Source organism: Bufo bufo, chromosome 1 (assembly GCF_905171765.1).
Source record: "Bufo bufo chromosome 1, aBufBuf1.1, whole genome shotgun sequence".
Taxonomy (NCBI): Eukaryota; Metazoa; Chordata; class Amphibia; order Anura; family Bufonidae; genus Bufo; species Bufo bufo.
In genome coordinates this window covers 356,904,592-356,976,680 of record NC_053389.1, presented here as the reverse complement: position 1 = coordinate 356,976,680, position 72,089 = coordinate 356,904,592, and positions in this window count along the sequence as shown.

Here is a 72,089-nt window from a genome sequence, read left to right as displayed (position 1 = left end):
CAGTGGAGGCTGAGGACATGGTGGAGGATGAGGAGGCAGAGGTGGACATTGTCGCAGTACCAACAGAGTGAGAACGTGGAGGCGGAAGCGGCGCCACCTGGCCAAGTTGCTGGTGTTGCTGTGCAGGAACCACATTCACCCAGTTGGCCGTAAAGGACATACAGTATATTGTCCCTGACCGTAGTTACAGCTCCACATGTCGGCGCTGCCGTGCCCTTAGGCAGACACCGACAGGCTCAAGGTCTGGCTCACCTTGGGACTCTCCACCTTGTCTCGGCACAAGCCATCAGTTCTCTGAGAAATGCAGACTCCACCACTTGGAAAGGGAGAGACTGCAGCACCAGCAACTTGGACTGGAGCACATTCATCTTCTGCGCCTTTGGATGAGTGCACGCATACTGTTTTCTCTAGGCAATTGCTTCAGTGAACGATTGCCGGCGGAATGACTGACGAGCAGTAGGAGGAGGAGGCGCAGGAGCATCAGGACCAGCAGATGATGGGAAGGACAGACAGCTCCATTCGGCTGAGGTGGTGGAGACTTGACTAACTGAAACTGGGTGCGTGCCACTAGTGTTGAGCGCGAATATTCAAATCGCAAATTTTAATTGTGAATATCGCCACTTTGATAATTCGCGAATATTTAGAATATAGTGCTATATATTCGTATTTGCGAATAGTGTTGCATATTCTAATCGTGAATTTATCACAAATTCATTGCAAATATATTACATTGCCGATTTTTGCAATCAAGTAAACAATGACTGGAGATCACAAATTCTCGAATTTGAGAATATACGGCAAATATTCGGCCAAAAATACTTGAAATATCGCAAATTCAAATATTGTCTATGCCGCTTATCACTACGTGACACTGGGTAATGCAGTGGTTGCTGCAGCAGGCTGGATGATCAAATCGGAGCCATGGTTCTTCCAGGCCACATTATGGTGACTCTGCATATGTTGACACAGGGCCGTGGTGCCAACATTGGCACCCTGGCCACGCTTCACCTTTTGCCCACAGATTCTACAGATGGCCATGTTCACCACCTCCGGTGGCTTAAAAAAAACTGCCACACTGCAGAGTAGGTGATTTTACCCCCAACACTACGCACTGAATGACTTCTACTGCCACTGCTTCCGTGAACCCGTGCACCACTACTTCCCGGGCAGGTAGGCTCCTGTGAAGCGGGTGGTCTATCCCAGGCATGTTTGGCTACCGACTCCCACTGCTGCCACCCTGCTGACTCCCGGCCACGATATCAACTTGCTGGCTCCACCGCTGCCTCAGGGCCATGTCAACTAAGGTCTATGTCTGACGAACCCACCGACTCTTGGCTGGGGGTGTCTAATGCACTTGGGACGAAGTGGATGACCGAGTCAACCATTCAAGAACCACTGGGTTGCTGGTCAAGAAATAACCACTAGATGACAGCGGGAGCTCAGGCCTCTCGCTGCGACTCCTGCTGCCATGCCCCCTTACTCTGCTGCGACCTGTTCCTGCGCCAGAAACATTTTGGCCTCTGCCACTCCCCTCTGCCGGGCCTAGCGCTTCTCTGTCTGAAATAATGCTAGACCAAATAAATAAATAATAAGGAATTGGGTGATCAGTTTCAGACTAGAGCACCTTAACCATACAGAGAAAGGTGGTGAGCTATCCACGTTTATTGATTTTCAAATAGCTCTTTGATTACAATCATATTATTTCCACATTTTTACTCTCATGATCGTCATTGCTGTACATTTTGGAATATATGAACTTTATCCAACCCTGAACAAAATCTTCTGCGTAAACTGAGGGTCCTCTTCCAATTTTTGTTTTGCCCATTCAGCAAATTCAGTGCGCCGATCTGGGTCACCCTCGTTGAGATGCTGCAGTAGCTGGAGTTTGTAAGGGTGCCATTTGTGAGTAGCTAATCTCCAGTGACATGCGGCGAGTGCTACGCTGTGGGCTCTTGCTAAATGAAGCTAGGACAGCCACTGATGTTTCTTTATTAGAGACAGATTTCATGCGTCCACATTTTGGCAAATCCAACACTGAACCAGTTTCATGAAACTTAGCAAGCAGATTGCTAACTGTAGCATGGGAGATGGGTGGTCTCGTAGGGTGTCTTGCATTGAAATATGCTGCAATGACCCGGTTACTGCGTTCACCAGACATCAACACAATTTCTATCCGCTCCTCACGTGTTAACCTCGGCGACATGTCAATGGCTGTAAACAAAGAGAAACTTGTAAATAACTCATGAAAGAATAAAGTTACGTTAAAACCAAGCACACCATTGTTTTTCGTGTGAAATTCCCAATAAGTTTGATGTGTCACATGACCCTCTTCCTATTGAAAAAACAAAAGTTGGATTCAAAATGGCAGACTTCAAAATGGCCACCATGTTTACCACCCATCTTGAAAAGTTTCCCCCCTCACATATACTAATGTGCCACAAACAGGAAGTTAATATCACCAACCATTCCCATTTTATTAAGGTGTATCCATATAAATGGCCCACCCTGTACAATAAACAACAGCAGGTTACAGCCAGAAAGCTCCTCCACAATCCGCCCTCCCCAGACCCCCACCATCAGCCACCCGCCCATGGCCTGATGCCCCCTTGGCCGTCCTCACTCAGCTCTGAATCCTCCTTCTGCAAATGGCAGGGGGAGGAGCCGGAGAATCTCCTCTCCTACATAGCGCCACATATGCAGTAAGCAGGATTGGGGTATGCACTCTGATGCCAATAATATGCAATGGCTGGGTCAGGTGTAAATAATAATTTATAGTTCTGTTTGTGACGCCAATTGCAGCGTGCGCAGGGTACTAACACAGGGCCCTTTAAGGTGTTGTAACTCATGTACCAGGCTAGGAATGCCAGAGTGGTGTAATGTCTCTGTGTGATAATGGCAATAGTGTCAACGATGTCTCCTACCTGGGTACAGCTGGACTCCTGGATCCTGGCTCACTTGCAATAAAATGAGTGTGTTGCTATTAGGAGTAATTGAGGGATTTGCAGCAATAATTGAGATCCAGACTTGGAATAAAGTTCATACTTGTCTTTACTATATGCAGCTTTCATCCAAGTGAGATACAGCAATAGTCTTGGGTCCCAGCAGGTATTGGCAATGTGTGGCAGGGATCTATCTTCTGCTTCTATCATGTGCCTGGAGCTCTTTGCAGGAGAAGTCGTCTGCTTGTGGCTCTGTAATGTGGCAGGAATTTATATCTTCTGCGCTTACTATCTCCTGCTATCTTGAGGACTGACTAGCTGAGGAGGAATTTGGCTTCTCCTGGTCTCTGGACGGTACTCACAGTTGGCTTCACAGGGTATGCTTCTTCCTGGAATACTGGAGGTGGCTGCTTGCTTCTACCAGCTGAGGCTGAAGGGCTCAGGCTGGGGATGATGATCAATGTCTCAGCCGAGACAAGATTCTGGCTTGGATCCCTAAATCTGGGAGCTCCTACACGCACAGCCTTTCCCTAGCCGGGGTGGCTGGCACACTAACTGAACTTCCTTCCCCACCCATGAGGCAGGATGTGGGAACATTCCACACCTCCTCACAGATGGAGGGGGGGGCTAAACTGGAATGTATTATTCCGGTCTAGAAACACTAAACTGGCTCTAAGTCCTTGCCAACATTGCTGCCACCTGCTGGTGAACATGAAACATTACAAGGAAAAAAATTACATTTAAAATGGTTTTATTTGCACAGTTGTGAATGACATGAGGGAAATCACATCAATGACAATGTTAATTCTCTTAACAGGTTGTAGCAGGGTAAAAGAGTTCTGTAACATAACTCTGGGATGTTACACATACCTCTTACATCCAGTGATGTCACCTTTTGTTGTAGACGTTCTCTTTCCTCATCTTCTCCATTCAGACCAGACCGCCATGATGATTTTGCAGCCATCTCTCGTCTCTGCAAAGATTGGCAAACAGACATTAGTTTCCCACATTTCCATCATCTTCACATCTTCTGAACACCTTTTCCTGCCACCCCCAATACTATACTGCAGAAACAGTCCCCCTGGAAATACTACTATCACATAGATAGTGCCCCCTTCAACAATTATTGGCACACGGTGCTCTAAAAAATAACTGCGCCCAGACACTAATAGTATAAAGATAATATCCCCCAAAAATAATTGTGCTAAGCTGATACAGTGCCCCCCAAAGTAACAGTCCTCCCCAAAATCCCACCAATAGAAATAATTCTCTGCAAGAGCACACTTAGTAGTAATAATGCCCCTATAGTGCCCATACTAGTAATCATGTTCCTCATAGCCCCCCAGTAGTAGCAAAGCTCCCCATAATACCCCCTAGTAGTAATAATTCTCCTTATAATATGACAGTACATAAAATACCTTAACTTAGTGCCCGCATTTGAGCTAATGTCCCCATAATGTATGCCAGTATAAAATACCCCTATATAGTACCCCAGTAAATGCCCTCATAAGGCTCCTCTCCCCCTTCCTCATAGTGTCCCCCATAATATGCCAGTAAAAAAATGCCCCTTCTTAGTGCCCCCAGAAAATGCCCCTATAGTGCTCCTCTCTGCCATAATGTGCCAGTAAAAAAATGCCACTTCTTAGTGCCACCAGATGGCCCAATTGTGCTTAACTCCCCCATAGTGCCCCCAAATAATGCCCCAAAGTGCCGCTCTCCCCTATAGTGCCTCCCATAATGTGGCAGTAAAAAATGCTCCCTTAGTGCCACCAGATGCCATAGTGCCCCCCATAATGTGCCAATAAAAAAGGGCCCTTTAGAGCCCCTACTTCCCCATAGTGCTCCCAAATAATGCCCCTATAGTGCCACCAGATGCCCCATAGTGCCGCTTTGCCCCATGGTGCCCCCCCATAATGTGCCATTAAGAAATGTCCCCATAGTGGCCCAACCAAAATGGGCAAGAACTCAATGCCCCGAGAGTGCCACCACCAAAAAAATGGGGCTGTAAGAAATGCCAGATGCCCCCATAGTGCCAGCTCCCCCCCCAAAACTAAAACAATACACTAATACTTACCTTCATCAGCAGTGATGCGATGCAGGCCTCTTCAGGCCTGTGTCCCTGCTGTGTGCTGCCCGTCTCAGGCGGCACAATGATAATGACATCATTGCGCCGCCTGAGCGGGCCTCTGATAGGCAGCAGGCATTGCAAATTAAAAAAATGAGCAGGTGACCCAGTTGGACCCTGAAACTGAGGCCCAGGGTAGGAGGGTTGGGAAAGGGGCGCCAGAGTGGTGAGATGGGGCAGGTTGGGCTGTGGAGGGGCCAGGCTGGCCATACTCCGTGTCTTCATGAGAAACATAAGTGTAGTAAATACCAGCCGTGTGCTGGCTCCTCAGCCGCCGCCTCCCAACGCCGTTTCGCCAAACACGCTGGCATCCCCAGAAGAAGCCAGTATGTCTGGCGAAACGGCGTTAAGAGGCGGCGGCTGAGGAGCCAGCACACAGCGGTGTCACTTTTGCTCTTTCCTTTTTCTCTGGTTTTGTCCGGGAGTTTCATGCACCTTACAGTATAGACAGGTGAATGTGGATGTCTGCTTTTTTCATGCTGTTCGCAGTGTCCCATATGTGCTGACCCCTCAGCCTCCTCCTTGGTTTTGTGTCCTCCATTTTGTTATGGCTGCTGTCTAAAATATTTATCTATGTACTGTATTGTAATATTTTACCTTTAATAAAGTTTGTATTTACCACTTTCTCATCAAAGTGTTGCGTTGCAATTTGTTTGTGGCTCTGTCCACAAATAAGGTGCCAAACTGCGGTCGTAAAGATCAAATTGGTCGTCCAGCCGGGCTTTGGACAAATAGTCCAGGACCTGACTATTTATCATAGCCTCGGCAGGAGGCATTGTTCTGCGGCAGCGGGCAGGTGAAGACAAAGTGTGTGTGGGGGGAGGTTGTCCACTCCAGAGGTTGTGGGCCAAGAGGCAGCAGAGGTGCTGGGCCCTTCTGCATTCTCTAGAGGAGGTTGTGACGCAGCAGGGTCCTCATCACAAGTGCTGGAGTGGTGCGGCACACTCTCTTCAACTTCCTCCTCAAGGTTGTCCTCCGTTCTACAAAATTAAAACAAACAGAACATGTAAATTAATATATGAACACAAAATATTTAGAATACAAATAAAAATCTATTACTATCATCTGCAAAAGACATTTTGAACATAATACTAGTTTAAAATGGGACCGTTCACCACTCCTGACATGTGTTCATTAATTACTTAATGTATTCCCTATGTACTAACATTTCTGGAAAATTTACTGTTATGGCTAAATGTTGTGCCATTCCTTAATTATTTCTCAAATATAAGCTAGCTATGAATAGCTATTTGCCTTCAGTTTTAAAGGGTACAGAGGTGTAGTAACAAGTTAGGGGTGTGTACCTGCACATGACACCCTTCTATACCCTTATTGAAGGCAAATAGCAATTAAATTATAACTTCTAGCAGGAATAATAAAGGGACGCCTCTACATAGATTCATAACAATAAATGCTCATTAATTTTTATTACATGGGTAATGCATGAAGCTATCAAAACAGGCATGTCAGAATTGGTGACAGGTCCTGTTGAACTAACCAATAGTGATGGACGAACATCTGCCGGGCCGATTCGCAAACGCGATCGCGCAAATGCGATCAAATGTTCGCAAACCGCAAGTTCGCGGCGGGTCCCATTAATTTTAATGGCAGGCGAACCTGAAAAACCTTCAGCTCATATTTGCAGCCAAGAAATAATTACTAGAAGTGCACAAATAGTCCCACAACATGGACAGTGACATACCAGATGTATTATTCGAATTTACAATCTCCATTCATTTTTTTTTAATGCGAAATATCGCCAATATAATTTTCAATCCGTTTTTTGGGGGGACGACTGGTATATCACACCAGTAGAAATTATTTGTTCCAATAATGCTTGTCCCTCTATATACCTACAGTATCGCAGCAGAACCGCACACAACTGCCGCACAATACAAATGCACTATAATATACTTTCTAACATAGAATGTATATTATAACATTGTACAAGGAAGGCAATCCATTAGAATATACATAAAGATAAAACGTAACCTTTAATAATGTTACTATGAGGGTCCATTCACACGTCCGTAAGTGTTTTGCGGCTCCGCAAAACACGGATACCAGCATTGTGCATTCCGCAATTTGTGGACCGCACATCGCCGGCACTATAATAGAAAATGCCTAATCTTGTCTGCAATTGCGGACAAGAATAGGACATGTTCTATTTTTTTGCGGAAACGGAAGCACAGATGCGGAAGTGCGGATCCGGAAATGGGGATGCGGACAGCACATTCCGGCCCCATTTGAAAATGAATGGATCGGCACCCATTTTGCGGACGTGTGAATGGAAAAGATATCCTTCAAAATGAAAATAAATAAAATTATTAAAGTTAAGCAAAAAGCATAGATGTGGTAGGCAATAACAAGTGCTCGGCGGCACCAAATCAGAAACCATATGTCCTGGGGGTGGAGCTAGCACCTGACTGTAATGGCAGCTTAGTCAGGAGCGCTCCGTACTGGATTCCGCATAGCACCAGCTAACGCAAGCTAAAAACAGGAGAAATGGTCAAGATTGGACAGCCTAGGTCTGGTAAGTCCTCCAGCACCAATAAGTCCGCTAATTCGGGCGGTGAAATGGATAAATTTAGCCGAAAAAGCAGCCGCTACTGTAGCGGCACGGGAGCCCAAGATGGTGCCGACACCCGTTCTTAAGGTCTGTGAGCGCGCCACCAATCTCTCTGAAGGAGAGTCGGATAATGAGTAAACACACCGCAAAACGGCTCTCCCGATCACCCGCCAATTTCTGAAACAAACGCTCAGCAAGGCCATGGAGCCGATTCTGAGCGAGCTCTCAGCGCTCCGCCATGATATCCTGCATGTGGGAGATAGAATGGTCACACTCGAGACACATCAAGCTGCTATCTTAGCTCACCAAACAGCTACCACGTCCTCCCTCCAGAAATGCCACACTCATCTTAATGACCTCCAAAATGCCCTGGAGGATCAGGAGAATCGAGGACGTAGAAATAACCTAAGGTTCAGAGGGATACCTGAGTCGATCCAAGCTATGGACATCCCAGCCACATTACTAGCTCTATGCAAGTCACTACTGGGCCCAGATCATCAGGCTGATATTACCATCGAGCACGCCCACAGAGCGCTGCGGCCCAAACCCTCTGAACCCCCCCAGAGATGTAATTTGCAGATTCCTAAACTTCCAGGTTAAAACAGCAGTTCTGGAAGCAGCCAGGAACCAGGAAAACGTAACATGTGATGGTTCACCAGTCTCGGTTTACCAGAACTTAGCACCCTCAACACTCAGAAAACGGCGATTCATGAAGCCCTTGACCGACTGGCTCCGGTCCAACAAGATCTTATACCGGTGGACATTCCCATTCGGACTTACCTTTGCCCATGCAGGGCGCCGGCTCTCCATTTCTCTGTATGCTGATCTCGCTGGAGTGTTCGATCATCTGCAGATTCCGCCTATGGAGATGGAGAACTGGGAGCTTTACCAGGACATCTTGGAACTTCCTGACCTTCCTGTGATCGTTCCGTTCGAACTGCCACGCACCCCAAAATCGCATAAGGCCAAGTAAAGGAACATACAGTTCACCCCATAGGGTCCGACTCAGCTATTATAACTATCTCCACTAAATGTTATGAAGCTCAATAGAGCCGGGTCTACCTCTATTCCCGCTTTCAGAGTCTCACCTCCCTCTCCTTTATTTCCTTCATCACTTCCCTTCCATCCTTTACCAACTTCATCTCTATGTCAGAGTACTCTATAATCCTGATAGATTTATTTTCCTTTGGCCTAACCGACCTTTCTCCCCAGTCTGACAGCCTCTCATCTGAGGCCATTATTGGTGCTATGGGGATCGTAACTGGGTTGATCAACCATTTCCCCCCTTATGACCCTCATTTTACTCATTGTTTTGACCCTCAATTGCGGGTACACTTTGTTAAAAATTCATATTAGTGTTTTATACGCTACTGTTTCTGTTTTGTTTAAGGTACATGCTCCATATACTCTTAAGAAGCAAAGAATTCCTGAGATTCCTCTGTCATCCAATCCACTCAGCCTGAAAGGTCAGATTCCACATGGAAGAAGTGTGTCTCCTGGGGAGGGGGATACACCCCAGCTAGGTAACCCTCTTGGTCTTAGACGCTATGGCTGATTTATCATTTGCGTCCTACAATGTGAGGGTCTTCAATTCCCCTTCTAAGAGGAGCCAGATCTTTACATTGCTGCGCAAATCAGGGGCTAGTGTCCTACTCCTACAGGAGACACACTTCAAATTTAATCATTACCCCAACTTATCCTTTGCTTACTATTCCCAGTGGTATCACTGTGGTGGTAATTCATCTGCTTCCGGGGGAGTAAGCATTGGATTCCAGAGGAATGTCCCGTTCAAGTACATCTCACATTTGCAGGATACAGAGGGGAGATACATCTTGGTTAAGGGCAGCATAGGCCCTCAATTATACACCATCATAAACCTTTATGCCCCTAACTCTGGCCAGTCCAGATGGTTTTCCACTATCTTCCCAATTATAGAGAAATTTGCAGAAGGCTTAGTGGTCTTGGGAGGAGATTTAAATTCCGCTTTAACCCCTCAACTTGACTCATCCACCTGGAGATCTGCCCTAACGGCCAACGCCCTGCTCGGAATAAGGGAGGGACTCTGGAACCTACATCTTATTGATGTATGGCGCACGCTACACCCCAGTTTGAGGGATTATAGTTTTTACTCTCATGTCTACGGGTCTTACCAAAGACTGGACTATCTATTTATATCCAAGACACGCCTGCAGCTATGCCAAGAAGCTAAAATAGGTTCCATCCAACTATCTGACCACGCCCCCATCTTCCTAAAAGTTTCAGCCCCAGTCCCGACCACAAACAAATTTAGATGGCGTTTGAATGAATCTCTCTTGTGAGACAAAAAGACCAGTGAAAAGATATCCAAGCTTTTAAAGGAATATTTTACGTTTAATACTAGTCCAGAAACATCTGACCAATCATTATGGGATGCCCATAAGCCATTTATTAGAGGGCACTTCATTAGCCTGGGTTCATTCCTTAAAAAAGAGAGGGGTAAAAAGTTAGACGTCTTATGTCAAAAAATTTAATAGCTAGAATCCCTGCACAAACGTTCCTTGTCAGAATCCCACCTGCAGGAACTTTCTAATGTTAGAGCAGAAATAAAATCCCTTCTTCAACAATCCACAGCCAAATATTTTTTGAATTCACAGCACAAGTTCTTTGCCCATGGGAACAAAGCTTCAAAATTTATTATGCATAGAATAAAAAATAGGAAAGCAGCAAACTATATTCACCAAATGGACTCCCCCCAGGGCACCCCACTATACTCCTCTAAGTTAATTGCGTCCCGTTTTAAGGAATTTTATGAATACTTATATAATATACCCCCCTCACTCCGGATCCACACTCCACACTCCACACTGACCTTCTCTTTTTTAGATACTCTTGATCTCCCATCTCTCCCTCCGGATATCCAACAGCAATTATCTTCCCCATTCAATTTGACAGAACTAACAATAGCTCTAAAGCAGGCACCATCTAGCAAAAGCCCAGGCCCAGACGGGTTAACTGCCTCATACTACAGAAAATTCCAACACCTTCTTCTCCCCCACTTGCTTTCAGTTTGTAACTCGACCCTACATGGGAACCAGCTTTCAAAAGATATGACAACAGCCCATATCACGGTAATCCCAAAGGAAGGGAAAAACCCCAACCAATGCGCTAACTACAGTTGTGTTCAAAATTATTCAACCCCCACTGAAATTAAGTGTTTTGGCCAGTTTGACATTGATTTTGATCATTTCAGTCATCTTGTTTACAATTAAATCAAGGAGGCACTTGTAAGTCAGACAAATATAACATAACATTTAGAATGAAATAACCACAAATGTCTTTTCTGTGCTCACATCATTATCAGTTTTATTCACCCCCCAAGTGACATTCAATCTTAGTACTTAGTACAACATCCTTTTCCAGTTATAACCGCTTTTAAACGTGAAGCATAGCTTGACACAAGTGTCTTGCAGCGATCTACGGGTATCTTCGCCCATTCTTCATGGGCAAAAGCCTCAAGTTCAGTCACATTCTTAGGCTTGCGCGCTGCAACTGCTTTCTTTAAGTCCCACCAGAGGTTCTCAATTGGATTTAAGTCTGGTGACTGTGATGGCCACTTCAAAATGTTCCAGCCTTTAATCTGCAACCATGCTCTAGTGGACTTGGAGGAATGCTTGGGATCATTGTCCTGTTGAAAGGTCCAACGTCTCCCAAGCCTCAGGTTTGTGACGGACTGCATCACATTTTCATCCAATATCTCCTGGTACTGAAGAGAATTCATGGTACCTTGCACACGCTGAAGCTTCCCTGTACCTGTAGAAGCAAAACAGCCCCAAAGCATGATTGACCCCCCGCCATGCTTCACAGTAGGCAAGGTGTTCTTTTCTTCATAGGCCTTGTTCTTCCTCCTCCAAACATAGCGTTGATCCATGGGCCCATACAGTTCTAATTTTCTTTCATCAGTCCACAGAACACTATCCCAAAACTTTTGTGGTTTGTCCACATGACTTTTGGCATACTGCAGTCGACTCTTCTTATTCTTTGGAGACAGCAAGGGGGTGCGCCTTGGAGTTCTGGCATGGAGGCCTTCATTACGCAGTGTGCGCCTTATTGTCTGAGCTGAAACTTCAGTACCCACATCTGACAAATCTTTTTTCAGTTCCTCAGCAGTCACATGGGGACTTTTCTCCACTTTGCGCTTCAGGTAGCGCACAGCAGTCGAAGTCAGCATCTTCTTTCTGCCACGACCAGGTAGCGGTTCAACAGTGCCCTTTGCCTTGAATTTGCGAATGATGCTTCCTATGGTGTCTCTTGGTATGTTTAACATCTTTGCAATCTTCTTATAGCCATTGTCCTTCCTGTGAAGAGAAATCACTTGTCTTCCTGGACCATTCTCTTGACTTCACCATGTTTGTAAACACACCAGTAAATGTCTAGAAGGAGCTGAGTATCACAGTCCTTTTAAATCTGCCTAATTGGTGCTTATTATGCTTGATTGCTGCTCCTTGACATCCACAGGTGTTTTCAATACCTGATCGAAAACACTTGAATGAACCTCTGTTCTTAAGAGTGGTAGTCTTTAAGGGGTTGAATAATTGTGTCAATGAAGAAATCACAAAAAAAACATTTAATACTGTATTACAAAAACAATTGATGTCATTTTAGTTGCATTTGGTTCTTTAAAAAGTCCTTGTAAGATTTCATTCTGAACACAATTACAAATGTACACTAAATTCCCTAAAACCCTTTACAGCATTGGGGGTTGAATAATTTTGAACACAACTGTATAGAGCCATATCACTTCTTAACATAGATCTCAAATTACTCGCAAATCGTTTGTCCACGGTTCTTCTGTCTCTGGTGCATGGGGACCAGGTGGGCTTTGTCCGAGGAAGAGAGGGTAGGGATAACACAACTAGAGTTCTCAATGTTGTATATTACGCCTCCCTTCGATCCAAACCTCTACTCCTACTCAGTACAGATGCGGAGAAAGCATTTGACAGGATTAATTGGTCCTACCTGAACTTAGTCCTGAGGGGATTTGGCCTACCTGGTCCCTTTGTACAGGCCACCTTCGCCATGTATTACCAGGCCTCAGCCTCGGTCCTAGTTAATGGAGATCTATCAGACCCCTTTCGTATACGAAATGGCACCCGCCAAGGATGCCCCCTATCACCCTTACTTTTTGTTTTAGCCCTCGAACCCCTTCTAACCTGTTTAAGAACAGATCCAGTAATTAAGGGGATAGTTCTGGGGGGTCAGGAGCATAAATTGTCCGCCTTTGCGGACAATATCATGGTCATGACTTCGAACCCAGAAACATCACTCTCAGCGATTCAACATCACTTAGATAAATACAGTGTCATCTCCAACTTTAAAATAAATAAACAAAAATCACTTATCTGTTTTGGTATCCCCCTAAAAACACGAATTCGCTTAAAAACCAATTCAGCATTTGACTGGTCATCTCCATACCTTACATACCTGGGATGGGAATCAAGATAAGCCCTAATATAGCTGATCTTTTCACCCTTAACTACTCACTTCTTCTGCAATCCATCTCCTCCAGTTTGGATAGATTAAACACCCACATACTTTCATGGTTTGGAAGGAAAAACCTCCTTACGTCCTTAATTATCCCACGCCTGACCTACTTGCAGCAAGTATTACCCATACACATACCTAAAACCTATTGCGACTCTCTTAGGAAAATGTTCCGTAAGTTCCTTTGGAAAGGGAAGAAGCCCAGATTAGCGTATGACACACTATCCCGCCCCAAACGATCCGGAGGGATGGCTCTTCCAGACCCCGAACTTTATGGAAAAGCTGTTCTAATGTCCAGGGTGGTGGAATGGCTTAGGATCTCAAACCCTAAACCATGGGTGGCAATGGAACAGGAGCTTTTAGGTAAACCATTCCGATCCACATTACTGGGAAATTCCAGTCATATCAACATACCGTCCTCATCTTACCCAATCATCCAAGCCACATTGAAGGCATGGAAATGGTTCCAAACTACCCATTGCTCTATACCCTTCCCATCTCCCCTCCTCTCTTTGAGAGATATTTTAGGTACAGCTCTTCCTCTGGTGATGGAATGTACCCCTAGACTTCTGAGAGATTCAGACATACCTGTCTCCTCTCTCTTCAACTCGGAGGGCCAGGTATTACCCATTTCAGAGCTCTGAAAAATGCTTGCTCCTCATCGCCAATGCATGTCCCCAATATCGTATCTCCACTCTTACCTATCCCAACATACCTCTAGAGGTGATTTTCTCCAACCCTTAGTTTGGATTGAGGCCCTCATTAATAACCCCAACCCAGCAAAAAAGCTTATTTCCCAATTATTCCATAGACTAAACTCGCCCCCTATACTTGTCAAACCTGCTCACATAAGCCATTGGGAAAGAGATCTAGGGCGAGACTTTCCTTCCACCAGCTTGCCGGATATTTTCTTAGCCCCTCACACTGCGTCCAGATGTGTTCGCATACAAGAAAACGGATATAAATTATTAACCAGATGGTATAAAACTCCAGACATTATCAGCCTTTTTTCTGATTCATCATCTAATAGATGTTGGAGATGCCTGAGCGATAGGGGATCTTTTTTCCATATTTGGTGGGATTGCCCCATTGTAAATGACTGGTGGAAGGAAATATTTCACCTAAGCAACCTAATATGCCGAACCTCAGTGCCTATGTCTCCTCTCAAGGCTCTACTTAGTTTCTATGAAACAAACGAGTCAGGGGACTCCCATCCTCCCCCCTTCCTATTTAGACAACTGCTTATTGCAGCTCATTTGTTGGTTCCAAAATACTGGCTTTCAACTACTCTTCCATCTATGGAACAGTGGAAACTGAAAGTGGATCAACTATATTGTTTTTGAGGAACTATCCGCATGGGAGGCTAGGAATCACCAGAAATTCGCAAAACAATGGCGACTGTGGCGGGAGTTCAGGTTTACTAGTAGCCAGTTTCCTCTTTCACAACCCAATGATTGAATAGAATAGAATAAGCTACCTGACTAATCATCCTTCGGATTTTGTTGCATATGCCTTAAAGGGACTTGATTCCCCTTATTGTGATGTTATATTATGATAATATAATAATAATAATAATGACATAGCTCATCAAGATGTGCTTAACACGGCATACTCATATTTGTGGAACTCCTATTTGTACTGTCATTTATCATGACCTCCTTGCATTTATAATGTATTGTATATGCGCTATTGATTGCGTCATGTTAGACGCCTTAATTGTCAAATATGTACCGTGTATTGTTTTCTTAAATTGAAAATAAAAAACTTTCAAACAAAAAAAATAAACCATATGTCCTACCACAATCCGGGGGGGTTCCAGTGCACCATATGAGGGAAAGCAAAAAAACATCCATCCCTGGGCTAGATGATGATGTGGTATTGAAGGACAGGGTGGGCAAAGAACTGTCCCTGATATTGACCTACAGGGGGTGCTATTCTGGCCCTAACCACAGACCACCCGCCCTGATAAGAGCGACCCCGTCCGGAACCTTACCCTATATAAAAATGGCCCTAGTAAGCCCCTAGCCCCTAGGCCCCTAGGCCCCTGACTTCCAGTTGATCACTATATAGATCTATGTGTTTTTGACTCCTTATAAAAGTATATTATAAGTATATTGCACCCCTCTGTGTATCACACATATCAATAGCACACCTATACTAGTCCTTAAAATGACTTTTGTGGCCCTATTTTCTAGCGTTTGGTGTCCCTAACAGTCTGTCCCTGCTCCACACAGCAACCTCTCCCTACACTGGCAAAACACTGAATGTAAAATGGCGGCCAGATCAGGTTTATTTATAAGGTACGGGGTATGTCCATGTGCTGAAACGTCTCAATTGGCTGTCCTGTACCACCTGATGGATGTGTCATGGGTCAAAGTACTTCACAATGTAAAAGAATATGGCGGGCGCAAATTTCTCCATATGTTAGCATGTTCAGCGAATCGCGAACTCGCAAAGTTCGCCGCGAAACGACCGCCGGGCGAACCGCAAGGCCATCTCTACTAACCAACATATTACATATGTGGTCATGTAGCAACATTATGGAAATTAGAAGTGGCATAGCTGGCCTTTGCAAATAATCCTATTCCACTTGTAATGTTGTTCAAATACTTATGCAATTACAAGGAGGAATCGGATTGGTTGCTATCGTCAACTATGGCATTTTTAATTTACACATTGGTACAAATTACATTACCCGTCAACATACAATGTGTATTGATAAACATGTAGTGGTCATTGTTTATAATGAACTTACGGACACATCTCCAGTAATGGATTGAGGAACATCAGTTGGTCCCGGAAAAGATAGGGGCTTTTTTTGGTTGCCCCGGACCCACCGCGGCCTTGGTGCTGCATCTCATTCCTAAACTGGTCCCTGCAGCTCAGAAACCGATTCTTTACTTCATCCACTTTAAATAAAAAAACAACAAGCAAACATTTAACCAGAACAATACAATCTTACAGAGGACACCATATGACATGTGCTATTCTAGGCAGGACAGTGTATGCATGTGCCATGCTAGGCAGGACAGTGTGTGACATGTGCTTTGCTAGGGAGGACAGCTTATACCATGTGCTATGCTAGGAGGACAGCTAGGATCAAACATGTATAGATTGGCCACTTACCCAACCTCTGGCGACTCTGGCCTTGACTTTTCTCTCATATTCCACCAAACAGCTCCTGGGCTATTTCTAGACATGCAGTGTCCTTTTTGTACCGGTCGTGGTACTCCCCCGACCTGCTGTCCAAAATACACGCCCTCACCTCCACAAGAAGTATCAGCTTCTCAACATCGATGGCTTTTGGGGCCTTCCTCATGTTTAAATTCGCTCCGCAAGGGCAGACAATGTGTGAAACTCTCCTCTCCCATGCACTGGAGCCACATACTGACAAACTGAACTTCCTGTCTTTAAATCCCTTCACTGTTGCTAAGTTACTTGCCTTTAAAACACAACACAGTGCACCCGGATGCAATGCGTTTTTCACGCAGCCCCATTCACTTCTATGGGGCCAGCGTTGCTTGAAAAACGCAGAATCTAGAACATGCTGTGATTTTCAACAATGCTCATGTACACAGACCCAATTAAATGAGTGGGTCCGGATTCAGTGCGGGTGCAATGCATTCACATCACACATTGCACCCACACAGAAAACGCGTTCGTGTGAAAGTGTCCTTAAGGTGAAATCTGGCAAAAGCATCAAGTATCCAAAGGGCAAATATAAGTCTACTAGGCTCAGAAAGGCCCAATATGCTGATTGTGACGTCGCAGAGGAGGGGCCGACTGGATGGCACAAGGGGTGCTATTGGAATCAAGTGAAGAGGTGGGCTTCGGTTCCTGGAACTGTTATTCACGTTCCACTAGGCACTTTGCTAGGCCAATGAGGCTTCAATCAAATTGTGATTTCTGAAGTTCTAAACTAAGGATAATACTGAAAAAGGTATATTTTGATTATGTTACGCAGCACTATATATAATTGAATTAAACTAGGTGACAGGTTTGTCATAACACAAGTCCATTCACTTTAATTGGGTTGAATAAAAAGAAAGATGCTTGATTAAGTGCAATGCTGTGTGCAAAATCTAAAGGAACTGCAGTGCTCCACCAAGCAGCCCAGTACCATGATTGGGGGGTCTCCAGCAGACAGAACTTAGAGTTACTGTATGGTATTAATCTTCAAGTACATACACCACTTTAAAATTAAATCATAGCAGTAGAAGCTTTCAAATTATGGATACATCCTCACTCAATTTTCCAGAGTCAAAACATATAAGGGTGGTATTTAGATTAACCTATACATAGGCATAACAATAACTTTCAGCTGCCCTTATCAACATATTAGCATGAATTGTATTTTTTTTAAATATGTTATAAAAATGGTAATTATATGCTTTCCTCTCCAGAAAGAGACTTAAAAAGGTGGCATTATTACTATATAGGGGTGGGAAAGCAATTTCAATTACTGACAGAATATGTAACTCCAAGTCTATTTATTTCAATTTATTCAACTGTCTCAATATATTCAGACAGAAAACTTCAGGAAGAATGAATACATTCACCTTGAAATCAGACCAGTTGACTTTGTTAGAACTTGGTTTTAAAACTGGATCAGCAGTACTTTCTGAAATAAGCTCTGACAATGTTGATCAAAACAAAGTGGCTACTCCGTTATTGAACTGACAGTTTTTCTACTTTGTAAGATGTGATGCCCTGAACATTAGCAACGTAGATTCTGGCCACTCATTTGCATTCAAATGTTCATAAAGGCTTCTCATTATCTGACATTATCAATTGAAAATAATCACCAATGTGCACATCAAACTGAAAATTGAAGCTGTCACACATGTGATTGGTGTTTTTGCAATATGCCTTGAATTTTATATGGATAGCTGTATGTGAGCTGTGGCTGAGCTTTAGATATTAAAGTATTATTTGCTTGAATACAAAAATCACAAATATATTTGCAAAGAATAAAACTAGGCTCATGACATCTTTCTTTTCAAACTTTGTAGTAGAAAAATGCAGTGGCTACATCTTATGATGTCATTAAATAGAAATAAAATATATTGAAAAAAAATCACAAAAATGTTTGTTTCCGGCAGTTTAAAAGGCAGCACATTAAAGGGGTTATCTGGGAATTAAGAAAATGAAAATACTTAAATATTACTTTAGTATAAATACAAATATACAGTACAAAGTACAAATACCTTTTATTAGCTATAATGGTTCATTTTGTCTGGAGAGCAATCATTAGGAGAAATAAAATGTCCGCTGTCCTATTAGCACACACAAAATCTGTCCTATCACACAGAAGGACTAGTTACTTTACATCACTGAGGTAATGAGCTGCCTTATCCTCCTCTCTGATCTGCTTTTCAGTGATTATGATGCTGAATACAGCTGATAAGAACTTAACTGAATCTCTGTGGGAATGGAGTTCATGAGGACACATGAAGTTCAGAGAGGACAGACTGTGCTAATGGAGACTGCTTACAAGTGCTGCTGCTCATTAGACACATTCCCACCTCATCTCTGTACTTGTCCTCCTGTGTAATTAGGACAGATTTTGTGTGTACTAGAAGAATGGCGGCCATTTTATTTTTCCTAATGATTGCTCCCCGGACAAAACAAGCCTTTATAACTAATGAAAGGTATTTGTTAATATATTTATAATGAAGTAATATTTAAGTATTTTCATTTTCTAAATTACGGAAAACCCCTTTAAGTTTTGTCAACCCTTATTGCACAGAAGATAACTTAATGAGCAACAAGTAGTCAGACTCCCTATAAAGGCTCCTTTAGACAATAAAATCAGATGGATTTTTATTTTGGGTCTGATTCACACAAATCTGTAATCAGATTCTATTCAGGTTTAAATAAATTTGACCAAATTGTCCTGAAAAGCTGTGTATAGCACTCTGAGGTCTTCTAATACTGTATACAAAACCGTGTCAATCTCTTTAACCCCTTCGTGACCAATGACATAATAGTACATCAAAACAGCAGGCGACTTCTAGCTCTGGTACCCGCCCGAACGGTGCCAGCGGATTAATCCTTTCTATGCTGTGGTCAGTGCTGACCGTGGCATACAGTCAGGTCCATAAATATTGGGACATCAACACAATTCTAATAATTTTGGCTCTATAAACCACCACAATGGATTTGAAATGAAATGAACAAGATGTGCTTTAACTGCAGACTGTCAGCTTTAATTTGAGGGTATTTACATCCAAATCAGGTGAAAGGTGTAGGAATTACAACAGTTTGCATATGTGCCTCCCACTTGTTAAGGGAACAAAAGTAATGGGATATAATAATAATCATAAATCAAACTTTCACTTTTTAATACTTGGTTGCAAATACTTTGCAGTCAATTACAGCCTGAAGTCTGGAACGCATCTCTATTTTCCATTAATTCTTGTGGAACACCTAAAGGGTTAACAAAGTTAGCAAAATCAGTTTTGAATACCTTGAGGGGTGTGATTTCTAGAATGGGGTCATTTTTGGGTGGTTTCTATTATGTAAGCCTCGCAAGGTGACTTCAGACCTGAACTGGTCCCTAAAAATTGGGTTTTTGAACATTTCTGAAAAATTTCAAGATTTGCTTCTAAACTTCTAAGCCTTGTAACATCCCCAAAAAATAAAATATCATTCCAAAAATGATCCAAACATGAAGTAGACATATGGGGAATGTAAAGTAATAACTATTTTTTTGAGGTATTACTATGTATTATAGAAGTAGAGAAATTGAAACTTAGAAATTTGCCATTTTTTAAAAACTTTAGTAAATTTGGTATTTTTTTATAAATAAAAAAAAATAAATTGACTTCATTTTACCAGTGGCATGAAGTACAATATGTGATGAAAAAACAATCTCAGAATGGCCTGGATAAGTCAAAGCGTTTTAAAGTTATCACCACTTAAAGTGACACTGGTCAGATTTGTAAAAAATGGCCTGGTCCTTAAGGTGAAATAAGGCTGTGTCCCAAAGGGGTTAACAAGTGGGAAGCACATATGCAAACTGTTGTAATTCCTACACCGTTCACCTGATTTGGATGTAAATACCCTCAAATTAAGGCTGACAGTCTGCAGTTAAAGCACATCTTGTTTGTTTCGTTTCAAATTAATTGTGGTGGTGGTGTATAGAGCCAAAAATTTTTGAATTGTGTTGATGTCCCAATATTTATGGACCTGACTGTAGATGGTGTTTGTGGATTGGTGTTTGTGGAGGCTGAGCGTTCCCATCGGATCTCTGTGTTGCGGTCATGGGACCCAATGGGTGAGAAGGCCGCCCAATCCCTTGAAGTCCCAGAGTGGGACAGAAATCAAGCAAAAAATGAAAAGTGTTTTTAGTAATAAAAAAAGCTTCAAGCCATTTTCCCATGATTTTATAATAAAAAATAAAAAAAATTGACAAAACACACATATTAGGTATTGCTGTGTGCGTAACGACTGGCTCTATAAATTTATCACATAATCTACCCCGTCAGATAAACACATTTAAAAAATTTTCAATAAAAACAGTGCAAAAAAAGCTATCAAAAAGGCATATGCCAAAAAAATATATATATGGCTCTAAGAATATGCAGACACTAAAACATGATTTTTTGGTTTCAAAAATGCTTTTATTGTGTTAAAGTTAACTAAATAAAAAAAAAATAGAAAGACATATTAGGCATTGTCGCGTCTATAACAACCAGTTGTATAAAAATATCACATGACCTAGCCCCTGGACACCAAAAAATAAAAAAAATTAAAACTGTACAAAAAAGTCACTTTTTTGTCACTTTACATCACAAAAAGTGTATTACCATGCAATAAAAAAGTCATGTGCATTCCAAAATAGTACCAATCAAACCATCACCTTATCCTTCGAAAAATGAGCTATACATAAGGCCTAGTTCACACGAACATTTTTTTTTGCGAGTGTACGGGCCGTTTTTTTGTGTTCCGTATACGGTCCGTATACGGAACCATTCATTTCAATGGTTCCGCAAAAAAACGTAATGTACTCCGTATGCATTCCATTTCCGTTTTTCCGTTCCGTTGAAAGATAGAACATGTCCTATTATTGCCCGCAAATCACGTTCCGTGGCTCCATTCAAGTCAATGGGTCCGCCAAAAAAACGGAACACATACGGAAATGCATCCGTGTGTCTTCCGTATCTGTTCCGTTTTTTCTGAGCCATCTATTGAAAATGTTATGCCCAGCCCAATTTTTTCTATGTAATTACTGTATACTGTACATGGCATACGGAAAAACGGAAAGGAAATGGAAACACAACGGAACTCAAAAACGGAACAACGGATCCGTGAAAAACGGACCGTAAAAAACTATAAAAGCTATACGTTCGTGTGAACTAGGCCTAAGACAATTAGCCAAACAATAAAAAAAAAAAAAACTATGGCTCCCAGAATATGGAGACACTAAAACATTATTATTTTTTGTTTCAAAAATACTTTTATTGTGTAAAACTTAAATAAATAAGAAAAAGAAGACATATTAGGTATTGTTATGTCCGTAAAAACCTGCTCTATAAAAATATCACATGACCTACCCCCTCAGGTGAATGCCGTAAAAAAAAAACTTGCCCCATAAAGTGTAATATTGAATGATCAAAAAATCGTATGTACCCCAAAAAAATGGTACCAATACAAATGTCAACTCTTCCTGCATAAAATGAGCTCCTGGCACCTCATTTTGTAGTTTTCAAAATGGGGTCACCTTTTGGGAGTTTCTACTGTAGGGTGCAACAGGGGGGCTTCAAACGGCACATGGTGTCTAAAAACCAGTCCAGCAAAATCAGCCTTCTATAAACCATGCAGCACTCCTTTTCTTCTGTGCGCTGCCGTGTGCACTTGCAGCAGTTTACCACCACATGTGGGGTGTTTCTGTAAACTGCAGAATACAGGTAATAGATACAGTATGAGCTGTCAAGAGTTCTGAGAAACAAAGGTATCCATAGCTTTTATTGTCTAGCTGAGAGGCCACTTTAGGAATGAATCCAGGCAAGGTCCTAAGAATAACACAGTTAGAGTGGTCTATGAAATATGACTGTTTACACAAAAAAGACTTGGATCTCACTAATTCTGCCTACAGATGCTATTGTGACCATTTGTTCCAGAAGTTCCAGAGATTGATGTCTTGAATTGATTTAAAAGATAATTTTTTGACTGTTTTGAATAACCTTACAAGCAAGTTGTTAGAAAGATGACCTTGCAGGGAAGAATTTTTGAAGGCCATTCTGAAAACCCTCCTGAAAACATTAAATAACAATCAGTACTGAAGAAGCAACAGCTTCTCTGTATACATACCATTTATAAAATGTTCTCCAAATGCAACTATCTGTCTTATCCATTAACTATCTCAACAATTTCAATAATGTCAATAAAAGATGCAACAAGAGAAGCTCTCTTTCCTAAGATTCCCCCTCCCAGTTTCCAGCTACAGTATGAGAAGTTGTTGGAAGGGGTCTGAGTGAAATAGACCATTTTGCGTTAATACATTCTTCCTTGGAGGAAGCTTCCAGAATTCTTTTCTCAAAAATGTAAAGAAAAGTTGCAGGCCCTTCAAGGCCAGAAAATAATCACTGCTGTCACTACTGTTTACTATAATTAGATTTTTGTAGGAAGATACATGCAGAAATTTCCCCTCCCACTAAATTATATTGCATCCACTGTCTAAGGTTGATCTGCTATATTCAGGATGCAAAATTGAGGTGGCTGAGAGCTTGCGGCCATAAGATCCATTGGCGGAATCCCCACTGTCTGTGTGATCATCTAAGATACTTGTTTGTTAAAGGACCACTCGGAAAGTCTGACTTTATAGTGACTGAGCCAGTCAGATTTTACATTCAAAGATCATGAATTTGTATGTTAGAGAAGGTAAGCATCATTTTCTCCACCCGTTGTGCAGACCACACTCCCGGGCTAAGACAGGACTCCATGAGCCCCCATGTTTGTGTAGATAAAATAAGGTTCTAGTACAGTCAAACTACATAACAATGATATTTTGTGTTAAAAAATCATAATTAAAATATTAAGAAAGTCAGGGGAAGAACAAAAAAAGGTTAGCAATTAAGGATGATATTACACACTTTTGCCAGTGATTGTTTGTTTAGAGGAGACTCAATGTATCACCAAGTTTAGAGATGAGAGTAGTGTTGAAAAATTTTATTCAGCCGATTCGCCGAGGTCTCATAATTTGTCAAGAATCGCTATAAATCAGGTACAGTATACCCAGACCACTTTGCCTATTCAAGGTCTCAGTGTGAAATCTTGGAAGTTAACCATCTCCTAACCACTGTAAATTTATGTCGGCAGCCGGACATTTAAAAAAAAGGTGCCCGCTGGCATGTGCAGCGGGCTCTATGGCCGCCGGGTGTCTACTGTTTTAAAGAGCAGACACCCGGTACTAATGTCAGTGATTGACAGTAATGCCAGTCACTGACTTTTAACCCTTCAGATTATGTGCTCATCCGGGGATCAGGTGAGTGTGTTATGCATCAGCCCCTGTCCTCCTGTATGATGGCACCAGCATTTAGGTGGGAAACCTTCCTCAAAGCAATAGAATTGAGGGAATCACAACAGGGATGACGATAATCCCATGTGAAACCCTCCATAAGGTCTGTGATCCCTCCCTACTATGACAAATATAAATTATTAGGGTTAAAACCAGATGCCAAACATGGTGGATGGATCAAACATGGCCACTGGATTATTGCAACAATACTGTCCCTAGTGGATGAGCGCTTGCCAGGTCTCATCCTATACTCAGCTCACAGGACAATAGTGGAGACCGCGCGGGATGAGGCTTTTATAGAGCTGTGAAATCATAGGGCATGGCTACCTGTGGATTGGATGGCTGCACAGCATTATAGCTTGCATTCTCAGGCTTCTTACTTTCACTTTGCAACATGTGCAGCCGCGATTTTAAGAAAACCTGATTCTTCACTGCATAGAGTGAGCAAATTTGGCTTCATTGCAAATTGATGTTTTCATAAACTTCAGACTAAATAACGCTTAGAATGCTTCGCTAAACACTAACCAAGTCAATACACAGATTGAGGTCCCAATGGACCATACATGGTTTTCATTCCTTTTGTCATCATATTCACCTAGGGTGTATATATTTATTAGTCACCTTCTCACTTTGGTTTTCATTCTTATCGACTAGTGTAAACTTTGATCATAGAAGGAATGCTTCAAATAGACCAATAGCCTGACAGCCTGATGAAGGTGTAAGACTGTGAACCGGGGAGGGACCCCCAGGAGACAGCAAAGTCATGGAACAGGGAAAACGACACAGACACCAGCTATTTATGCAAAAACAGAAACTTTACTATAACAGTAGTATAACCGCAACAATACAAACATGCTATATCCCGGACCCACAGTCATTGTCCCTTCCCATTGGACAGGCCTAGCCGATGGCGGATACAGCAGAGCCTGCAAAGTCAATACTGCGCCGCAGAACAGTTCTGTACAACCTGGTAATCACACAACCCTATCTCTATCTAAATTCAGGCCTAGGCTTAGTCTCTGTTGCTTCAGGCGCCACTAGTATAAAGCAATGAGTAAATGGGTGTACTGACCTGCGTCCGTTCTGGGCCTTAGGATGCCGATTTCCCGGGATGGCCACCAAGCTCTCAGCAACTGTGCGGCCTTGCTTGATGATAAGGCTTCTTGTCCACACACTGGAAATGGTCTTCCTGGGACAACCTCTCTTTCAAAGAGCTGGATCCAGTAAGGGGACAACAGCTACTCTCCTTCCTTTGAGTGTCCAGTCACTGCCGGACATCCGCAAGCCAGGATGGAATCGGATTCAGTCCCTCACAGCACAATCCTTCCATCATGTCAGATCAACACTTCCTGGTTCACTCAGAAGAAACCAGCATGAGTCATCACCTGCTTTACATATGCAAATCCCAGAGTGTGCTGATTGTAGCTGCAAAACAGTGGCCTCTAGTGCCCGGAATGCCAAATGACAGTATAAGTACAATTTAGGCACAAAGATTATGCAGGAATAGCTGTTCCACAATCTCACAAAGGTGGCAGTCCACCACTGAAACGCATAGTTAGCCTTTTATTTATAGAATTTTATGTATGTTTTTAATAAATAATTTTATAGATAGCAGAGCAGCAAGATTTTGTTTTTCTTTTTCTGCTCCTTGTTAAGCGACCATGTTCAAATAGACCAATAAACACTCAGAAATATTTTTCTTGCAGTTAGGCGTTTTAGTTTGTTAATTGTATTGTTTGTTAATTTGCATGCATCTGTTAATAATATATATTTGAGATAACTTTCTCTAAGACAAAATGTTCTCAATCAGAATCTGGCCAGACCACACTTACATTATAAAAGTGTTTTCTAATATGTACAATGAAATGTGTTTGAAGCTTGAAACAAAATTCCAGCAGATGTGGTTGGGATATCTACAGTAAGTGAATTTAAACATGCCTGGGATAAACACGTCTATCCTAAGATAAAAAATGAAATAATATAAGGGAAAACTAGATAGACCATATGGTCATTTTCTGCCTTCAATCTTCTCTGCTTCTGTGTCATCTATGTAATAAAAATCTATGTCTGTTTGTCTGTCTGTGTGTCCTCTATAGGCATACAAACGCCTGAACTGATGGACACCAAAATTGACACATATGTAGTTACATTGGGTGTCTGGGAAGGTTTTCGAAAAGGTCTCAGCTCTCTAGGACCTTCACGAAAACCTTCCCAGACACCCAATGTACCTATATGCCCACTGTTAAGTGGGCTGGACACTGTGGAGGTCACTGTTAGGGCTCATGAACACGAGAGTGTGTGTCCCGTGCTGCAGACAGCTATTTAATGCACAGACACCGTTTGTGTGCATGCCGTTTGCGGACCTATTGACTTGAATTAGTCCCCGATCCACAAAAGACGGTTGGCACCACAAAACATAGGACATGGTCTGTATCTTGAGGATTGCAGACCCATTCAAGTCAGTGTTTGTGGTCCACAATACATGCTCAGGGCAGACACGCTTGTGTACATGAGCCCTTAAAGGAAAATGGCGCTGTGGAGGTCACTGTTAAGGGGGTGGGGAGCTGTGAAGATCAAAGTTAAGGGGACGGAGTACTGTAGAGGTCAAGGTTAAGGGGATGGGAAGCTGTGAAGGTCACTTTTAAGGGGACGGGATTATGTGAAGGTCCATGTTAAAGGGGAGTGTGGTGCTGTGTAGGCCACTGTTAAGGGGGTGGGGAGCTGTGAAAGTCACATTTAAGGGGGCAGGACACTGTGTAGGTCATTGTTAAGGAGACAGGGTGCTGTGGAGGTCAGTGTTAAGAAGGCAGGGTGCTGTGGAAGTCACTGTTAATGAGGCAGGGTGCTGTGGAGGTCACTATTAAGTCGGTAAAGCACTGTGTAGATCACTGTTAAGGGGGCGGGGAGTACAGATGCCCAGAACAATTCGCTGGCGAACAGTTCCCGGCGAACATAGCTTGTTCGTGTTCGCCGCGGCGGGCGAACATATGCGAATTTCGGTCCACCCCCTATTCGTCATCATTGAGTAAACTTTGACCCTGTACCTCACAGTCAGCAGACACATTCCAGACAATCAGCATCATACCCTCCTTCCCACACCCTCCCACCTCCTGGACAGCATCCATTTTAGATTCATTCGAAAGCTGCATTCTTAGTGAGAGGAGGGACAGTGTAGCTGCTGCTGATTTAATATCTGGTGTCACAGTAGATTACATTTAAAAAAAATTATAATTTTGGACTGAAAAATACTAGCAGTCAGTTGCCTGCACGTGTGTGTGTTTCAGGCCCTGCATATAAAATTTTGACTGTGAAATAATAGCAGTCAGTTGCCTGCACGCGTGTGTTTCAAGCCCTGCAAGTGCATAGTGTCACCAGCGCAACTCATATCTGGTGTCACAGTAGATTACATAAAAAAAAAAATATTTTGACTGTGAAATAATAGCAGTCAGTTGCCTGCACGTGTGTGTGTTTCAGGCCCTGCAAGTGCACAGTGTCACACCAGTGCAACTCATATCTGGTGTCACAGTAGATTACATAAAAAATAAAAATAAAAATTTTGACTGTGAAATAATAGCAGTCAGTTGCCTGCACGTGTGTGTGTGTTTCAGGCCCTGCAAGTGCATAGTGTCACCAGCGCAACTCATATCTGGTGTCACAGTAGATTACATTTAAAAAAATAAATAAAATTTTGACTGTGAAATAATAGCAGTCAGTTGCCTGCACGTGTGTGTGTTTCAGGCCCTGCAAGTGCATAGTGTCACCAGCGCAACTCATATCTGGTGTCACAGTAGATTACATTTTTTTTTTAAATAACAATTTTGACTGTGAAATAATAGCAGTCAGTTGCCTGCACGTGTGTGTGTGTTTCAGGCCCTGCAAGTGCATAGTGTCACCAGCGCAACTCATATCTGGTGTCACAGTAGATTACATTTAAAAAAATAAATAAAATTTTGACTGTGAAATAATAGCAGTCAGTTGCCTGCACGTGTGTGTGTTTCAGGGCCTGCAAGTGCACAGTGTCACACCAGTGCAACTCATATCTGGTGTCACAGTAGATTACATTTAAAAAAAAAACAACGATTTTGACTGTGAAATAATAGCAGTCAGTTGCCGGCACGCATGTGTGTTTCAGGTTCTGCAAGTGCATAGTGTCACCAGCGCAACTCATATCTGGTGTCACAGTAGATTACATGTAAAAAAACTAAAAATTTTGACTGTGAAATAATACTAGTCAGTTGTCTGCACGTGTGTGTGTTTCAGGCCCTGCAAGTGCATAGGGTCACTAGTAGGGATGAGCGAACCCGAACTGTATAGTTCGGATTCGTACCGAATTTTGGGGTGTCCGTGACACGGACCCGAACCCGAACATTTTCGTAAAAGTCCGGGTTCGAGCTCGGTGTTCGGCGCATTCTTGCCGCTTTTTTAAAGGCTGCAAAGCAGCCAATCAACAAGCATCATACTACTTGGCCCAAGAGGCCATCACAGCCATGCCTACTATTGGCATGGCTGTGATTGGCCAGTGCACCATGTGACCCAGCCTCTATTTAAGCTGGAGTCACGTAGCGCCGCACGTCACTCTGCTATGATCAGTATAGGGAGAGGTTGCAGCTGCGACGTTAGGGCGAGATTAGGCAAATTAACTCCTCCAAAAGACTTCATTCTGTGATCGATCTGCAGCTGTGGATCATTGAAGTGCTATTATTGACTTGCTCACTTTTTTGAGGCTGCCCAGAGCGTTTTTAGATCACTTTTTTTCTGGGGTGATCGGCGGCCATTTTGTGACTTGTGGTGCGCCAGCACGAGCTATCACCAAGTGTATTTAACCATCGATAGTGTGGTTATTTTGTGCTATATCCTACATCAGCTGCAGGCTGAGCCTGTGTCACCGAAGTGCATTTAACCATCGACAGTCTGGTTATTTTTTGGCCATATACTACATCAGCTGCAGGCTGAGCCTGTTTCACCCAAGTGCATTTAACCATCAACAGTCTGATTATTTTTTGGCCATATTCTACATCAGCTGCAGGCTGAGCCTGTGTCACCGAAGTGCATTTAACCATCAACAGTCTGGTTATTTTTTGGCCATATATTACATCAGGGGCAAGTTGAGCCTGTCACCCAGCGCCTAAAAAATAGACCTGACATTTCTATTCAACCAAATCTGCACAGTTTTAGCTGGTCAAGTTATTTGTAGTGACCGTCAAAGCAGACTTTTTGTTCTGGGTTGAAAAAGCATTCCCAAATTTGCCATTCTGAAAATAACTAGTTTGTGGTATTTCAGGCCTACTTGAAATCTATCCCAAAAAGAAAATCTTACATTGAAGTTATTGATAGTATCATTCAGAAAAACCTAAGACACACGCTAGCGTGCTGATAAAAGTGTCATTCTGTGATTAAACCTATAACTGTCACACAGCGCAAAAAAAAACAGGTCTCACATCTCTATTCAACCAAATCTGCACAGTTTTAGCTGGTCAAGTTATTTGTAGTGACCGTCAAAGCAGACTTTTTGTTCTGGGTTGAAAAAGCATTCCCAAATTTGCCATTCTGAAAATAACTAATTTGTGGTATTTCAGGCCTACTTGAAATCTATCCCAAAAAGAAAATCTTACATTGAAGTTATTGATAGTATCATTCAGAAAAACCTAAGACACACGCTAGCGTGCTGATAGAAGTGTCATTCTGTGATTAAACCTATAACTGTCACACAGCGCAAAAAAAAACAGGTCTCACATCTCTATTCAACCAAATCTGCACAGTTTTAGCTGGTCAAGTTATTTGTAGTGACCGTCAAAGCAGACTTTTTGTTCTGGGTTGAAAAAGCATTCCCAAATTTGCCATTCTGAAAATAACTAGTTTGTGGTATTTCAGGCCTACTTGAAATCTATCCCAAAAAGAAAATCTTACATTGAAGTTATTCATAGTATCATTCAGAAAAACCTAAGACACACGCTAGCGTGCTGATAGAAGTGTCATTCTGTGATTAAAGCTATAACTGTCACACAGCGCAAAAAAAAAACAGGTCTCACATCTCTATTCAACCAAATCTGCACAGTTTTAGCTGGTCAAGTTATTTGTAGTGACCGTCAAAGCAGACTTTTTGTTCTGGGTTGAAAAAGCATTCCCAAATTTGCCATTCTGAAAATAACTAGTTTGTGGTATTTCAGGCCTACTTGAAATCTATCCCAAAAAGAAAATCTTACATTGAAGTTATTGATAGTATCATTCTGAAAAACCTAAGACACACGCTAGCGTGCTGATAGAAGTGTCATTCTGTGATTAAACCTATAACTGTCACACAGCGCAAAAAAAAAACAGGTCTCACATCTCTATTCAACCAAATCTGCACAGTTTTAGCTGGTCAAGTTATTTGTAGTGACCGTAAAAGCAGACTTTTTGTTCTGGGTTGAAAAAGCATTCCCAAATTTGCCATTCTCAAAATTGTGGTAAACGGGAACAATGAGGAAAACATCTAATTAGGGACGCGGACGTGGACATGGTAGTGGTGGTGTTAGTGGACCCTCTGATGCTGGGAGAGGACGTGGCCGTTCTGCCACAGCCACACGTCCTAGTGAACCAACTACCTCAGGTCCCAGTAGCCAGCAGAATTTACAGCGATATTAAGTGGGGCCCAATGCCGTTCTAAGGACGGTAAGGCCTGAGCAGGTACAGGCATTAGTCAATTGGGTGGCCGACAGTGGATGGGTGGCTGACAGCGGATCCAGCACGTTCACATTATCTCCCACCCAGTCTTCTGCAGAAAGCGCACAGATGGCGCATGAAAACCAAGCCCATCGGTCTGTCACATCACCCCCATGCATATCAGGGAAACTGTCTGAGCCTCAAGTTATGCAACAGTCTCTTATGCTGTTTGAAGACTCTGCTGCCAGGCTTTCCCAAGGGCATCCACCTAGCCCTTCCCCAGGGGTGGAAGAGATAGAATGCACTAACGCACAACCACTTATTTTTCCTGATGATGAGGACATGGGAATACCACCTCAGCACGTCTCTGATGATGATGAAACACAGGTGCCAACTGCTGCGTCTTTCTGCAGTGTGCAGACTGAACAGGAGTTCAGGGATCAAGACTGGGTGGAAGACGATGCAGGGGACGATGAGGTCCTAGACCCCACATGGAATGAAGGTCGTGCCACTGACTTTCACAGTTCGGAGGAAGAGGCAGTGGTGAGACCGAGCCAACAGCGTAGCAAAAGAGGGAGCAGTGGGAAAAATCAGAACACCCGCCGCCAAGAGACTCCGCCTGCTACTGACCACCGCCATCTGGGACAGAGCACCCCAAAGGCAGCTTCAAGGAGTTCCCTGGCATGGCACTTCTTCAAACAATGTGCTGACAACAAGACCCGAGTGGTTTGCACGCTGTGCCATCAGAGCCTGAAGCGAGGCATTAACGTTCTGAACCTTAGCACAACCTGCATGACCAGGCACCTGCATGCAAAGCATGAACTGCAGTGGAGTAAACACCTTAAAAACAAGGAAGTCACTCAGGCTCCCCCTGCTACATCTTCTGCTGCTGCCGCCTCGGCCTCTTCTGCTGCTGCTGCCGCCGCCTTGGCCTCTTCCTCCGCCTCTGGAGGAACGTTGGCACCTGCCGCCCAGCAAACATGGGATGTACCACCAACACCACCACCTGCGTCACCAAGCATCTCAACCATGTCACACGGCAGCGTTCAGCTCTCCATCTCACAAACATTTGAGAGAAAGCGTAAATTCTCACCTAGCCACCCTCGATCCCTGGCCCTGAATGCCAGCATTTCTAAACTACTGGCCTATGAAATGCTGTCATTTAGGCTGGTGGACACACACAGCTTCAAACAGCTCATGTCACTTGCTGTCCCACAGTATGTTGTTCCCAGCCGCCACTACTTCTCTAAGAGAGCCGTGCCTTCCCTGCACAAACAAGTGTCCGATAAAATCAAGTGTGCACTGCGCAACGCCATCTGTGGCAAGGTCCACCTAACCACAGATACGTGGACCAGTAAGCACGGCCAGGGACGCTATATCTCCCTAACTGCACACTGGGTAAATGTAGTGGTGGCTGGGCCCCAGGCAGAGAGCTATTTGGCGCACGTCCTTCCGCCGCCAAGGATCGCAGGGCAACATTCTTTGCCTCCTGTCTCCTCCTCCTCCTACTCAGCTTCCTCCTCCTCTTCTTCCACCTGCTCATCCAGTCAGCCACACACCTTCACCACCAACTTCAGCACAGCACGGGGTAAACGTTAGCAGGCCATTCTGAAACTCATATGTTTGGGGGACAGGCCCCACACCGCACAGGAGTTGTGGCGGGGTATAGAAAAACAGACCGACGAGTGGTTGCTGCCGGTGAGCCTCAAGCCCGGCCTGGTGGTGTGCGATAATGGGCGAAATCTCGTTGCAGCTCTGGGACTAGCCGGTTTGACGCACATCCCTTGCCTGGCGCATGTGCTGAATTTGGTGGTGCAGAAGTTCATTCGCAACTACCCCGACATGTCAGAGCTGCTGCATAAAGTGCGGGCCGTCTGTTCGCGCTTCCGGCGTTCACACCCTGCCGCTGTTCGCCTGTCTGCGCTACAGCGTAACTTCGGCCTTCCCGCTCACCGTCTCATATGCGACGTGCCCACCAGGTGGAACTCCACCTTGCATATCCTGGACAGACTGTGCGAGCAGCAGCAGGCCATAGTGGAGTTTCAGCTGCAGCACGCACGGGTCAGTCGCACTGCGGATCAGACCCACTTCACCACCAATGACTGGGCCTCCATGCGAGACCTGTGTGCCTTGTTGCGCTGTTTCGAGTACTCCCCCAACATGGCCAGTGGCGATGACGCCGTTATCAGCGTTACAATACCACTTCTATGTCTCCTTGAGAAAACACTTAGGGCGATGATGGAAGAGGAGGTGGCCCAGGAGGAAGAGGAGGAAGAGGGGTCATTTTTAGCACTTTCAGGCCAGTCTCTTCAAAGTGACTCAGAGGGAGGTTTTTTGCAACACCAGAGGCCAGGTACAAATGTGGCCAGACAGGGCCCACTACTGGAGGACGAGGAGGACGAGGATGAGGAGGAGGTGGAGGAGGATGAGGATGAAGCATGTTCACAGCGGGGTGGCACCCAAAGCAGCTCGGGCCCATCACTGGTGCGTGGCTGGGGGGAAACACAGGACGATGACGATACGCCTCCCACAGAGGACAGCTTGTCCTTACCTCTGGGCAGCCTGGCACACCTGAGCGACTACATGCTGCAGTGCCTGCGCAACGACAGCAGAGTTGCCCACATTTTAACGTGTGCAGACTACTGGGTTGCCACCCTGCTGGATCCCCGGTACAAAGACAATGTGCCCACCTTACTTCCTACACTGAAGCGTGATAGGAAGATGCGCGAGTACAAGCGCACGTTGGTAGACGCGCTACTGAGAGCATTCCCAAATGTCACAGGGGAACCAGAGTAAGCCCAAGGCGAAGGCAGAGGAGGAGCAAGAGGTCGCCAACGCAGCTGTGTCACGGCCAGCTCCTCTGAGGGCAGGGTTAGCATGGCAGAGATGTGGAAAAGTTTTGTCACCACGCCACAGCTAACTGCACCACCTCCTGATACGGAACGTGTTAGCAGGAGGCAACATTTCACTAACATGGTGGAACAGTACCTGTGCACACCCCTCCACGTACTGACTGATGGTTCGGCCCCATTCAACTTCTGGGTCTCCAAATTGTCCACGTGGCCAGAGCTAGCCTTTTATGCCTTGGAGGTGCTGGCCTGCCCGGCGGCCAGCGTTTTGTCTGAACGTGTATTCAGCACGGCAGGGGGCGTCATTACAGACAAACGCAGCCGCCTGTCTACAGCCAATGTGGACAAGCTGACGTTCATAAAAATGAACCAGGCATGGATCCCACAGGACCTGTCCATTCCTTGTGCAGATTAGATATTAACTACCTCCCCTTAACAATATATTATTCTACTCCAGGGCACTTCCTCATTCAGTACTATTTTTAATTTCATTTTACCATTATATTGTGGGGCAACCCAAAGTTGAATGAACCTCTCCTCTGTCTGGGTGCCGGGGCCTAAATGTGTGACAGTGGCCTGTTCCAGTGGTGGGTGACGTGATGCCTGATTCTCTGCTATGACATGAAGACAGATTCTGTGCTGACATAAGGCCAGATTCTCTGTTACAGGACCTCTCTCCTCTGTCTGGGTGCCGGGGCCTAAATGTGTGACAGTGGCCTGTTCCAGTGGTGGGTGACGTGAAGCTTGATTCTCTGCTATGACATGAAGACTGATTCTGCGCTGACATAAGGCCAGATTCTCTGTTACGGGACCTCTCTCCTCTGCCTGGGTGCCTGGGCCTAAATGTGTGACAGTGGCCTGTTCCAGTGGTGGGTGACGTGATGCCTGATTCTCTGCTATGACATGAAGACAGATTCTGCGCTGACATAAGGACAGATTCTCTGTTACGGGACCTCTCTCCTCTGCCTGGGTGCCTGGGCCTAAATGTGTGACAGTGGCCTGTTCCAGTGGTGGGTGACGTGAAGCCTGATTCTCTGCTATGACATTAAGACAGATTCTGTGCTGACATAAGGCCAGATTCGCTGTTACGGGACCTCTCTCCTCTGCCTGGGTGCCTGGGCCTAAATGTGTGACAGTGGCCTGTTCCAGTGGTGGGTGACGTGATGCCTGATTCTCTGCTATGACATGAAGACAGATTCTGTGCTGACATAAGGCCAGATTCTCTGTTACAGGACCTCTCTCCTCTGTCTGGGTGCCGGGGCCTAAATATGTGACAGTGGCCTGTTCCAGTGGTGGGTGACGTGAAGCTTGATTCTCTGCTATGACATGAAGACAGATTCTGCGCTGACATAAGGCCAGATTCTCTGTTACGGAACCGCTCTCCTCTGTCTGGGTGCCGGGGCCTAAATGTGTGACAGTGGCCTGTTCCAGTGGTGGGTGACGTGAAGCCTGATTCTCTGCTATGACATGAAGACTGATTCTGCGCTGACATGAAGCCAGATTCTCTGCTATGGCATGAAGAGACTGATTCTCTGCTGACATGAAGCCAGATTCTTTGCTATGGCATGAAGAGACTGATTCTCTGCTGACGTGAAGCCAGATTCTCTGCTATGGGACCTCTGTCCAATTGATATTGGTTCATTTTTATTTTTTTAATTTTAATTTTAATTAATTTCCCTATCCACATTTGTTTGCAGGGGATTTACCTACATGTTGCTGCCTTTTGCAGCCCTCTAGCTCTTTCCTGGGCTGTTTTACAGCCTTTTTAGTGCCCAAAAGTTCGGGTCCCCATTGACTTCAATGGGGTTCGGGTTCGGGACGAAGTTCGGGTCGGGTTCGGATCCCGAACCCGAACATTTCCGGGAAGTTCGGCCGAACTTCTCGAACCCGAACATCCAGGTGTTCGCTCAACTCTAGTCACTAGCGCAACTCATATCTGGTGTCACAGTAGATTACATTTAAAAAAAACAAAACTATTTTGACTGTAAAATAATAGCAGTCAATTGCCTGCACGTGTGTGTGTTTCAGGCCCTGCAAGTGCACAATTTAACACCAGTGCAACTCATATATGGTGTCCCAGTAGATTACATTTAAAAAAACAAAAACAATTTTGACTGTAAAATAATAGCAGTCAGTTGCCTGCACGTGTGTGTGTGTTTCAGGTCCTGCAAGTGCATAGTGTCACCAGCGCAACTCATATCTGGTGTTACAGTAGCTTACATTTAAAAAATAAAATAAAATTTTGACTGTGAAATAATAGCAGTCAGTTGCCTGCACGTGTGTGTTTTTCAGACCCTGCAAGTGCATAGTGTCACCAGCGCAACTCATATCTGGTGTCACAGTAGATTACATTTAAAAAAATAAATAAAATTTTGACTGTGAAATAATAGCAGTCAGTTGCCTGCACGTATGTGTGTTTCAGGCCCTGCAAGTGCATAGTGTCACCAGCGCAACTCATATCTGGTGTCACAGTAGATTACATTTTTTTTTTAAATAACAATTTTGACTGTAAAATAATAGCAGTCAGTTGCCTGCACGTGTGTGTGTTTCAGGGCCTGCAAGTGCACAGTGTCACACCAGTGCAACTCATATCTGGTGTCACAGTAGATTACATTTTAAAAAAAAACAACGATTTTGACTGTGAAATAATAGCAGTCAGTTGCCGGCACGCATGTGTGTTTCAGGTTCTGCAAGTGCATAGTGTCACCAGCGCAACTCATATCTGGTGTCACAGTAGATTACATGTAAAAAACCAAAAAATTTTGACTGTGAAATAATACTAGTCAGTTGTCTGAACGTGTGTGTGTTTCAGGCCCTGCAAGTGCATAGGGTCACTAGCGCAACTCATATCTGGTGTCACAGTAGAATACATTTAAAAAAAAAAAAACTATTTTGACTGTAAAATAATAGCAGTCAATTGCCTGCACGTGTGTGTGTTTCAGGCCCTGCAAGTGCACAGTTTCACACCAGTGCAACTCATATATGGTGTCCCAGTAGATTACATTTAAAAAAACAAAAACAATTTTGACTGTGAAATAATAGCAGTCAGTTGCCTGCACGTGTGTGTGTGTTTCAGGCCCTGCAAGTGCATAGTGTCACCAGCGCAACTCATATCTGGTGTCACAGTGGATTACATAAAAAATAAAAATACATTTTGACTGTGAAATAATAGCAGTCAGTTGCCTGCACGAGTGTGTGTTTCAGGCCCTGCAAGTGAATAGTGTCACCAGCGCAACTCATATCTGGTGTGACAGTGGATTACATAAAAAATAAAAATACATTTTGACTGTGAAATAATAGCAGTCAGTTGCCTGCACGGTGTGTGTTTCAGGCCCTGCAAGTGCATAGGGTCACCAGCGCAACTCATATCTGGTGTCACAGTAGATTACATAAAAAAAATATCAAAAAATTTGACTGTGAAAAAATAGCAGTCAGTTGCCTGCACGTGTGTGTGATTCAGGCCCTGCAAGTGCACAGTGTCACCAGCACAACTCATATCTGGTGTCACAGAAGATTAATTTTTTTTTAAAAACAACAATTTTGACTGTAATAGATTGAATAGCAGTTAGTTGTCTGCAAGCGTGTGTGTAAGGCCTACAGCGTCTACTCTGCCAACTTCTGCCAGTGCACAGTGCCACTCATATCTGGTGTCATAGTAGCTTGCACGCATAGTACAACTAAACTAATCTAAAAAAAAAGACAGGCAGAGGCAGGGGCTGTCGTGGTCGTGATGCTGTGATTCCCTTTGGCCCTAGAATAATGCCCAGTGTTCAGAGGCCATGTACCCTGAACTCGAAAAGTTCTGAGGACATAGTTGACTGACTAACACAGGACACCCAATCTTCTACAGCTTCCGCTCGGAACCTTGACGCACCATCCTCCTCCAGCTCAGCTTCGGGCACCTCTCAAGTTACCACTCGCCCGCCTGCCGCCACCACCAACACTAGCACCACAGCCGCTTCACTTGATCTGTCAGAGGAGTTATTTACACATCAGTTGGAAGAAATGAGTGATGCGCAACCATTATGCCAGAGGATGTAGATAACAGGGATATGTCTCAGTCAGGCAGCATTACACACATGGACATACGGTGTGATGTTGATGATGTTGTACCCGCTGCTGCTTCCTTTGCTGAGTTGTCAGATACAAGTGAAGCGGTTGATGATGACGATGTGTCCGTGGATGTCACGTGGGCGCCTGCTCGAAGAGAAGAAGAACAGGGGGAAAGTTCAGATGGTGAGACAGAGAGGAGGAGGAGACGAGTTAGAAGCAGGGGGTGGTCGTCTCAAGGAGCTAGTGGCACAGTCAGACAGCATGCATCGGCACCCGGGGTCAACCAGACAGCACGCCAATCAACGCATGCTGTTGCCACCACCAGAATGACGTCATTGCAAAGCTCAGCAGTGTGGCATTTATTTTTGTGTCTGGCTCTGACAACAGCGATGCCATTTGCAACCTGTGCCAAAAGTAACTGAGTCGTGGGAAGTCCAACACCCACTAAGGTACAACTGCTTTGCGAAGGCACATGATCACACATCACAAACGCCTAAGGGATCAACACATGATGACGAGTAGAAGCAGCACACAAGCTCAAAGCCACCATCCTCCTCCTGGTCCAGCATCTTCAGCCACGTCAACCACTGCTGTCCTCCTTGCCCCCTCTCAACCACCCGCCACTCCGCCTCTCACCTTCAGCATCGGCACCCGGGGTCAACCAGACAGCACGCCAATCAACGCATGCTGTTGCCACCACCAGAATGACGTCATTGCAAAGCTCAGCAGTGTGGCATTTTTTTTTGTGTGTCTGCCTCTGACACCAGTAATGCCATTTGCAACCTGTTCCAAAAGAAACTGAGTCTTGGAAAGTCCAACACCCACCTAGGTACAACTGCTTTGCGAAGGCACATGATCTCAAATCACAAACGCCTATGGGATCAACACATGAGTACAAGCAGCACACAAACTCAAAGCCGCCATCCTCCTCCTGTTCCAGCATCTTCAGCCACGTCAACCACTGCTGTCCTCCTTGCCCCCTCTCAACCATCCGCCACTCCGTTTCTCGCCTTGAGCAGTTCCTGCTCATCTGCCCACAGTCAGGTGTCTGTCAAGAACATGTTTGAGCGTAAGAAGCCAATGTCACAAAGTCACCCCCTTTCCCGGCGTCTGACAGCTGGCTTGTCGGAACGCTTAGCCCGCCAGCTATTACCATACAAGCTGGTGGAGTCTGAGGCCTTCCAAAAATTTGTAGCTATTGGGACACAGCAGTGGAAGGTACCCCGGCCGAAATTTCTTTGCACAGGTGCTCAGAAAGTCAGAGCTGCTTCAAAAAGCGGAAATTCACATTTTTGTACCATAGTTTGTAAACGGTATAACTTTTACCCAAACATTTTTTTTATCAAAGACATGTAGAACAATATATTTAGAGAAAAATGTATATAGAAATGTAGTTTTAAAAAAAAAAAAAATTACAACTGAAAGTGAAAAATTTCATTTTTTTGGCAAATATTTCGGTAAATTTTGATTAATAACAAAAAAAGTAAAAATGTCAGCAGCAATGAAATACCACCAAATGAAAGCTATATTAGTGAGAAGAAAAGGAGGTAAAATTCATTTGGGTGGTAAGTTGCATGACCGAGCAATAAACCGTAAAAATAGTGTAGTGCAGAATTGTAAAAAGTGGTCTGGTCATTAAGGGTGTTTAAGCTAGGGGAGCTGAGGTGGTTAAGTCCTACGCATCGCCACAGCCCTTCAGGGTCAACCCTCAGAGAACGACTCAACTGACAGGTAGCAGACTACCTCGCCTTAACTGCAGATATCAACACTCTGAGGAGCGATGAACCCATTGACTACTGGGTGTGCAGGCTGGACCTGTGGCCTGAGCTATCCCAATTTGCGATAGAACTTCTGGCCTGCCCCGCTTCAAGTGTCCTGTCAGAAAGGACCTTCAGTGCAGCAGGAGGTATTGTCACTGAGAAGAGAAGTCGCCTAGGTCAAAAAAGTCTAGATTACCTCACCTTTATTAAGATGAATGAGGCATGGATCCCAAAGGGACTGACAGTGGGCGATACATTTGATTAAAAAAGGCCTGGTGATGAGATGAGCTGCCTTGGGCTAAAAATGGTCCACATGCTGCTGTATTTTATCTCTGCATGCCGGATGACTTGCGTGACTTCTCTGCCACCAACTAGGGTTCAAGCCAAAATGTTTTAGTGCACTTTCTACCTGGAAAACATAAATTTTTTTCCGGCCGCTGCTACAGCAGCGGCTGCAACAATACCAGATTTTTCAGGCATGTGTACATGCCAAATTTTCTGGCCTCTGGTGCTGCACTGTGGCTGCAAAAACAAAACAAAAAAAAGGCACATACATGTGTCAATTCCCCTTCGTGATCGTTACCTTGTTGTGGTGAAGGGGCTTGCGTATAACAATGAAGCGATCACCTCTATGAGTGTGTTGGCAATGGCAATGTTGGCACACCCCAGATGAGATAAGGTTGTTGCTTCATTGTGAACAGACCAAAAGCGATCGGCTGGATAATTTTGCATAGAAAAAACATTAATTTTCTTTGTGATCATCTAAGGTGATCATTAAAGTCTACTAGGCCAACAATGGGCCCACACTGCAGAATCATTGTTTTCTGGGTCACTTAACTGTCACTGAACTACCTCAGCACGACCATAAGCTTTGAAAAACCGCCATCACCTTCAATCTGCCAAACGTGCGCAGGAGCACAGTCATCACTACACCAAGATTGACGCATAGAGGAATAAAATTTATGTCATGAGTGTGTCAACTATTGACAACTCTTTATGGTTGCCTAAATTCTATTCCATACACGTCCCCTGATAGGGGACGTAACAGGGATTAAACTGATAGGAATAGTACTACTTAACATACCACTCATATCTGGTAGCACAGTAAATTGCACGGCACACGCGCAGTGCCCCAAATTGGAAGTAAGAGGACCGACCAAGCATCTTTTTCTATCTCCCGGTTCCTAAAATCTATTCCATACACGTCCCCTGATAGGGGACGTACCAAGGATTAAACTGATAGGAATAGTACTACTTAACATACCACTCATATTGGGATTGCATAGTACATTGCACGGCGCACGCGCAGTGCCCCAAATTGGAAGTAAGAGGACCGACCAAGCATCTTTTTCCATCTCCCTGTTCCTAAAATCTATTCCATACACCACACCGGCCCCTGATAGGGGACAAAAAGAGATTAAACTGGTAAGAACAGAAACCCAAGGCAACATCATCGACCTCATCCCATATGCGTTTTTTCTGGAGCGTGCCCTGCGAAGAGTGCTGGATCAGGCCGTAGATGAGCATGAAGAGGAAGAGTTGTGGTCACCATCACCACCAGTAGCAGCCTTGTCGTCGTCGATTGCTGGACCTACGGCAACGCAGAGAGAGGTGTCTGAAGAAGAGGAGTCAGAGGAGGAAGGTGGCTTTTAGGAGGTGGAAGACCAACCACAGCAGGCGTCCCAGGGGGCTTGTTGTCACCTTTCGGGGACCCTTGGTGTTGTACGTGGCTGGGTGGAGGAAGAGACCTTCAATGATGTCAGTGAGGACAAGGAACGGGACATGGCTAGCTTGGTATCCAACCTTGTGCAAATGGGGAGTTTGCGGTTGTGCAAATGGACTGTTTGCGGTGTGTTCAACGGGGAGTTTGGTCTGTCACTGTGAAGCGGGCGTAACCCTTACACTACCTGATCGATACAACATCATACCTGATGTTTTAAAGCATGTTATTCCAAACAATTTAGGAATGTTAGGTGATTTATGCCCTTTATGGATTAAAACCTGACTCTGCGTCAACTATGTAATTTTCCATGGGAGTTTTGCCATGGATCCCCCTCTGGCATGCCACAGTCCAGGTGTTAGTCCCCTTGAAATAACTTTTCCATCACTATTGTGGCCAGAAAGAGTCCCTGTGGGTTTTAAAATTCGCCTGCCTATTGAAGTCTATGGCGGTTCGCCCATTCGAAAATTCGCGTTCGCCGAAAATTTTATTTTCGCGACATGTCTAACCACTAACCCTATATTACACCAACATCAACTTCTACATTTTCATCCATTCTCATTTATACATATACATCCATCCATTTGTTAACCCATTCAGTTTATATCTACCCCATTTGTTATATCCATCCATTTGTTAACCCATTTATTATATATATACTCATTAATTTATACAATTTTATCTTTTCCCCTTTCTTCTCATTCTTGGTAATACCTAATAGACATCAACATCCATCCCACTATTTAATTGCCAAGATCTTTTATTTCTTTTTCACACCGGCACTTAGATGCGCTCCCTGCTCTGAGAGGCTGAAGAACCCAGGCACACGGATGCGTTCCACCTGTGCGCTCTACTCAGTCGGAAGTCCTGCATCCCACGCCTGCGTTCCACCTGCAGAACCGGAGGTTCCTCAACTTCCGGTCCCGCTCGCTCAAGCGGGACCTAGACTAGAGCACACCACTTTTCATCCTCTTCCATTTACACCTCCTTGTACTCACCCCCAGTGCCTTACCAAGTAATTACCCTCCCTAAGCTTTTTAAATATCGTATGTATAGATTAAGGATGCATGCGTTCCACCTTGGAACGCAAAACCGGAAGTGACATTTTTGGTCACCCCTCCCTTTGTTTTTGGTGTTCAACCAGGTTATTATAAATAATAAAGGATCTTACCATAAGTACCAGATGTGGAACTGCCATTCTTCCTAAGATACTAGGAGCAATCCAGGGAAGGGAGGGTTGTTTTGTGGGTGTCTTGAACTTATTCCACAAAACACCTCCCTGGTAATGTCAGTCCTTGGTTCACAATTTTTATTACAGTGATTTTAATACGTGTAACATTTTATTACATTTCAGGTGGTAACACCTCTCTTTTAATATAATAGACACTATACATAGTCATATTGATTTGACTAGTGTCTGTCTCCACCTTGTGTTTCCTAATATTTTACATAAAAGTGGGTTGTCGCCTACACCGTGGCTCTTTTTCTTCCTTTTTTTTCAGCTGATATTGCGTTCACGTATGTAGCAGTGCACTCTACATATACAGCCACCACCGGCAGCCTTCTCCGCTCTTGATTAATTTCTCTCATCCCTTACCTCCTTAATATTGTCCTTCCTTCTTCTGGCGACCCTGCGGTTACTCTCTGACCTTCTTAGCTTTTTTCCAAGAAGCTCTGTGACTAACACTCTCTCTTTTTTCTGGAATTGTCTTCCTCTCCCCACTCAGCAACTCTTTAGCTCAGTGTTGTGAAGTAACTTGTACTGTTTTGTCATTAGGACAGGTTTTGTGTGCACTAATAGGATGGCAGCCATTTTATTTCTCCTAATGATTGCTCCCTAGAGAAAATGAGCCATTGTAACTAATGAAAGGTATTTGGGAATATATTTATCATAAATTAATATTTAAGTATTTTCATTTTCTTAATTCCTGGAGAACCCCTTTAACATAGCTCCATACACAAAAATAAAAGCTATGGAGGTCTGAATATGGCGATGCAAATGTGACATTGCCATAATTGTACTGATTAAGGGAACTGTCAGTTTTTCGGCATAGGAAATGCTGTAAAAACAAAACCAATAAAATTGGGGCAGAATTATGTTTTTTTTTATAATTCCACCCTGTTTGGAATTTATTCCTGCTACCCACTTCATTGTATGCAATCATAAATGGTGCCATTAGAAAGTAAAACTTGTCCCGCAAAGAATAACACCTCATATGGGAATGGAAAAATAAAAAAAAGTTATGGATTTTGGAAGGTGGAGAGTGAAAAAACGAAAATGAAAAATTTCTAAATTGCCCAGTCTGGAAGGGGTTAATAAGAAATGCTTAGAACATATATAATTGGTGCATGATAATAGAAAAGCAAACCAGATTATATCATATACTAGGAAAAGTATGAGTATAAAGTGTTGGTCTGTGTGTGCATTTATTGGATTTGTTCTGAAGGTACCCAGGAGGCCAACCCATGCTCTTTTCTTTTACAGGGAAATTGCTAGTAGCCTTATATACCCTAACAGTTACACACAGTTTATTTTATTTACTGTCCCCCATAATAGTGACCTCCTAAACATCCTGTGCCCATAAACAGTGACTTCCACAGCACCCTGACCCCTTAACTGTGACCTCCACAGCACCCTGCCTATTTAACAGTGACCTCCACAGCACCACACTCCCCTTTAACAATGACCTTCACATCATCCTGTCGCTTTAACAGTGACCTCCACAGCTCCCCGCTAGAGATGTTGCGAACATAAAATTTTCCGTTCGCGAACTTCCGCAAATGTTCGCGAACGGGCGAACCGGGCGAACCGCCATAGACTTCAATAGGCAGGCGAATTTTAAAACCCACAGGGACTCTTTCTGGCCACAATAGTGATGGAAAAGTTGTTTCAAGGGGACTAACACCTGGACTGTGGCATGCCAGAGGGGGATCCATGGCAAAACTCCCATGGAAAATTGCGTAGTTGACGCAGAGTAGGGTTTTAATCCATAAAGGGCATAAATCACCTAACATTCCTAAATTGTTTGGAATAACGTGCTTTAAAACATCAGGTATGATGTTGTATCGATCAGGTAGTGTAAGGGTTACGCACGCTTCACAGTGACAGACCAAACTCCCCATTTAACGCACCGCAAACAACCACAAACAGTCCATTTTCACAACAGCAAACTCCCCATTTGCACAAGGTTGGATGCCAAGCTAGCCATGTCCCGTTCCTTGTCCTCACTGACGTCATTGAAGGTCTCTTCCTCCACCCAGCCACGTACAACACCAAGGGTCCCTGAAAGGTGACAACAAGCCCCCTGGGACGCCTGCTGTGGTTGGTCTTCCACCTCCTCAAAGCCACCTTCCTCCTCTGACTCCTCTTCTTCAGACTCCTCTCTCTGCTTTGCCGCAGGTCCAGCAATCGATGACGACAAGGCTGCTTCTGGTGGTGATGGTGACCACAACTCTTCCTCTTCATGCTCTTCTACAGCCTGATCCAGCACTCTTCGCAGGCACTCTCCAGAAAAAACGCATATGGGATGAGGTCGATGATGTTGCCTTGGGTTTGACTGACCAGGATTGTCACCTCCGCAAAAGGACGCATGAGCCTACAGCCACTGTGCATGAGCGTTCAGTAACGCGGCCAAAAAATAACCAGCTCCGCAGAGGCTGTCCTCTTTTTTTTTTTATTAAAAAAAAATCTGTTCTTAACAGTTTAATCTCTGTTTTGTCCCTTATCAGGGGCCGGTGTATGGAATAGATTTTAGGAATCGGGAGATGGAAAAAGATGTTTGGTCGGTCCTCTTACTTCCAATTTGGGGCACTGCGCGTACACCTTGCAATGTACTGTGCCACCAGATATGAGTGGTGTGTTAAGTAGTACTATTCCTATCAGTTTAATCTCTGTTACGTCCCCTATCAGGGGACGTGTATGAAATAGATTTTAGGAACCGGGAGATGGAAAAAGATGCTTGGTCGGTCCTCTTACTTCCAATTTGGGGCACTGCGCGTGCGCCGTGTAATGTACTGTGCAATCCCAATATGAGTGGTGTGTTTAACCACCTCCGGACCGCCGAACGCAGCGACGCGTCCTGGAGGTGGTTGATTGATTCCTCCTGGACGCGCCGGCGCGTCCTCTCGCGAGTTGCAAGATTTCCTGTGAACGCGCGCACACAGGCGCGCGCGTTCGCAGGAACGGAAGGTAAGCGAGAGGATCTCCAGCCTGCCAGCGGCGATCGTTCGCTGGCAGGCTGGAGATGTGATTTCTTTTTTAACCCCTAACAGGTATATTAGACGCTGTTTTGATAACAGCGTCTAATATACCTGCTACCTGGTCCTCTGGTGGTCCCCTTTGTTTGGATCGACCACCAGAGGACACAGGTATCTCAGTAATATGTAGCACCAAGCACCACACTACACTACACCCCCCTGTCACTTATTAACCCCTTATTCACCCCTGATCACCCCAGATCACCCCATATAGACTCCCTGATCACCCCCCTGTCATTGATCACCCCCCTGTCATTGATAACCCCCTGTAAGGCTCCATTCAGACATCCGTATGATTTTTACGGATCCACTGATAGATGGATCGGATCCGCAAAACACATACGGACGTCTGAATGGAGCCTTACAGGGGAGTGATCAATGACGGAGGTGATCACCCCTTATAGACTCCCTGATCACCCCCCTGTCATTGATCACCCCCCTGTCATTGATCACCCCCCTGTAAGGCTCCATTCAGACGTCCGTATGATTTTTACGGATCCACTGATAGATGGATCGGATCCGCAAAACACATACGGACATCTGAATGGAACCTTATAGGGGGGTGATCAATGACGGAGGTGATCACCCCATATAGACTCCCTGATCACCCCCCTGTCATTGATCACTCCCCTGTAAGGCTCCATTCAGACGTCCGTATGATTTTTACGGATCCACTGATAGATGGATCGGATCCGCAAAACACATACAGACGTCTGAATGGAGCCTTACAGGTGGGTGATCACCCCATATAGACTCCCTGATCACCCCCCTGTCATTGATCACCCCCTGTAAGGCTGCATTCAGATGTCCGTATGTTTTTTACGGATCCACGGATACATGGATCGGATCCGCAAAACACATACGGACATCTGAATGGAGCCTTATAGGGGGGGATCAATGACAGGGGGGTGATCACCCCATATAGACTCCCTGGTCACCCCCCTGTCATTGATCACCCCCCTGTCATTGATCACCCCCCTGTAAGGCTGCATTCAGATGTCCGTATGTTTTTTTACGGATCCACGGATACATGGATCGGATCCGCAAAACACATACAGACATCTGAATGGAGCCTTATAGGGGGGTGATCAATGACAGGGGGGTGATCACCCCATATAGACTCCCAGTCACCCCCCCTGTCATTGATCACCCCCCTGTAAGGCTGCATTCAGATGTCCGTATGTTTTTTACGGATCCACGGATACATGGATCAGATCTGCAAAACACATACGGACATCTGAATGGAGCCTTATAGGGGGGTGATCAATGACAGGGGGGTGATCACCCCATATAGACTCCCTGGTCACCCCCCTGTCATTGATCACCCCCCTGTCATTGATCACCCCCCTGTAAGGCTCCATTCAGACATTTTTTTGGCCCAAGTTAGCGGAAATTTTTTTTTTTTCTTACAAAGTCTCATATTCCACTAACTTGTGTCAAAAAATAAAATCTCACATGAAGTCACCATAGCCCTCACGGAATCCAAATACGTAAAAATTTTTAGACATTTATATTCCAGACTTCTTCTCACGCTTTAGGGCCCCTAGAATGCCAGGGCAGTATAAATACCCAACATGTGACCCCATTTCGGAAAGAAGACACCCCAAGGTATTCCGTGAGGGATATATTGAGTCCATGAAAGATTGAAATTTTTGTCCCAAGTTAGCGGGAAGGGAGACTTTGTGAGAAAAATAAATAAAAATCAATTTCCGCTAACTTGTGCCAAAAAAAAAAAAAAATTCTATGAACTCGCCATGCCCCTCATTGAATACCTTGGGGTGTCTTCTTTGCAAAATGGGGTCACATGTTGGGTATTTATACTGCCCTGGCATTCTAGGGGCCCTAAAGCGTGAGAAGAAGTCTGGGATCCAAATGTCTAAAAATGCCCTCATAAAAGGAATGTGGGCCCCTTTGCGCATCTAGGCTGCAAAAAAGTGTCACACATCTGGTATCGCCGTACTCAGGAGAAGTTGGGCAATGTGTTTTGGGGTGTCATTTTACATATACCCATGCTGGGTGAGATAAATATCTTGGTCAAATGCCAACTTTGTATAAAAAAATGGGAAAAGTTGTCTTTTGCCGAGATATTTCTCTCACCCAGCATGAGTATATGTAAAAAGACACCCCAAAACACATTGCCCAACTTCTCCTGAATACGGCGATACCACATGTGTGACACTTTTTTGCAGCCTAGGTGGGCAAAGGGGCCCACATTCCAAAGAGCACCTTTAGGATTTCACAGGTCATTTACCTACTTACCACACATTAGGGCCCCTGGAAAATGCCAGGGCAGTATAACTACCCCACAAGTGACCCTATTTTGGAAAGAACACACCCCAAGGTATTCCGTGAGGGGCATGGAGAGTTCCTAGAATTTTATATTTTTTGTCACAAGTTAGCGGAAATGATGATTTTTTTTATTTTATTTTTTTCTTACAAAGTCTCATATTCCAATAACTTGTGACAAAAAATAAAAACTTCCATGAACTCACTATGCCCATCAGCGAATACCTGGGGGTGTCTTCTTTCCAAAATGGGGTCACTTGTGGGGTAGTTATACTGCCCTGGCATTCTAGGGGCCCAAATGTGTGGTAAGTAGTTTGAAATCAAAATCTGTAAAAAATGGCTGGTGAAATCCGAAAGGTGCTCTTTGGAATGTGGGCAGCTTTGCCCACCTAGGCTGCAAAAAAATGTCACACATGTGGTATCTCCGTACTCAGGAGAAGTTGGGCAATGTGTTTTGGGGTGTCATTTTACATATACCCATGCTGGGTGAGATAAATATCTTGGTCAAATGCCAACTTTGTATAAAAAAATGGGAAAAGTTGTCTTTTGCCAAGATATTTCTCTCACCCAGCATGGGTATATGTAAAATGACACCCCAAAACACATTGCCCAACTTCTCCTGAGTACAGCGATACCACATGTGTGACACTTTTTTGCAGCCTAGGTGGGCAAAGGGGCCCACATTCCAAAAAGCACCTTTTGGATTTCACCGGCCATTTATTACAGATTTTGATTTCAAACTACTTACCACACATTTGGGCCCCTAGAATGCCAGGGCAGTATAGCTACCCCACAAGTGACCCCATTTTGGAAAGAAGACACCCCAAGGTATTCGCTGATGGGCATAGTGAGTTCATAGAATTTTTTATTTTTTGTCACAAGTTAGTGGAATATGAGACTTTGTAAGAAAAAAAAAGAAAATCATCATTTTCCGCTAACTTGTGACAAAAAATAAAAAGTTCTATGAACTCACTATGCCCATCAGCGAATACCTTAGGGTGTCTACTTTCCGAAATGGGGTCATTTGTTCGGGTGTTTGTACTGTCTGGGCATTGTAGAACCTCAGGAAACATGACAGGTGCTCAGAAAGTCAGAGCTGCTTCAAAAAGCGGAAATTCACATTTTTGTACCATAGTTTGTAAACGCTATAACTTTTACCCAAACCATTTTTTTTTACCCAAACATTTTTTTTTTATCAAAGACATGTAGAACAATACATTTTGAGAAAAATTTATATATGGATGTCTTTTTTTTGCAAAATTTTACAACTGAAAGTGAAAAATGTCCTTTTTTTGCAAAAAAATCGTTAAATTTCGATTAATAACAAAAAAAGTAAAAATGTCAGCAGCAATGAAATACCACCAAATGAAAGCTCTACAGGGAGTGCAGAATTATTAGGCAAGTTGTATTTTTGAGGATTAATTTTATTATTGAACAACAACCATGTTCTCAATGAACACAAAAAACTCATTAATATCAAAGCTGAATATTTTTGGAAGTAGTTTTTAGTTTGTTTTTAGTTTTAGCTATTTTAGGGGGATATCTGTGTGTGCAGGTGACTATTACTGTGCATAATTATTAGGCAACTTAACAAAAAACAAATATATACCCATTTCAATTATTTATTTTTACCAGTGAAACCAATATAACATCTCAACATTCACAAATATACATTTCTGACATTCAAAAACAAAACAAAAACAAATCAGTGACCAATATAGCCACCTTTCTTTGCAAGGACACTCAAAAGCCTGCCATCCATGGATTCTGTCAGTGTTTTGATCTGTTCACCATCAACATTGCGTGCAGCAGCAACCACAGCCTCCCAGACACTGTTCAGAGAGGTGTACTGTTTTCCCTCCTTGTAAATCTCACATTTGATGATGGACCACAGGTTCTCAATGGGGTTCAGATCAGGTGAACAAGGAGGCCATGTCATTAGATTTTCTTCTTTTATACCCTTTCTTGGCAGCCACGCTGTGGAGTACTTGGACGCGTGTGATGGAGCATTGTCCTGCATGAAAATCATGTTTTTCTTGAAGGATGCAGACTTCTTCCTGTACCACTGCTTGAAGAAGGTGTCTTCCAGAAACTGGCAGTAGGACTGGGAGTTGAGCTTGACTCCATCCTCAACCCGAAAAGGCCCCACAAGCTCATCTTTGATGATACCAGCCCAAACCAGTACTCCACCTCCACCTTGCTGGCGTCTGAGTCGGACTGGAGCTCTCTGCCCTTTACCAATCCAGCCACGGGCCCATCCATCTGGCCCATCAAGACTCACTCTCATTTCATCAGTCCATAAAACCTTAGAAAAATCAGTCTTGAGATATTTCTTGGCCCAGTCTTGACGTTTCAGCTTGTGTGTCTTGTTCAGTGGTGGTCGTCTTTCAGCCTTTCTTACCTTGGCCATGTCTCTGAGTATTGCACACCTTGTGCTTTTGGGCACTCCAGTGATGTTGCAGCTCTGAAATATGGCCAAACTGGTGGCAAGTGGCATCTTGGCAGCTGCACGCTTGACTTTTCTCAGTTCATGGGCAGTTATTTTGCGCCTTGGTTTTTCCACACGCTTCTTGCGACCCTGTTGACTATTTTGAATGAAACGCTTGATTGTTTGATGATCACGCTTCAGAAGCTTTGCAATTTTAAGAGTGCTGCATACCTCTGCAAGATATCTCACTATTTTTGACTTTTCTGAGCCTGTCAAGTCCTTCTTTTGACCCATTTTGCCAAAGGAAAGGATTGCCTAATAATTATGCACACCTAATATAGGGTGTTGATGTCATTAGACCACACCCCTTCTCATTACAGAGATGCACATCACCTAATATGCTTAATTGGTAGTAGGCTTTCGAGCCTATACAGCTTGGAGTAAGACAACATGCATAAAGAGGATGATGTGGTCAAAATACTCATTTGCCTAATAATTCTGCACGCAGTGTATTAGTGAGAAGAAAAGGAGGTAAAATTCATTTGGGTGGTAAGCTGCATGACCGAGCAATAAACGGTGAAAGTAGTGTAGGTCAGAAGTGTAAAAAGTGGCCTGGTCATTAAGGGTGTTTAAGCTAAGGGGGCTGAGGTGGTTAAGTAGTACTATTCCTATTAGTTTAATCCCTGTTACGTCCCCTATCAGGGGACGTGTATGGAATAGATTTTAGGAACCGGGAGATGGAAAAAGATGCTTGGTCGGTCCTCTTGCTTCCAATTTGGGGCACTGCGCGTACACCTTGCAATGTACTGTGCCACCAGATATGAGTGGTGTGTTAAGTAGTACTATTCCTATCAGTTTAATCCCTGTTACGTCCCCTAGCAGGGGCCGGTGTATGAAATAGGTTTTAGGAACCGGGAGATGGAAAAAGATGCTTGGTTGGTCCTACTTCCAATTTGGGGCACTGCGCGTGCGCCGTGTAATGTACTGTGCAATCCCAATATGAGTGGTGTGTTTAAGTAGTACTATTCCTATCAGTTTAATCCCTGTTACGTCCCCTATTAGGGGACGTGTATGGAATAGATTTTAGGAACCGGGAGATGGAAAAAGATGCTTGGTCGGTCCTCTTACTTCCAATTTGGGGCACTGCGCGTACACCTTGCAATGTACTGTGAGACCAGATATGAATGACAACAAGCCCCCTGGGACGCCTGCTGTGGTTGGTCTTCCACCTCCTAAAAGCCACCTTCCTCCTCTGACTCCTCTTCTTTAGACACCTCTCTCTGCGTTGCCGTAGGTCCAGCAATCGACGACGACAAGGCTGCTACTGGTGGTGATGGTGACCACAACTCTTCCTCTTCATGCTCATCTACGGCCTGATCCAGCACTCTTCGCAGGGCACGCTCCAGAAAAAACGCATATGGGATGAGGTCGATGATGTTGCCTTGGGTTTCTGTTCTTACCAGTTTAATCTCTTTTTTGTGCCCTATCAGGGGCCGGTGTGGTGTATGGAATAGATTTTAGGAACCGGGAGATGGAAAAAGATGCTTGGTCGGTCCTCTTACTTCCAATTTGGGGCACCGCGCGTGCGCCGTGCAATGTACTATGCAATCCCAATATGAGTGGTATGTTAAGTAGTACTATTCCTATCAGTTTAATCCTTGGTACGTCCCCTATCAGGGGACGTGTATGGAATAGATTTTAGGAACCGGGAGATAGAAAAAGATGCTTGGTCGGTCCTCTTACTTCCAATTTGGGGCACTGCGCGTGTGCCGTGCAATTTACTGTGCTACCAGATATGAGTGGTATGTTAAGTAGTACTATTCCTATCAGTTTAATCCCTGTTACGTCCCCTATCAGGGGACGTGTATGGAATAGATTTTAGACAACCGCAAAGAGTTGTCAATAGTTGACACACTTATGACATAAATTTTATTCCTCTATGCGTCAATTTTGGTGTAGTGATGACTGTGCTCGTGCGCACGTTTGGGAGATTGCAGGCGATGGGGTTTTTTCAAAGTCTATGGTCGTGCTGAGGTAGTTCAGTGACAGTTAAGTGACCCAGAAAACAATGATTCTGCAGTGTGGGCCCATTGTTGGCCTAGTAGGCTTTAATGATCACCTTAGATGATCACAAAGAAAATTTATGTTTTTTCTAAGCAAAATTTGGTCTGTTCACAATGAAGCAACAACCTTATCATCTGGGGTGTGCCAACATTGCCATTGCCAACACACTCATAGAGGTGGTCGCTTCATTGTTATACGCAAGCCCCTTCACCACAACAAGGTAACGATCACGAAGGGGAATTGACACATGTATGTGCCTTTTTTTTATTTTGTTTTTGCATTCATAGTGCAGCACCAGAGGCCAGAAAAATTAGGCATGTACACACACCTGAAAAATTTGGTATCGTTGCAGCCGCTGCTACAGCAGCGGCCAGAAAAATGTATGTTTTCCAGGCAGAAAGTGCACTAAAACATTTTGGCTTGAACCCTAGTTGGTGGCAGATAAGTCACGCAAGTCATCCGGCATGCAGAGATAAAATACAGCAGCGTGTGGACCATTTTTAGCCCAAGGCAGCTCATCTCATCACCAGGCCTTCGGGATCCATGCATCATTCATCTTAATAAAGGTGAGGTAATCTAGACTTTTTTGACCTAGGCGACTTCTCTTCTCAGTGACAATACCTCCTGCTGCACTGAAGGTCCTTTCTGACAGGACACTTGAAGCGGGGCAGGCCAGAAGTTCTATCACAAATTGGGATAGCTCAGGCCACAGGTCAAGCCTGCACACCCAGTAGTCAAGGGGTTCATCCCTCCTCAGAGTGTCGATATCTGCAGTTAAGGCGAGGTAGTCTGCTACCTGTCGGTCGAGTTGTTCTCTGAGGGTGGACCCCGAAGGTCTGTGGCGATGCATAGGACTTAAAAAGCTCTGCATGTCCTCCATCAACAACACATCTGTAAAGCGTCCTGTCCTTGCCGGCGTGGTCGTGGTAGGAGGAGGATTACTTTCACTTCTTCCCCTGTTAGATTCCTGTTGTGCTGTGACATCACCCTTATACGCTGTGTAAAGCATACTTTTTAATTTATTTTGGAACTGCTGCATCCTTTTCGACTTCCGGTAATTCGGTAACATTTCAGGCACTTTCTGCTTATACCGGGGGTCTAATAGCTTGGCCACACAGTACAGGTCGTTCTCCTTCAGCCTTTTTATACGAGGGTCCCTCAACAGGCACGACAGCATGAAAGACCCCATTTGCACAAGGTTGGATGCAACCTTTAGGATTTCACAGGGCATTTATTACACATTTTGATTTCAAACTACTTCTCACGCATTAGGGCCCTTAAAATGCCAGGGCAGTATAACTACCCCACAAGTGACCCCATTTTGGAAAGAAGACACCCCAAGGTATTTCGTGATGGGCATAGTGAGTTAATGGAAGTTTTTATTTTTTGTCACAAGTTAGTGGAATATGAGACTTTGTAAGGAAAAAAAATAAAATCATAATTTACCGCTAACTTGTGACAAAAAATAAAAAGTTCTATGAACCCACTATGCCCCTCAGCGAATACCTTAGGGTGTCTACTTTCCGAAATGGGGTCATTTGTGGGTTTTTTCTACTGTCTGGGCATTGTAGAACCTCAGGAAACATGACAGATGTTCGGGTTCGCTCATCCCTATTGATAAGCCTTCTATGTGGGACAGTATCAAAAGCCTTACTAAAGTCTAGATAAGCGATGTCTACTGCACCTCCGCCATCTATTATTTTAGTCACCCAATCAAAAGATTAGTTTAACATGATATCCCTGAAGTAAACCCATGCTGTTTTTCATCTTTCAATCCATGGGATTTTAGATGTTCCACAATCCTCTCCTTAAAGGTATTCTGTCATAAGATTTTAGCCCTTTAAGCTAAACATATGCCCATGTCTGTAGTAATAACATGAATCCTAAACTGGCCTTATTAAACCTGCTTGTGGCTCTATTAGCCCAAAAAACAGGTTTTTATAACCTGTCAATCACCTACCTAAGGTGCCCAAGGGGTTTTCCGTTAATACCGGGTGCCTGGCCGCACCCATGGCCGTCTGGTGCCCAGCCCCGCCTTCCCAGTCTTAATCGCCACCCTCCCTGTCTACAGTGCCGCCTTCCTTACCTCAGCTCCGCCTCCGCAATCCTCCCGTCCCTCTGCCAGATCTGGCGCCTGCGCGCTAGGCTCAGCCTGATGCGCCGCGGACTCCTGGCAGCGGCTTCGCTGAGCGAAGTGCGCATGCGCCCAGCCTGATGCGCAAGCCATCATTAGGCTGAAAAAAATAAAAATAAAAATATCAGAGAGATAGCTAAAAAATTTGGTCTGGCCAAAACAACTGTTTTGAACATTCTTAAAAAGAAGGAACGCACCGGTGAGCTCAGCAACACCAAAAGACCCGGAAGACCACGGAAAACAACTGTGGTGGATGACCAAAGAATTCTTTCCGTGGTGAAGAAAACATTCTTCACAACAGTTGGCCAGATCAAGAACACTCTCCAGGAGGTAGGTGTATGTGTGTCAAAGTCAACAATTAAGAGAAGACTTCACCAGAGTGAATACAAAGGGTTCACCACAAGATGTAAACCATTGGTGAGCCTCAAAAAATTAGAGATAGAGTTTGCCAAACAACATTAAAAAAAAGCCTTCACAGTTCTGGAACAACATCCTATGGACAGTTGAGACCAAGATCAACTTGTACCAGAGTGATGGGAAGAGAAGAGTATGGAGAAGGAAAGGAACTGCTCATGATCCTAAGCATACCACCTCATCAGTGAAGCATGGTGGTGGTAGTGTCATGGCGTGGGCATGTATGGCTGCATATGGAACTGGTTCTCTTGTATTTATTGATGATGTGACTGCTGACAAAAGCAGCAGGATGAATTCCGAAGTGTTTTGGGCAATATTATCTGCTCATATTCAGCCAAATGCTTCAGAACTCATTGGACGGCGCTTCACAGTGCAGATGGACAATGACCCAAAGCATACTGCAAAAGCAACCAAAGAGTTTTTTAAAGTGGAATGTTATGCAATGGCCAAGTAAATCACCTGACCTGAATCCGATTGAGCATGCATTTCACTTGCTGAAGACAAACCTGAAGGGAAAATGCCCTAAAGACAAGCAGGAACTGAAGACAATTGCAGTAGAGGCCTGACAAAGCATCACCAGGGATGAAACCCAGCGTCTGGTGATGTCTATAGGTTCCAGACTTCAGGCTGTAATTGACTACAAAGGATTTGCAACCAAGTATTAAAAAGTGAAAGTTTAATTTATCATTATTATTATGTCCCAATACTTTTGGTCCCTTAACAAGTGGGAGGCACACAAATGCAAACTATTGTAATTCCTACACCGTTCACCAGATTTGGATGTAAATGCCCTCAAATTAAAGCTGACAGTTTTCAGTTAAAGCACATCTTCATTTCATTTCAAATCCATTGTAGTGGTGTATAGAGCCAAAAATTTTAGAATTGTGTTGATGTCCCAAAATTTATGGACCTGACTGTATATTCTCAGATGCCATTATAGACTCAAGTTCATTTATCTTATTCCCTAAACTGCAAGCCATTTGTAGACAAGACTCTGAGCTTGTCATTTCTTAACCTATGTGCTACTGACATCTTCTGGCATTGTGTCGGGGGGCAGTCAAACTGATGGGTTATCACTCTTTGCCCCCCTTTCCTAGTTGAAATGCTCCTTAGTAAATACTTTGAACTGTTCACTGAGGGCATTTGTTCCCTTGAGAGAGAGATGCAAACCATCTTTCTTGTACAGTTCTTTCCATTCCAACTAGAGCTAACATGAGACACAAAGCCAAACTCTTGGTTCAGACACCATTCACCAAGCCATACATTGAATTCCTTAATGCGCATCTGCCTGTCATGCTGAAGGTTATGCACAGGCAGAACTGCAGAGAATGAAACAGTCGATGCAACCTCCCATATATCATTATCAAGTGTGTGAAAAATTTCCTTCACCTTTGAAACCTCATTGCAAGCCACATCATTTGTCCCAAGATGGACAATAACATCCACCTCCCTTTCCTGCTTTGCTTGCTTAACAGTTAATTTACAAATCTCAGATTTAAAAAATGCAATTTCCTGCTGCATTACGGAGAGCTGTCTACAGATCAGACGGCATCCAAACCTCCGAAGAGTGGAACATAAAATAAATGCACAACAATTCCTGCACAGAACCAAGTTTGCCATTTTAAAGAGGGGAAAGATTTTAAACAAACAAATCTTACTTTTATTGTATCCACCTCCAGGTTACCTCCTGAGTATCTCTAATGCACTTAGAAATGCTGCACTTTGAAAATGATACAAGCTATGATTAGGCAAGCTAATACTATGTTGCTATAGATACACACACTCCCACAAAAGCTCCTCCTCCAACAACAAATTTAAGTGCAATACACTTACAGCCAATGCATGACAATACAGAAGTACTGTCATGCATTGTAAATAGGATCAGACCCCCAAAAGTTGAAAGTAAAAAAAACTTTTAAAAAAATGAAGTTTTCCCCCGGAAAAAAAAAATGTAAAAGTTTCAAGAAAAAAAAAAGTCCTTTTGCCAAAATAAAGGTGAAAACATTGTAAAAAATAGGGAAAAAAAGAAAAGTAGACATATTAGGTATCTCCGCATCCGTATCGACCAGCTCTATAAACATATCACATGACCTAACCCCTCAGGTGAACACCGTCAAAAAAATGTAAATAAAAACTGTGCTAAATAAAGCATTTTTTTGTCACGTTACATCACTAAGGCTACTTTCACACCTGCGTTAGGTGCGGATCCGTCTGGTATCTGCACAGACGGATCCGCACCTATAATGCAAACGCTTAGATCCGTTCAGAACGGATCCGTTTGCATTACCATGAACAAAAAAAAAATAAATATATATATATATATATTATTTTTTTTTGTTCATGATAATGCAAACGGATCCGTTTTGACTTTACATTGAAAGTCAATGGGGACGGATCCGTTTGAAAATTGAGCCATACTGTGTCAACTTCAAACGGATCCGTCCCCATTGACTTACATTGTAAGTCTGGACGGATCCGTTTGCCTCCGCACGGCCAGGCGGACACCCGAACGCTGCAAGCTGCGTTCAGGTGTCCGCCTGCTGAGCGGAGCGGAGGACAAACGGTGCCAGACTGATGCATTCTGAGCGGATCCGCATCCACTCAGAATGCATTAGGGCTGGACGGATCCGTTCGGGGCCGCTTGTGAGAGCCTTCAAACGGAACTCACAAGCGGAGCCGTGAACGCTAGTGTGAAAGTAGCCTAAAAGTGCAACACCAAGCGATCAAAAAAGCGTATACCCCCCATAATAATACCAATCTAACCGTTAAATAATCCCGCAAAAAATGAGCCCCTACCTAAGACAATTGCCCAAAAAATAAAAAAACTAGTTATCTCAGAATATGGAGATACTAAAACATCATTTTGGTTTACAAAATGCTGTTATTGTGTAAAACGTAAGTAAATAAAAAAAGTATACATATTAGGTATTGCCGCATCCGTAACAACCGGCTCTATAAAAATATCACAGGAATTAACCCCTCAGGTGAAAATCATCAAAAAAAAGAAAAAATAACGTGCTAAAAAAAAAAAAAAAATTGTCCACGTTCAAAAATGATATCATTGTGTAAAACTTACATAAATAAAAAAAAGTAGACATATTAGGTATCTCTGCATCTGTAAGAACCTGCTCTATAAAAATATCACATGACCTAACCCCTCAGGTGAACAACATAAAAAATTAAAAAATTTAATTAAAAAATACGGTGTAAAAAAAGCCATTTTTTGTCACCTTACATCACAAAAAGTGTAAATAAAAACAATAAAAAAGCCATATGCACCCTAAAATAGTACCAATCAAACTGTCAAAAAAATTAGCCCCTACACAAAAATATAAAAAACTACGGCTTTCAGAAGGTGGACACACTAAAGTATCTCTTTTTTTCAAAAATGCTTTATTATGTAAAACTGAAACAAACAACCAAAAAAAGTTGTCATATTTGGTATTGTCGCATCCGTAACAACCTGCCCTATAAAAATACCACATGATCTAACCTGTCAGATGAACGTTGTAAATAACAAAATATAAAAACAGTGCCAAAACAGCTATTTTTTGTTACTTTGCCTCACAAAAAGTGTAATATAGAGCAACTAAAAGTCATATGTACCCTAAAATAGTACCAATAAAATTGCCACCTAATCTCGTAGTTTCCAAAACAGGGTCATTTTTTTGGAGTTTCTACTCTAGGGGTGCATCAGGGGGGCTTCAAATGGGACATGGAGTCAAAAAACTAGTCCAGCAAAATCTGCCTTCTAAAAACCATATGGCGTTCCTTTCCTTCTGCACAATGCCATGTGCCCATACAGCAGTTTACGACCACATATGGGGTGTTTCTGTAAACTACAGAATCAGGGCCATAAATATTGAGTTTTGTTTGGCTGTTAAACCTTTTCCATTAATTCTTGTGGAACACCTAAAGAGTTAACAAAGTTAGTAAAATCAGTTTTGTATACCTTGAGGGGTGTAGTTTCTAAAATGGGGTCACTTTTTTAGAGTTTATACTGTAGGGGTGCATCAGGGGGGGTCTTCAAATGTGACATGGCAGCTTAAAATTATCCCAGTGAAATCTGCTTTCCAGAAACCCAAAAACCATATAGAGTTCCTTTCCTTCTGCTCAATGCAGTGTGCCCATACAGCAGTTTATGACCACATATGAGGTGTTTCTTTAAACTACAGAATCAGGGTCATAAATATTGAGTTTTGTTTGGCTGTTAACCCTTGCTTTGTAACTGGAGAAAATATGGAAAATATGTTAGTGAAATTATGAAATGTCATCTCTATTTTCCATTAATTCTTGTGGAACACCTAAAGGGTTAAGAAAGCTTGTAAAATCAGTTTTATATACCATGAGGGGTGTAGTTTCTAAAATGGGGTCACTTTTTTGGAGTTTCTACTCTAGGGGTGAATCAGGGGATCTTCAAATGTGGCATGGCAGCTTAAAATTATCCCAGTGAAATCTGCTATCCAAAAACCATATGGCGCTCCTTTCCTTCTGCGCAATGCCGTGAACCCGTACAGCAGTTTACAACCACATATGGGATGTTTCTGTAAACTACAGAATCAGGGAAATAAATATTGAGTTTTGTTTGGCTGTTAACCCTTGCTTTGTTAGTGGAAAAAATTGATTAAAATGAAAAATCTGCCCAAAAAGTGAAATTCTGAAATTTTATCTCCATTTTCCATTAAGTCTTGTGGAACAACTAAAGGGTTAAAAAACTTTGTAAAATTAGTTTTGAATACCTTGAGTGGTGTAGTTTCTAACATGGGGTCATTTTTGGGTAGGTTCTATTATGTAAGCCTCACATAGTGTCTTCAAACCTGAATTGGAAATTTTCTGAAAAAATTCAAGATTTGCTTCTAAACTTCTAAGCCTTCTAAAATCCCCAAAAAATAAAATGGCATTCACAAAATGATCCAAACATGTAGTAGACAAATTTGTAAATTTGCCAATTTTTTGAATTTTTTTGTAAATTTTGTATTTTTTTTATAAATAAAAATATATATTTTTTTACTCATTTTTACCGCTGTCATAAAGTACAATATGTGACAAGAAAACAATCTCAGAAAGTGACACATGTCAGATTTGCATTTATGTACGGTGAATGCACAATTTTTGGGGCCTGTTGTCCACTGGCCTGCAGTAAAATTGCTATCCATTGACCAATTATTATACCTCCAGCCACATGATCACTTGATCTTTTATATGCGGTGAATGCATAATTTTTGTAAACAGTAAAATTGTTATACGGTGAACGCCTAATGTACCTTCAGCCACATTATAAATTGTTCTTTTGGGTCTACCATTTGAGAGCCACTTAGATTCTGAGAGAAGCAGGTTATAGTAGGTTATCTATCAGTGTATTACTGGTAAGTAGTGCGTAGTCCCTAGTGGGAAAAGTTTTCAAAATTTGAAAAAAGGTTTTTAATAAATTCAATATAAAAAGCATCACTTTTTCTATTACTAAAATCTATCTACCGTATATACTCGAGTAGAAGACGAGTTTTTTGGCACATATTTTTGTCGTCTTATACTCGAGTCTAGGTCTGTATTATGGCAACTTACATTGCCATAATACAGACCATGACATGTTGGGGGCTGGAGAAGCTGTTACTTATCTTTACAGCTGCTCCGGTCAGCTCCCAGCGCGTCCGCGCGGCACCTCTGTTAAGCTCCCAGTAGGAGCGATTTGGCCGACCCGAAAATGCCATGATTATATATAAAGGGGCCCCGCTCACATAACTGGCTTTGTGTGTAAAGTATTTTACTAGTGTGTGAAACAATCTCTCTCCTATTGATAACAGGTCCAGCCTCTGTACTCACTGTCACGATGAAAGCACTGCAGCGACGAACGGGCCGGCCGGCGCGTGACTGACGTCACTTAAAACGCTCCTGCTTCCTGAAGTGGGAGGAGCGTTACTAAGTGACGTCACTCCCGCTCGCTGTAGTGCATTCATAGTGACAGTGAGTACAGAGGCGGCCATGTTATCAATAGGAGAGAGCTTGTTTTACACACTAGTAAAATACTTTACACACAAAGCCAGTTATGTGCGCAGTTTAGGACACATGAGGGGACACATAGGGCCATGAGGGGGACCAGCATAAGATGCTATATGTACCCTAGTCTTATACTCGAGTCAATAATTTTTCCCATTTTTTGGGGGTAAAATTAGGGGCCTCGGCTTATATTCGGGTCGGCTTATACTCGAGTATATACGGTATCTATCTATCTATCTAGTTATCTATCTATTTATATATCTATCTATCCAGCATGGTAAACATAAAAAAATAATAGTAAGCAGTGTCATAATTGCTGTTTCTGGTGACCTCAACTCCAAAAAAGTATAATACTTACCAAATAAGTCATAATTAGAGTTGAGCAAACACCTGGATGTTCGGGTTCGAGAAGTTCGGATGTGGATAGGGAAATGAATTAAAATTAAAATAAAATAAATTAAAATTAACCAATATCAATTAGAGAGAGGTCTCATGGCAGAGAATCAGGCTTCATGTCATAGCAGAGAATCAGGCTTCACATCACCCACCACTGGAACAGGCCATTGTCAGATATTTAGGCCCTGGCACCCAGACAGAGGAGAGAGGTCCCATAACAGAGAATCAGGCTTCATGTCATAGCAGAGAATCAGGCTTCAAGTCATAGCAGAGAATCAGGCTTCATGTCATAGCAGAGAATCAGGCTTCACGTCACCCACCACTGGAACAGGCCACTGTCAGATATTTTTAGGCCCCGGGACCCAGACAGAGGAGAGAGGTCCCATAGCAGAGAATTAGGCTTCATGTTATAGCAGAGAATCAGGCTTCAAGTCATAGCAGAGAATCAGGCTTCATATCATAGCAGAGAATCAGGCTTCACGTCACCCAGCACTGGGACAGGCCATTGTCAGATATTTAGGCCCCGGCACCCAGACAGAGGAGAGAGGTCCCATAGCAGAGAATCAGGCTTCATGGCATAGCAGAGAATCAGGCTTCACGTCACCCACCACTGGAACAGGCCATTGTCAGATATTTAGGCCCCGGCACCCAGACAGAGGAGAGAGGTCCCATAGCAGAGAATCAGGCTTCATGTCATAGCAGAGAATCAGGCTTCACGTCACCCAACACTGGAACAGGCCATTGTCAGATATTTAGGCCCCGGCACCCAGACAGAGGAGAGAGGTCCCATAGCAGAGAATCAGGCTTCATGTCATAGCAGAGAATCAGGCTTCAAGTCATAGCAGAGAATCAGGCTTCATGTCATAGCAGAGAATCAGGCTTCACGTCAACCACCACTGGAACAGGCCACTGTCAGATATTTTTAGGCCCCGGCACCCAGACAGAGGAGAGAGGTCCCATAGCAGAGAATCAGGCTTCAAGTCATAGCAGAGAATCAGGCTTTAAGTCATAGCAGAGAATCAGGCTTCATGTCATAGCAGAGAATCAGGCTTCACGTCACCCAACACTGGAACAGGCCATTGTCAGATATTTAGGCCCCGGCACCCAGACAGAGGAGAGAGGTCCCATAGCAGAGAATCAAGCTTCATGTCATAGCAGAGAATCAGGCTTCATGTCACCCACCACTGGAACAGGCCATTGTCAGATATTTTTAGGCCCCGACACCCAGACAGAGGAGAGAGGTCCCATAGCAGAGAATCAGGCTTCATGTCATAGCAGAGAATCAGGCCTTATGTCACCCAACACTGGAACAGGCCATTGTCAGATATTTTTAGGCCCCGGCACCTAGACAGAGGAGAGAGGTCTCATAGCAGAGATTCAGGCTTCATGTCATAGCAGAGAATCAGGCTTCATGTCACCCAACACTGGAACAGGCCACTGTCAGATATTTTTAGGCCCCGGCACCCAGACAGAGGAGAGGTTCATTCAACTTTGGGTTGCCCCGCAATATAATGGTAAAATGAAAATAAAAAAAGGATTGAATGAGGAAGTGCCCTGGAGTACAATAATATATGGTTAAGGGGAGGTAGTTATAAATGTCTAATCTGCACAAGGGATGGACAGGTCCTGTGGGATCCATGCTTGGTTAATTTTTATGAACGTCAGCTTGTCCACATTGGCTGTAATGACGCCCCCTGCCGTGCTGAATACACGTTCAGACAAAACGCTGGCCCCCGGGCAGGCCAGCACCTCCAAGGCATAAAAGGCTAGCTCTGGCAACGTGGACAATTTGGAGACCCAGAAGTTGAATGGGGCCGAACCATCAGTCAGTACGTGGAGGGGTGTGCACAGGTACTGTTCCACCATGTTAGTGAAATGTTGCCTCCTGCTAACACGTTCCGTATCAGGTGGTGGTGCAGTTAGCTGTGGCGTGGTGACAAAACTTTTCCACATCTCTGCCATAACCCTGCCCTCCGAGGAGCTGGCCGTGACACAGCTGCGTTGGCGACCTCTTGCTCCTCCTCTGCCTTCGCCTTGGGCTTCCACTTGTTCCCCTGTGACATTTGGGAATGCTCTCAGTAGCGCGTCTACCAACGTGCGCTTGTACTCGCGCATCTTCCTATCACGCTCCAGTGCAGGAAGTAAGGTGGGCCCATTGTCTTTGTACCGGGGATCCAGCAGGGTGGCAACCCAGTAGTCCGCACACGTTAAAATGTGGGCAACTCTGCTGTCATTGCGCAGGCACTGCAGCATGTAGTCGCTTATGTGTGCCAGGGTGCCCAGAGGTAAGGACAAGCTGTCCTCTGTGGGAGGCGTATCGTCATCGTAATGCGTTTCCCCCCAGCCACGCACCAGTGATGGGCCCGAGCTGCATTGGGTGCCACCCCGCTGTGAACATGCTTCATCCTCATCCTCCTCCACCTCCTCCTCATCCTCGTCCTCCTCGTCCTCCAGTAGTGGGCCCTGTCTGGCCACATTTGTACCTGGCCTCTGCTGTTGCAAAAAAACTCCCTCTGAGTCACTTCGAAGAGACTGGCCTGAAAGTGCTAAAAATGACCCCTCTTCCTCCTCCTCCTCCTCCTGGGCCACCTCCTCTTCCATCATCGCCCTAAGTGTTTTCTCAAGGAGACATAGAAGTGGTATTGTAACGCTGATAACGGCATCATCGCCACTGGCCATGTTGGTGGAGTACTCGAAACAGCGCAACAGGGCACACAGGTCTCGCATGGAGGCCCAGTCATTGGTGGTGAAGTGGTGCTGTACCGCAGTGCGACTGACCCGTGCGTGCTGCAGCTGAAACTCCACTATGGCCTGCTGCTGCTCGCACAGTCTGTCCAGCATGTGCAAGGTGGAGTTCCACCTGGTGGGCACGTCGCATATGAGGCGGTGAGCGGGAAGGCCGAAGTTACGCTGTAGCGCAGACAGGCGAGCAGCGGCAGGATGTGAACGCCGGAAGCGCGCACAGACGGCCCGCACTTTATGCAGCAGCTCTGACATGTCGGGGTAGTTGTGAATGAACTTCTGCAGCATTAAAATTCAGCACATGCGTCAGGCAAGGGATGTGCGTCAAACCGGCTAGTCCCAGAGCTTCAACGAGATTTCGCCCATTATCGCACACCACCAGGCCGGGCTTGAGGCTCACCGGCAGCAACCACTCGTTGGTCTGTTGTTCTATACCCCGCCACAACTCCTGTGCCGTGTGGGGCCTGTCCCCCAAACATATGAATTTCAGAATGGCCTGCTGACGTTTACCCCGGGCTGTGCTGAAGTTGGTGGTGAAGGTGTGTGGCTGACTGGATGAGCAGGTGGAAGAAGAGGAGGAGGAAGACGAGTAGGAGGAGGAGGCAACAGGAGGCAAAGAATGTTGCCCTGCGATCCTTGGCGGCGGAAGGACGTGCGCCAAACAGCTCTTCGCCTGGGGCCCAGCCGCCACTACATTTACACAGTGTGCAGTTAGGGAGAAATAGCGTCCCTGGCCGTGCTTACTGGTCCACATATCTGTGGTTAGGTGGACCTTGCCACAGATGGCGTTGCGCAGTGCACACTTGATTTTATCGGATACTTGGTTGTGCAGGGAAGGCACGGCTCTCTTGGAGAAGTAGTGGCGGCTGGGAACAACATACTGTGGGACAGCAAGCGACATGAGCTGTTTGAAGCTGTCTGTGTCCACCAGCCGGAATGACAGCATTTCATAGGCCAGTAGTTTAGAAATGCTGGCATTCAGGGCCAGGGATCGATGGTGGCTAGGTGGGAATTTACGCTTTCTCTCAAATGTTTGTGAGATGGAGAGCTGAACGCTGCCGTGTGACATGGTTGAGATGCTTGGTGACGGAGGTGGTGGTGGTGTTGGTGGTACATCCTCTGTTTGCTGGGCGGCAGGTGCCAACATTCCTCCAGAGGCGTAGGAAGAGGCTGAGGCGGCGGCAGCAGCAGAAGAGGCAGCAGGGGGAGCCTGAATGAGTTCCTTGTTTTTAAGGTGTTTACTCCACTTCAGTTCATGCTTTGCATGCAGGTGCCTGGTCATGCAGGTTGTGCTAAGGTTCAGAACGTTAATGCCTCGCTTCAGGCTCTGATGGCACAGCGTGCAAAACACTCGGGTCTTATCGTCAGCACATTGTTTGAAGAACTGCCACGCCAGGCAACTCCTTGAAGCTGTCTTTGGGGTGCTCGGTCCCAGATGGCGGTGGCCAGTAGCAGACGGACTCTCTTGGCGGTTGGTGTTCTGCTTTTGCCCACTGCTCCCTCTTTTGCTACGCTGTTGGCTCGGTCTCACCACTATCAATTATCCCAGCAATATATGAAATCTGAGGAACAAATCAACAAACCACATAACCGCAGACAAGATTCAAATATATTGATGCGGTTTAGGTCCAAGTCCCTTGGTAGGGATCATCTTGCCCTTCAGAACATCAAATTATAGAAATCGCATACAAAACGCAGTTCACATGGCTGCGGTTTTGATGCGTTTTTACCTCAAAATGTATCACCGACCTTGCAATTCTTCCCTAGGACTATTATCTTAATATTTTAACATTGTAGCCATCATATGGGGAGTAATATTTATGTTTTTAATCATATTTATGTATAAATTGTAACAGCAATATAAGAACAACCAAATCCATTCCATGTATTGCAATAAGCTGAAAAAAAGCACAATTGTGGGTGGGTCAGTACCATTTATAAGGAGTGAGAATCCACTCACTCGGTGGCCACTGAGGAAGGGGTGTAAGACCCTGAAACGCGTCTGGCATTACAGAGTGAGCGTGGATTCAAGCAAAAGACCAAAGAAATTGGATATCTAGCTGTAAGCGCTAAAGATTGACTTCTGAATTTGAAATTGCCGCCGCACAGCAGTGACGTCACTAAAGCGTCCGCCCGGAACCCCAGATCACCAGGTCACGTGGGACGCCACGGTCGGCCAGGCACGGCCACCTGGGTAACTATACACTGCGGTCTAGCAGTGAGGAGGGGAGAGACCGGGTCACCATAAGCGGCTGGACACTGTAAGTAACTGGGAAGTTCATCCCAACGTGCTTAACTGAATATTGGACTCCCATGTTCTATCGCAATTGGACATAGTGTAATAAATCACTGGTGTGATATTCCGGATATCTCACACCACTGTTACCACTGGAACACATTGTGCGGTCATTTCTCTATACCAATTGAGACATTGTTTCACTATACCCACAATTACATGCCTGTGTATCTATGAATTTATAGACTGGCGAGTTTATATCTGCATTAAGAGATTGTCTACATGGACTGTATGTGATACTACGCATTAACAGCATTTTACGCCAGCACGCCATACCAAAGTGCTATTAGGATTCACATATATGTAATTTATAGGTTGTTACATTATATGTTTTTAGTATATTTTAGGGGTTTGTTTTTAGAATATTAAATTACATTTACCTAATCGTCCAGTGTTTCCCATATGTGAGTGCCCCTTCATTTTGTATACACTCCATTTTTCCTTCTAGGTCCTGAGGGTAGGACCGGAGGGTGAGCACCTATCCATACGTGATAGGGGTGAGCCGCTGTATTTTATATACAAATATTTGAACTATACCCTCAACAGCTGAGCTCCCTCGATCACGAGATGGACATTTGGGGACACCTAGACAACAAATATAAAAATATTGAGGCTTTCACCTTTAATATGGAAGGAGAAGCATCAATAGAAAGTACAAGATCAATGGATGATGCTTTTAAAGTCCTGGAGAAGACGTTGCAACGTCAATTGCGTAATAAATGGGAGATAAGATCGCTTACGCAATATTTGGACAGGGGCCTCATTCCCAAGGGTTTGACACTTGCCAAGACACCAGCGTCAGATTTGGTAAGTGACAAATTTAAAAAGGAATGGGACGGCTTTCTGAAAACACAGTCGGAGGCCCTTGTCCAAATGATTATTAAAAGGAGGATACAAATGACAGAAGATATGACAGGGCAAATTGATACCCTAAAAAGGGAAATGGAAACATTCCCAGATACCGATGTAGTCCACAAATGGCACGAGAGAATTTGTAAAAATTTAGACACATTAGAAAGGGAAATAATAGGTAAAAAATCCAGAAAATTACAACATATGGAAAGAAAAGAAATCACTGAGACTTATGGACAAAGGGAAGTTGAACACACAAATACACAGTTTGAGAATATCAAAATCTCAAACAGATATGAGACACTAGCAACACCTCATTTTTTAGATTTTACACCACCACATCACAAAGCACGAATAAGGAGCACACGCACTCCTACTCCACCACGACAAGAGATAAGAACACACAGTCACAAAACACAGAATCATGTTCACGATTACAATTTGAGGGAGCGTCCGAGAGAATATGCACAGGGCAGGGGGCACTACCAGACACACAGGCAGGAGCACAGACACCAGCACAACACAATACACCATCACACACCAATAACCAACAGATCACAAAGACACAATCACAACGAAGAATTCGGAGAGGACGACATGCACAAAAAGAGAAAATACAAAAATTAAAAACACCAACCACCAATGTAATAAATATCAGTGATATTGCACTTACAGAGACCCAGGTGCAACTTCTTAATAAGGGCCTTAAGTTTGCTCCCACCAATTCTATGGACAAATTCGCCACATACATAGGAGTGGAGAAATTCATCAGACGCCTATGTCTTAAAAAATATTTCCTAAAAAATCCCATCAATAGGGATAGTGATATAGGAGGGAATACAAACAAATATGTACATACAGATCTTAAAGTTAGATCTAAAAAATTCCCCAGGCAGGAGATTAGCAGCGAAATGGCCACGTTCAGGAACAATGTTGAACGAGATCTAAGAAGAGTCAAAAGCCGAAAAGTTAACACAAATTTAAGCAGAGAAGAGATTAAGGCTATTAAATCCCTACAGGAAGAAAATAACATCGTAATTAGACCAGCCGACAAAGGCGGGGCCGTAGTTATTCTCAATACGACAGATTACATAGAAGAATGCTATAGACAGCTAAGATCAGAAAATACTTATAAAAAACTAAAGGGAGACCCCACACAGGAATATTACAATATTTTGAAAGAATACTGTGTAAAGGGGGTAAAAGCTGAGTTTCTTTCTGATCAAGAAGCTAAATTCATCCTGGATACTGAGAGGAGAATCCCAATGTTCTATTGTGTCCCCAAGATCCACAAGAACCTAGAAGCACCCCCAGGTCGCCCGATAGTGTCGGGAATACAATCTATATCATGCAACCTATCCAAGTATATTGATCAATGGCTTCAACCTTATGTCAAGCGAGTGCCATCATACATTCGTGACACCACTGACATTATTAAATCATTGGAAGAAGTCAATTGGATGGATGGGTGGATCTTGGGGACACTGGATGTTGGATCCCTCTACACAGTCATTGAACATACCAGGGGGACACAGGCATTATATGAGCAACTGTCAGGAGATGCTGGGCTCCCGGTAGAACAATTGGAATTCCTGTTAGATGGAGTGAGATACATTCTAGCTCATAATTATTTCTCTTTTGAACAGGAGTTTTATCTGCAATGTACCGGCACCGCCATGGGCACCAGATTCGCCCCCAGCTATGCCAACCTCTTTTTGGCTCAATGGGAGAGAGAGACCATCTTACCCAGGCTGGGGAAGGATCTGGTGATGTGGCGCCGGTACATTGACGATATCTTGTTCATTTGGTGCAACACTGCTGAGTCTCTTGATGTATTCCTCAGTGACATCAACAAAAATGACAAGAACTTGGTATTTAGTCCGACCATCAGTCAAGAGAAAGTAGAGTTCTTGGATCTAGAGATATGGATTAGAGATAGCAGACTGCAATGCAGTACGTTTTTCAAGCCCGTAGCCAAAAACAGCTTCATCAGATTTACCAGTTGCCACCTTCCGCGATGGCTAACCAACATACCAACCGGTCAGTTCCGCAGACTCAAGCGGAACTGTACGGTTGAGAGTAAGTTTGATGAAGAGGCTGCTAACTTGAAGAAACAATTGCTAGAAAGAGATTACCCAGTCCAACTGATAGATAAATCACTAGAAAAAGTGAAGATGATGGAACGAAAGGACTTTTTTGAGATAGGGGCACCACAATCGCCTGATGAAATACTAAGAATTATTCTTCCATTCAGCTCTCAATATAGAGTGATGGAAAGAAGCATCCGTAAACATTGGGAACATTTGCTAAACGATAAACTAATTGGCCCACTGTTGAGTGATGTACCAAAAATAACATACACAAGGGCAAATAATTTGGCAGGCAAAATAGCCCCAACAGTAAAAAACAAAAAGGATGGGCAACAACAACAAAAGAAAAACTGGCTAACAACTAATGGATTTTTCAAATGTGGCAGATGTACAAACTGCAAGATTACCAATTTTCCCAAAAAAACAACATGGGTAAAATCCACAACAAATTCCTTCAGTGTAGAGATACAGGAATGCCTAACCTGTGATTCTACCGATGTCATATATCTGTTGGAATGTGGGTGCAGGAAACAATATATAGGGAGAACCAAAAGGACACTCAAAAAGAGAGTAGCCGAACATGTGGCGAATATCAAGAAGGGTTTAGAAACTCACTCCCTATCAAAACATTTTAAAATTCAACACAATTGTGACCCAACTGGCTTAAAGTTCACAGCCATAGAAAGGGTCAAAAAAGTGTGGAGAGGAGGTAACCATATCGCACATATGTCACGACAGGAATCTCGTAGAATCTTTGAGTATGACACCATAATACCAAGGGGTCTAAATGCTGAGATGGAGGTTTTCGGTTTCCTGTGACAGTGGGGGGTTGTCCGGTGGGGATGAGATATTGCAGTTTGATCAATAATTGACACTGTGATTCCCCTCCCCATGGGACGGCTCCCCACATATATTACTATCAATTATCCCAGCAATATATGAAATCTGAGGAACAAATCAACAAACCACATAACCGCAGACAAGATTCAAATATATTGATGCGGTTTAGGTCCAAGTCCCTTGGTAGGGATCATCTTGCCCTTCAGAACATCAAATTATAGAAATCGCATACAAAACGCAGTTCACATGGCTGCGGTTTTGATGCGTTTTTACCTCAAAATGTATCACCGACCTTGCAATTCTTCCCTAGGACTATTATCTTAATATTTTAACATTGTAGCCATCATATGGGGAGTAATATTTATGTTTTTAATCATATTTATGTATAAATTGTAACAGCAATATAAGAACAACCAAATCCATTCCATGTATTGCAATAAGCTGAAAAAAAGCACAATTGTGGGTGGGTCAGTACCATTTATAAGGAGTGAGAATCCACTCACTCGGTGGCCACTGAGGAAGGGGTGTAAGACCCTGAAACGCGTCTGGCATTACAGAGTGAGCGTGGATTCAAGCAAAAGACCAAAGAAATTGGATATCTAGCTGTAAGCGCTAAAGATTGACTTCTGAATTTGAAATTGCCGCCGCACAGCAGTGACGTCACTAAAGCGTCCGCCCGGAACCCCAGATCACCAGGTCACGTGGGACGCCACGGTCGGCCAGGCACGGCCACCTGGGTAACTATACACTGCGGTCTAGCAGTGAGGAGGGGAGAGACCGGGTCACCATAAGCGGCTGGACACTGTAAGTAACTGGGAAGTTCATCCCAACGTGCTTAACTGAATATTGGACTCCCATGTTCTATCGCAATTGGACATAGTGTAATAAATCACTGGTGTGATATTCCGGATATCTCACACCACTGTTACCACTGGAACACATTGTGCGGTCATTTCTCTATACCAATTGAGACATTGTTTCACTATACCCACAATTACATGCCTGTGTATCTATGAATTTATAGACTGGCGAGTTTATATCTGCATTAAGAGATTGTCTACATGGACTGTATGTGATACTACGCATTAACAGCATTTTACGCCAGCACGCCATACCAAAGTGCTATTAGGATTCACATATATGTAATTTATAGGTTGTTACATTATATGTTTTTAGTATATTTTAGGGGTTTGTTTTTAGAATATTAAATTACATTTACCTAATCGTCCAGTGTTTCCCATATGTGAGTGCCCCTTCATTTTGTATACACTCCATCGGTCTCACCACTGCCTCTTCCTCCGAATTCTGAAAGTCAGTGGCACGACCTTCATTCCATGTGGTGTCTAGGACCTCATCGTCCCCTGCATCGTCTTCCACCCAGTCTTCCTCCCTGACCTCCTCTTCAGTCTGCACACTGCAGAAAGACGCAGCAGTTGGTACCTGTGTTTCGTCATCATCAGAGACGTGCTGAGGTGGTATTCCCATGTCCTCATCAGGAAACATAAGTGGTTGTGCGTTAGTGCATTCTATCTCTTCCACCCCTGGGGAAGGGCTAGGTGGATGCCCTTGGGAAACCCTGCCAGCAGAGTCTTCAAACAGCATAAGAGACTGCTGCATAACTTGAGGCTCAGACAGTTTCCCTGATATGCATGGGGGTGATGTGACAGACTGATGGGCTTGGTTTTCATGTGCCATCTGTGCGCTTTCTGCAGAAGACTGGGTGGAAGATAATGTGAACGTGCTGGATCCACTGTCGGACACCCAATTGACTAATGCCTGTACCTGCTCAGGCCTTACCATCCTCAGAATGGCATTGGGCCCCACCAAATATCGCTTTAAATTCTGGCTCCTACTGGGACCTGAGGTAGTTGGTTCACTAGGACGTGTGGCTGTGGCAGAACGGCCACGTCCTCTCCCAGCACCAGAGGGTCCACTAACACCACCACGACCATGTCCGCGTCCGCGTCCCTTACTAGATGTTTTCCTCATTGTTACCGTTCACCACAATAAGAAAAAAATTATTTGGCCCAATGTATTGAATTCAAATTCAGGCCTTTTTTTACAGGCACCTAACACTATCTGGCTATCTATTTAGGTACCGTATTACACTAATACAGGCACAGCAGTAACTACAGATTTAGCTGAATATAAATTGTAGGCCTAGTATTTAGGCGTTGGATGACAGGTATCCCTTTTACGGACAGAATTAGACTTGGAAATGCACGGTAGCGTGTGAAGTTATTGAGGATGACCCTATCCGCACCTTCAATCTAATATACCCTTTTATGGATAGATTTAAACTTGGCCTGATAGAGCAGAAACCACTAATTTAGGGAATTGCTAAGTTGGGAATTGTATTTCAACCCAGAACAAAAACTGTGCTTTGGCAGACACTAAATAGATTGACCAGCCACAGCAGTAACAACAGATTTAGCTGAATATAAATTGTAGGCCTAGTATTTAGGCGCTGGATGACAGGTATCCCTTTTACGGACAGTATTAGACTTGGAAATGCACGGTAGCGTGTGAAGTTATTGAGGATGACCCTATCCGCACCTTCCATCTAATATACCCTTTTATGGATAGATTTAAACTTG